The sequence below is a fragment of the Camellia sinensis genome, chromosome 10 (genome assembly GCF_055761805.1).
Source record: "Camellia sinensis isolate YWXY chromosome 10, ASM5576180v1, whole genome shotgun sequence".
Lineage (NCBI taxonomy): Eukaryota > Viridiplantae > Streptophyta > Magnoliopsida > Ericales > Theaceae > Camellia > Camellia sinensis.
The window spans coordinates 174879444-174951062 of NC_138970.1; the positions used below are offsets into that span (position 1 = coordinate 174879444).

General features: G+C 40.9%; 5 protein-coding genes and 1 long non-coding RNA gene across 7 annotated transcripts; 4 read left to right on the forward strand and 2 right to left on the reverse strand.

The window, feature by feature from the left end:
* Window positions 1-20359: 20359 nt before the first annotated feature.
* LOC145800891 (uncharacterized) lies at window positions 20360-20872 on the reverse strand. The gene has a single exon (XM_082890642.1). The coding sequence runs from the start codon at window positions 20870-20872 to the stop codon at window positions 20360-20362; it is 513 nt and encodes a 170-aa protein (XP_082746768.1).
* Window positions 20873-22517: 1645 nt separating this feature from the next.
* Window positions 22518-23048, reverse strand: LOC145800892 (uncharacterized). Its single transcript, XM_082890643.1, has one exon. It carries the CDS (start codon window positions 23046-23048, stop codon window positions 22518-22520), a length of 531 nt encoding a protein of 176 aa, XP_082746769.1.
* Window positions 23049-24020: 972 nt separating this feature from the next.
* LOC114291181 (zinc finger protein CONSTANS-LIKE 5) lies at window positions 24021-26344 on the forward strand. The gene is made up of 5 exons (XM_082890644.1): window positions 24021-24065; window positions 25177-25181; window positions 25298-25394; window positions 25942-26205; window positions 26321-26344. Exons 1-5 carry the CDS (start codon window positions 24021-24023, stop codon window positions 26342-26344), a joined length of 435 nt encoding a protein of 144 aa, XP_082746770.1.
* A 5387-nt stretch (window positions 26345-31731) lies between these two features.
* LOC145801446 (26S proteasome non-ATPase regulatory subunit 2 homolog A-like) lies at window positions 31732-33383 on the forward strand. 2 transcript variants are annotated; one of them, XR_014342952.1, is made up of 6 exons: window positions 31732-31796; window positions 31875-32015; window positions 32096-32200; window positions 32554-32800; window positions 33035-33148; window positions 33234-33383. XR_014342952.1 is itself a non-coding variant. In XM_082892860.1 (6 exons), exons 3-5 carry the CDS (start codon window positions 32159-32161, stop codon window positions 33035-33037), a joined length of 267 nt encoding a protein of 88 aa, XP_082748986.1. In that variant the 5' UTR covers window positions 31732-31796; window positions 31875-32015; window positions 32096-32158; the 3' UTR covers window positions 33038-33148; window positions 33234-33383. The 2 variants fall into 2 exon arrangements, 1 of the variants encoding a protein (XP_082748986.1); XM_082892860.1 differs by having other exon boundaries at window positions 32579-32800.
* Window positions 33384-33568: 185 nt separating this feature from the next.
* Window positions 33569-34519, forward strand: LOC145801447 (uncharacterized). Its single transcript, XR_014342953.1, has 3 exons — window positions 33569-33604; window positions 33705-33818; window positions 33945-34519. It is a non-coding gene; the product is annotated as an uncharacterized LOC145801447 (long non-coding RNA).
* Window positions 34520-34941: 422 nt separating this feature from the next.
* Window positions 34942-35804, forward strand: LOC145788886 (26S proteasome non-ATPase regulatory subunit 2 homolog A-like). Its single transcript, XM_082892861.1, has 3 exons — window positions 34942-35074; window positions 35199-35377; window positions 35692-35804. The coding sequence occupies exons 1-3, from the start codon at window positions 35012-35014 to the stop codon at window positions 35699-35701; spliced, it is 252 nt and encodes an 83-aa protein (XP_082748987.1). The 5' UTR covers window positions 34942-35011; the 3' UTR covers window positions 35702-35804.
* The last annotated feature ends 35815 nt before the right edge of the window (window positions 35805-71619 follow it).

Sequence of the window (71619 nt, forward strand, 5' to 3'; positions counted from 1 at the left end):
TTTTTTTTTTTTTTATAATAAAACAGACTAAACAAACCCTTAGATATAATCCACTTAATTCATGATATAAACTCTCACAGATATCAAAGGAAACAAGCAAAGAAGCCCTAGATGAAAACCCTAATACCCAAGAAGAAGATCTGGAAGCTGTACCTTAGAAACTGAATTAATCGCAAATTTATAGAAAACAGAATCGCGATCTTCGCTTGAGCGCAAGAATGGCCGCTCGAGTGGAATGACTAAAACATGTGTTTCAGAACATGGATCTACACTCGAGCATAGGAAGTGCCGCTCGAGTGCAAAAACACAACTCCCAGTACTTTTGCAGGCAGTTCAAAGTTCTGGAACCAAAGATTCTCCGCTCGAGCGCACAAAAGGTCGCTCGAGCGGTCAAACAACTTTGACTGCATTTTTACTTTTTGCTTCGGGGGCGCTGCCCTCTGGATCCCCGTAAGTTGATCGGAGTGGCTCAATCCCTGACATAGTCAGTGAAATGGTAAACATAAAAGGATAAAGATCACAAACTCCTCCGCATAGGCATAATTCGAGTTAGATTCGCATATAAATACTCATAACCTCACTGAAATAAAAGAGCGAATAAAATTACAACTAAAAGGAGTTTTGTCAAACGGGATTGCCAATAACAAAAACCTTACAGGGCTTTTCCATCCCAACATTTATTTTCCTTGATTCACATATATTTACCCACTATTTCATAGTTAATTTCACGATCCACCATCAATTTCACAAAAATACTTTATTACACAGCTTATATATATATATATACACATATATTTACACATTATTTATCTTACTAAGTCCATACATCTTAAGATCCACATATTTAGACCAAAACATAAATATACAAGGGTAAAGGTATTTCTACCTCAAGGTTATACAACGAAAGATAAAGGATCACTTAATGAGCTTTCGAAACACCATGATCTATTCGATTCAAAATGAAGCTCTTGATGAGGATAACGACTTTAATGAAGGCCTAAAGATCGATCCTTGCTCTTCATAGACGAAATCTAGGGTTTTCTACTAGGGTTTTAGAAGAAGAGCTATTAGAGAGAGAAGGAGAGTGGAAAAAATGAGTTGGGACAATGTTTGTATCACAATATAACTCTATTGTCCCGACCAGACGACTCAAGCAAACTTTCCATCGCTCGAGCGAAGTACCAAAATACAAAGGGACTGCTCGAGCGAACTTCTCACTGCTCGAGCGGTAAACACAAGGTCACAGAAATTTTTCAAAACTACAGTGAAAATACTGGGAGCTCACATTTTAGGCTCGAGTGACCATTCTTTCGCTCAAGCAATCTCGTTTGCAAACTTGCGAGATACTGAGAGCTACAAATCTACGCTTGAGTGACCAAATGACCGCTCGCGTGGTCCTCAAAAAACAACTATTACAAAATCTATATTCCACTCCTATAAGTCACTAAGGACAATGATGGTTCTATAGGGGACATAAGGATATTTGTTAATTAAAAGGACATTTGTTGGTTAAAAAGTTTATTATTGTTGAAATTTTTATTTTGACCTATCTATTCCAATCTTTTTTTATCTGTTCAATTTTTTAAACCTATCTATCTAATTTGTATCTATATGTCAAAATTATTTTAATATTTTTAAATTTATCTGTTGAAATTCACCAGGCCTATATTCTCTTATCTGTTAAAATTCACCAAGCTTATTTTCTCTATTTGTTGAAATTTATCAAGCCTATTTTCGTGTCTGTTGAAATTCACCAAGCTTATTTCTCTTTATCTGTTGAAAACAAAATCATTTTTACATGTAATATAACTTCAAAGCCCAAATATTGTTGAATAGACTCCTACATCAAGATCACCCACAATCCAAATTAAGGCCAAGTTTGACAAGCTGAAAAAAAATCAAAAAGTCAAAAAATTACTCAAAAAGTTAAAAAGTTATCACTATTCATCAAAAGTCAAAAATTACGACTGCACAACTTCCAATCCTAATTTTTTCTTACACATTAATTTATACAATTTTTTAATACACATTTTTCTATAAAAGTCAAAAAATTAACCCAAATATCTATATTTTTTCCTCAATTTTTTAGTTTAAAAAAATAAAAATCCACTTATTGAGGACACCACAAACAGCCCTTTATTTAGGACACCCCAAACAACTCAAAATCTATATGTTCAATTTAACTTCATTTCTCTCTCACACATTACTATTTCTCTCTCTCTCTCTCTCTCTCTCTCTCTATGAACCCTATCCCACAGCTTCACGATGCTTTTACCACTAGCAAAGTCAAACCACGAGAACTAGTCTCTGTCGAGGATGAGACCTTCGTCAAAGCCACATACATTGACTCTGTTTTCGCCAATCCCCGTCGTAACAACTCGAACCCGTGACACGAAAATCTTTGTCGGTTGGGTAGTGATCTTGAGAGAACGTATTCGGCTCGTCATCGTCGTCGTCGTCAGATGAATCGGAAGATGTGGAATTGTTTTTGTTTTTCTAACTCAGCTCTCTCTAACCCAGTGCTTACTTTCATCGGGCAGTGGAGAGTGACTAGAAGGTTGGAGATTGAAGATTCAGGCATCAGATGAGTCATCAAGGTTGGGGATCACAGATCTAAGAAGGTGGAGAAGAACTCTTATCTAGTGAGAGAAGATGAGGAGAGAGAGTGTATGCTCGTCCTCGGTTGCCGAACTCCTCCCAGTTGGAAGTGGAGAATGAGGAACTGCCATCATCGGTGGCGGAGAGAGGGGCATGGATGAGGTCGTCTCGGGAACCAAGAGGAAACCTGTGAACCCAGATAGAGAGAGAACGATGGAGGAGGAAGACAAAAAATGGTTTGATTATGGAGAGAGTTTAATTTGAACAAATAGACATGCGTGGATCCAAACAAATATAGAAGTGTATGAAATGTCCTCATGAAACCAGAAAAAAAATGCGAGTGGGTCTATGGCTTTAAAAATCTATAATATGACCTATGGCCTGAGCACCTTTTTTAATATTTATTTTTATGAAATTAGTTTTAGATTTTTCAAAAAAGAATTTGAAATTGTTTTCTAGAACACAAACCAAACTAGACCTTGTTTGGAAAAAAATATACTCTTCGAAAAAAATTACATTTCATAGCCTTATTTGACCTTGGCTAAAATAGTCAAAAACTCATTACAAATTATTACATCATTTTTTTTATTTTTTTTGTTTCTTTTTTCATAAAACTTAAAAAAAAATCAATTTCTAAACGAGGCCAAAATATTACGAAAATAGCCTAACTGTAACGTCCTAAAAAATTAACACAAAATAGATTCATCAATTTCCAATTACATTATCTTTTTTCCGAATCAACCCCTCCAACGCTTAATATATATAAGGAATATAAAGCCTCAACATGGACATCATCATCAATCTCTAACATGTGTATTCATTAAACATCAAGAGATTTACAAAAAATATTCCACATGCGAGTATATATTCAACATTCTTAGAATATGAATTTATAACATGTGACACAATAAGTCAAGTATAAATTAATGCTCTCCATAACTACAAATCTATACTATATATTAAGCAAAAGGAGTTTTTAACCCCAAGCCTTGTGAGAGATCCAATCTCCTAATCTAAATTTTCTGATTTTTTGATTTAAAAAAAAAAAACCTTAGCATTTATTAATTTCTCTCAACCCCCAAGTCTTACCCTCATAATAATACTTTAATGCATTAAGAACAAGCATGAAAAAAATTCTTTGAAATCCAACACATATGAATTCCTTGAAAAGTCCAACACATATGATTATTATCTCTCATAATAACACTTTAATGCATTAAGAATAAACATAAAAAAAAATTATTGAAAATTCTAACACATATGATTATTATCAAAATATTAAACTTTAATATAATATAATAAAAAAAGAAGACATTTAATTTCTTGAAAAGTCCAACACATATGATTATTATCAAAATATTAAACTTTAATATAATATAAAAAAGGAAAAAAAAAAGACATTTAAAATAATAAAAAAGACATTTAAAAATCGCAATTCACATATATAGATAACTAGCCTATCACCCGGGTTATGCATGGGATAATTATAAATATTTATATTTATTTTAGATTTTTTTTATATAAATTATGTTTTTAAAGATTTTTTGTAAAAATAATTTAACAATCTTATCAGTACCCATAGTATATGAGAAAAGTTAAAAATGGTACTGCACTAAATATACACAAATTGTATCTATAATTATGCACGGATTGTGTTTACAATTATCTATATATGTGAATTGCGATTTTTAAATATATATATTTTAAATGTCTTCTTTTTTTCCTTTTTTATATTATATTAAAGTTTAATATTTTGATAATAATCATATATGTTAGACTTTTTAAGGAATTAAATGTCTTTTTTTTATTATATTATATTAAAGTTTAATATTTTGATAATAATCATATGTGTTGAATTTTTCAATAATTTTTTTTTTATACTTGTTCTTAATGCATTAAGGGTGTGTTTGATTGGACGGACTGGAAAATGGGGGATTAGAATCCATCGGACTTGAGTCCTGGGACTGTGAATCCCTCGGACTATTTGGTCGGATTGGATATGTATCCTGTGTTTGTTTTTTCATGGGATTAGATGTCTGGATAGGACTATTTTCAGTGAATCCAACGTTTGGTTGGACGGACTGGATAGGATAAATGAACAAAAGACTATTTTACCCTTTTTCAATTGTTTACTAAGTAATAGCAATATTAAACATATCTTTAATATTTTAATTATTTTTAGTAAACATTAAACATACTAATGGTTAAATTTTGTTTAAAGATATTTAAACATACTAATATTGATAAAAAATTGACTGGTACAGATTATTTTTATTTAAACAAATAAAAATTTATTGTTGAAATTAAACATACTAATGGTTAAATGTTTAAATTTTTATTTAAACAATTAACATTGAAATTATTTTTATGTACAGATTATGTTTAAACAATTAACAATTAACAATTAAATAAATGTTGATGTACAGATTATGTTTAAACAATCAACAAATGTTGATGTAATTAACAATTAACAAATGTAGATGTAATCAAATGTTGACGTATTAAAACATAATTTAATAGATGCTAAATAAATAGACATGTTGATGTACAGATGTTGAAATAATTTAATAAACATGTTGATGTACAAATGTTTAAATGTTTAAATAAAACATAATTTAAATAAATGAAATTATTTATTGTTGAAATTAAACATTTAATTGTTTAAATAAAACATATATTAAAACATCTATTAAATTTAAATAATGAAATTAAATAAAACATAAATAAAATTTTAAAATAAAACATCAATAAAATATCTATAAAAAATTATTTTAAAAAATTAAATAAATAAAACATTAATAAAAAGTTAAATAAAATTATTTTATTTTTAAATTGAGACATTTAAATTTTATTAAATTTTATTAAATATAATACATAATTAAATGATAGAGGGTCAAAATTGTCATTTTCGCATCTAATCCAAACAGTGATTAGTCTCCCCAAAACAATCCCACCCCCCCAGGACAGGATAGTCCCCCATATGGGGGACATGGAGTTCGGCCGGACATGGAGTCCGCCGGACTAAAAAAAAATCAAACGACGGATAAGGAGGGAGGCCAGACATAGAGTCCAAATAGTGGATAGTCCCCCCCTTATCCCCCAATCAAACACACCCTAAATTGTTATTATGTGGGATAATAATCATATGTGTTGGGACTTTTCAAGGAATTCATGTGTTGGATTTCAAAGAATTTTTTTTATACTTGTTCTTAATGCATTAAAGTGTTATTATAAGGGTAAGACTTGGGGGTTGGGAGAAGTTAATAAATGTTAAGATTTTTTTTTTTTAAATCAAAAAATCAGGAAATTTAGATTGGGAGATTAGAGCTCCCACAAAGCTTGGGGTTAAAAATCTCATTTTGCTTAATATATAGTATAGATTGTAAATATATTAAGGAAAAAGGGGGTTTCTAAACCCCAAACCTTGTGAGAGCTCCAATATCTCAATCTTAATTTTCTAAATTTTTGATTTAAAAAAAAACCTCAACATTTATTGATTTGGTCAAAATCCCCTAATCAGCATTTATTAATTTTTTTCAATCCACATGCTTGTATTTATTGATTTGGTCAAAATACCTGATTAGCATTTACAATCCCCTCATACAAATAATTACAGATACAGCCTGTGCATAGTTACTGTAGTAGCCTTTTTAATTTCTCCTGTACACTATGATTAGTGATAAGATTGTTAAATTATTTTTACAAAAAATTTTAAAATATATAATTTATAAATTAAAAAAATTAAAACAAATATAAATATTTATAATTATCCCATGCATAGCATGGGTAAAATTAGCTACAAATTTCAAGGCTTACACAAAAGGGATTTTCGAACATCACATGTCAATTACCATCACATGCTCTCAATCACTCGTCCGAATGCCCTTATTATCATCAGTACTCTTATCACAGTGCAAATGTCAATTTTTACATCACATGTCTAAGGAAGTCGAAACACTACAATCTCTCATTATGGGTTAATTACATGTTATTTATGGGTTAATTACATGTTATTATAAGACTATAGTCCAAATATGAAAATAATCCGACCCCAAGTTTCTACCTCAGGCTCTGATGAGGGCGTCACCCACAATGATAGGACAAATTCCACCGCCCCCCTGGTATGTTTGATCACTTTTTCATTTTTGTCCTTAGAGTTTTTTATTTTTTATTTTTTTTATTTACTTTGACCCTTCATTTTTTAAGTTTTCACTATCTTATGTTAGAATCCAGATGATCCTCTATATAATAATGTGTGTGTAATTTAAATGTATATATAAAATAAACAACAAGTAAATAATTCAGAAAATAATTATGAAAATTAAAATTTGAATTTGATACTTATAATGCTTTAAAAATGCTGAACTTTAAGTTGAGGCTTGTGTTGGACACAATCTCCTTAAAATAAATTCCGCCCTTGTTCCGGTGCTTCGAGTTTTACCGGTGTCTACTTCCTAGGATGCGGCGATTATATCTTGGAAATGTCACACAACAATTCCAAACCTGGCGAACCAAACCAGTGCCGAAACTCTTTCTTTCTCACTGACTTTTCCTAAAGCTATGTTGCATAAATTATGCAAAGCAAGAGAGAACGAAGATCACGAAAGGAAGAAACGAAAAATGAAAGAAATCTGAGAGCGAATAAATGTATGAAATAGCTGGAAATGGGAAGGCTATATATAACCTCAATGGTGCCTTTTTGGGTAGGCCTTCATGGCCGTTCGAAATGGCCGTAAAGGTATGATTGGAAAAGCAACCGATCAGAAAAGAGGTAACTATTGAAATTTGAATTCGAATTTTGGCGCAAAATGAAAAAATTGAATTTTGAAATTCAAAATTTTCGAGCAAGAATTTTTGAAAAAATTCAACTGAATTTTGTCCAAAAAATATAGTATGGGCAGACCTGATCCAACCTATATCCCATAACCCTCACCTAACCCGACCAGCCAGACGGATGGCGGTGGCAGTGTGCGCATGCATGGTGAATTTGGGTCAAGCCCACTTTGTCTATAGCTCATCTCCTTACAAAACTTGGGTGCTCTAAGGACCCAACCCAAAATTCCAACTTTAAGGTTTATATACTCATATAAAACCTCAAGCCTATCCTATGTAGGACAAGCACATTTCATGAATGTGTAAAAAGCCCACTTGCCATTTTTATGAAGATCAAATTTGCGTTGAATTCTTGTTCATCCGGAAATGGTTTTGATTAACCAAATACACAATATTTATTCACTATGCGACATTAAGCATAAACCCGCTTGGACCCGTCAAAATTAATGCTTGAGTCCCACCTTAATTAATGTTGAAAGTTAGCAAAAAATAAGGTTTATAAAAACCATTTTTCAACAATTCCGCACATGAATTGAATTCATGAAAAACGGACATGCAAGAAAATGTAGACAAAGAAAGAGTACATTAAGAAGATACACCTCATCGAGATAGGTAGCTTTTGGTTTTGAACCTCCTCTAGTGAAAACCTTTTGGACTTACTGGCTAATCAGTGGACGCGATGCCTTGAGCCGTTCAACTGTTTGTGTAAGCCAAGACAATACACTACATAGAGTATATCCCCAAACACAGTTTGGTTCTCACAATTGTGTTAATTTTGGCTCTAAACAATGTCTGGTAGTTCATGAGTGCTCTAGAAAATTTAGCTTTCCCAATTCTCACAGAACTAGCCCAGTTTACACTCATATATGTGACTTTTTATTGAGATTATCGTGACATACCCCACTTGGATGTCCAAGGTATAAGAATCATTAAAAGCAAAACTTATCCCACTAACGCTACAAGTATCACTCTTTTTATCATAGAAATGGGTAGGAGTGAAACTCCTTAATGATACGTGAAGTTATCTATAATTCGGTTGTCCCTTTGAACCTAGACCTTGGGATCTCTAGTTAGCTAGGTTGGGTTGCCATTATGGAGACTTTAACGTAATAGGCTTTAACCTCATTCCCCATGATAAACGGTACACTTGCTCTTTGGCTAGCCATTTAGTCAATGGATCCACAATGTTTTCTCTTAACCTTACATACTCTATGGAAATTATTCCATATGAGAGCAAATGCCAATCGGTATTATGTCTTTGATAGATGTGTTGACACTTATAGCAATACATATGACTCTGTGCCTATTCTATTGCTGCTTCATTATCGTAATGTATGCGTATGGATGATACAGGTTTAGGCCACATTGGAATGTTCTCTAGGAAATTACGAAGCCACTCTACTTCTTTTCAGGTTCCATTGTAAACCTTGCTATGCATGTCTGCTTGAAGGATTTCCAAGAGACTGCATCACTTCTCAAGGTAAAGACATATCTACTCTTGGATTTTGAGTCTTTGGTATCCGATATCCAGTTGGTGTTGCTTTACCCTTCTAGTACTGCTGGATATCTAGTATAATGTAAGTCATAATTCTGGATATTTCTTAGATACCTAAGTACTCTAATTATAGTGATTTTTTCCTGGATTACTTGTGTACCACTCAATTTGCTCACAACATAGGCTATATCTGGCATAGTACAATTCATTAAGTACATCAAGCTTTCGATTATCTGAGAGTACTCTAATTGTGATATCCTACACCCTGTATTCTTTGACAAATGAAGACTAATGTGAACAAGTGTTTTTGCAGAACGTTCGTCATACTTCCCAAATTTTTCCAAAATCTTCTTAATATAGTGAGACTGAGATAAAGCATATCTTTAAGATATTCTAGTGATTTTCATCAGTAGAATTACATCTGCTAATTATATATTTTTTATGTCAAACCTCTTGTTCAATATATATATATATATATTTTTGTGTGGATTTAATCATGTCATTATTGCTTCCAATGATAAGCATGTTATCCAAATAAAGACAAACTATGACATAACCTCTGTTTGTATTTTTAACATAGACACACTTGTCATTTATCTTAAAACCATCTGAAATCATAGCACGAACAAACTTTTTATGCCATTGTTTCGGAGCTTGTTTTAATCTATAAAGGGATTTGACAAGTTTACAAACCTTTTTCTCTTCGCCTGGAACTTTAAACCCTTCTGGTTGTTCTATACAGGTTTTCTCATCTAACTCACCATTCAAAAAGGCTGTTTTAACATCCATTTAATGTATCTCTAAATTATACAACTCTACAATTGCTATTAGTATGCAAATGAATGTTATTCTTGTCACCGGTGAATAAGTGTTAAAATAATTAAGGCATTCTTTCTACCTGTATCCCTTAACAACAAGCCTTGCCTTGTATTTATTAATTATTGAATAATCTGTTTTCATCTCTCCTTGAATATCCACTTATATCCAAGAGGTTTACAACCTAGTGGAAGATCCGCCAGTTATGATTCTGTAGAATGGATTCAATTTCACTATTCATAGCCTATTTCCATAATGGAGCTTCAAGACTTAACATTGCTTCCTTGAAGTTTTGTGGCTCATTTTCTAACAGGCATGCCATAAAATCTGAACCAAATGATTTAGATATCCTAGCTCTCTTGCTACATCTAGGTTCATCTTCTATATTATCATTGTGGCCTTCACTGCTACCCATAACAGCATCAAAAGTTCTTTTACATGAACTTGTGTCTTCAGCTTCGGGAGCTTTAAACTCTTTAGCTTTCTTGCAAGGAAAGATGTGTTCGAAGAACAACGCATTCCTTGACTCAATAATAGCATTCACATGCATATCAATATTTTCAGATCAATGAATTAAGAACCTGCATGCACTACTATTATTTACATAATCGATGAACATACAATCAATGATTTTTGGTCCTATCTTATTCATTTTAGGACTAAGGATTGCCACCTTGGCCAAACACCCCAACATTTTGAGATAATTGTAGGTGGGTCGTTGACCTTTCCACAATTAATAAGGTGTTTGATTGGTTTTCTTGTGAGGTATCTTGTTAACGACAAAGTTGGTTGACAAAATTGCCTCCCCCCTCTTCTCCCCCCCCTCCCAAGTTCTGAGGTAACCTTGAACTAATCAACATAGCATCTATCATTTCTTTAATAGTTGGATTCTTTTTTTCGGTAACTCCATTTGACTAAGGAGAATAAGGTGCAGTGGTTTGGTGAATAACACCATGTTGAGAGTAAAATTTCTCAAATGGTGCATCATACTCACTTCCTTGGTCACTCCTTATTACTTTAATAGTCTTGCCAAGTTGATTTTCAACTTCAAACTTATATTTCTTAAAAGCTTCCAAAGTTTCATCTTTACTTCTCAATAAGTAAACATAGTAATATCGGATGCAATCATCAATAAAAGTAATAAAGTACTTTTTACCTCCTCTAGTTTGAACAAATTTCAAATCACAAATATCTGTGTGAGTTAAAGTTAGAGGTTCAGTATTTCTCTCTACTTTATTAAATGATGCCCTAGTGAGTTTTGCCTCAACACAAATCTTATGCTTATGATTATGATCAAATTCTAAGTTAGGTAAACATTCAAAAGAAACAAGTCTACGCAAAGAATTAAAATTAACATGTACCATGCCATAAATAAGAAGACTCAGTAATATAAATAAAAGATGTGCTCTTATTATTAATAGCAAAGTTAGGTACACCAGTTAGTATATTGAGCTTGAAAAACCCATCACTCATATACCCTCGCCCTATATACATCCCATTCTTAGTGAGTATAACTTTTTCATATTCAAGGACTAACTTAAACCCATTCTTGATCAACAATGACCCGGAAATTAGATTCTTGCGAATGTCCAGCCAATGAAGTACATTGTTGAGAGTGAATTCTTTGTCTGACGTCATCTTCACGATCTTTTCTTGCCCTTCGATTGTAGAGGTTGAGGAGTTTCCATAACGAGTTGTTCTTTATTCTCTATGACTTTGTAGGTCATGAACATTTTCTTGTTAGCACAGATATGACGAGTAACCCTAGTGTCCACCCACCATTCCTTAGTGTTGCCTACTAAGTTTGCCTCAGAGTCTATAGTAGAGAGATTAATGTCTCCCACTCCATCAAAGATGTAGTCGACTTCGGTCATGTGTGCTTGTACTGGCTCCTTACTTAAGCTTCTGCTTTCCTTGCGATTATGATAATCCTTAGCGCAATGCCTATCTTTGTTGCACACAAATCACTTGTCTTCGAATTTATTGTTGTCTCGTTTTTGGAAGCCTTGTTTGGAACCTTTGCCATCATCGTTTCTCTTTTTGTTGTTAGAACGGGACCCCTATCCATGTTCCATAACATTTGTTTTTGCTTGCATGATGTGACCACCGGATATCTTCTCAAATTCATGATTGTCTTCCTTAATATCGAGCCACACAATTAGTTCCTCCAAATTCATTTTGTTGCATTTTTGCTTCAGGTAGTTTCTTGAAATCTTTCCATGTTGTCAGTAATTTTTCAATCATCGTTGCAACTTGGAAGCATTCACTAAGAACCATTCCTTCTGCATGAATGTCATGCAAGATCAATTGGAGATCTTGTACTTGACTTATTGTAGCCTTGGAATCCACCATTTTAAACTTAAGAAAACATCTTATGACAAATTTCTTTGTGTTGGCGTCTTCGGTTGTGTATTTTAACTCCAAGGATTCTCATAGTTCTTTTGTGGTCATTTTAACACTATATACATTGTACAGTGTATTTTTCAATCCGTTGAGGATGTAGTTCCGACACAGAAAATCCCCATGGTTCCATGCTTCCACGATGGCAACAACTTGCCAATCGGTTTCTCCCTTATTCAGTACCAATGTTGATTCATGGATGAAGCGGGCCATGTTCAATGTAGTCAAATAAAACATCATTTTTTGTTGCCACCTTTTGAACTCAATTTCATTGAACCTTTCCGGCTTCCTTGTATGATTTATTGGTACTAAAAGAGTTACCATTGACAATACTGGCATGATGGATATAGTAACTGGGTTTGCAGTTACAATAGGAATAGTCTTAGCATTATCCTTTTCAATTGCCATTATTAGTGATGAAATAAAAATGTAATAATCACAAATTAAAAGTTATATAAATAAATTGTACACACAAAATGAACAAAATAAAATTTTGTAACAAACCAATGATAAATAGTATATTACTACTATTTATCAATGAAATAATTAAACAATATATTACTACTATTTAATTTTAAAACAAAATATTACTTCTGTATCAAACACAAATAATGTGATGTCACGGGTCTCGGACACGACTTGTATATGCATTTCAGATTTACAGTTTTCTTTTTGGTACCAGTAGACACCCCAGTTTTTACTGCCCTTAAGACTTGGGCACCACAAATTGATCACCCAATGATGAATTTATACGTTGGACAAACGCTCAATTTCCTTAGCAATAAGCCTCGTTTTTTAGTCTGAGGAGCCTAACCTTGCACCATTTTTGGACCAAAGCAGTATTTTTCTAAGCCTGACCACTCAGAGGCTTGTAGGCCAACTAGTGGCCAGCTGGCCAGATATGAGTGGCCGGCCATCCCATTAGTGGCCGACCAGCCAGTTGTTCTAGTAGAGCAAATATTTTGTTGCCAACTATGCCAGCTGTTCCCATAGGTGCCTGCACCGCACCAGCTATCTCTATATTGATATTTCTGAGATAGTAACATATTTTTTTATATATACTTGACCACCCCTCTTAAAATTAGGTTAGAAAAATTTTGTGAAACAAAATTCTTGGGAAATATTTTCTCTCTCTACCTTGCAATCTATATACACCTTTGTGGTGAAGTGATTCAGAAATATTCTTGGATCCTGAAGGACGCTCTTGATCCTCTGAATGCCACCTGAAAAAGGGATTAACACTCTGGTCAGGGGTGCCGGAATTAGCACTCCGACGGACAAGTTAGTATATGTCTCTCGTCTACTTATGTCTTAAGTTTCTTAGGTTTTTTCTCACATACCTTTCTTTGGCTGATGTTTCTCTATTTATATCTTCTTTTGGGTTCCAGGGTCGGGCCCACTCTTAATCTATTGCACATTTATTAATTCGGCTTTTGTTCAACTGGTTCTATGGCCGATTAGTTTATTCGGCTTTGGGATCATCTAGGACGGAGCCGAATACAATATTTATCCTGATTATCCTCAGACCTATTATTTGGCCTTCTCGCATGTACATCAACATTATCCGACGCCCACAATTGCCCCCTAAACATCCTATTAACACCAGTTAGACGGCATGTTTGGTTTCGAATGACGTGTTTGTTTTTGAACTTGAAAAGTCAAAGAAAAAACGGCGGTTAGCCTCATTCCAATGTATGTCAGTACACACGCTTTTTAGGCATCATTACATCTTCCTGCCCCTACGTATGCTTCCTTCATTTAATGCGATTTGAAACTATATTGTCCCTTCGAATGTATGTTTTTTGAATACTCAAAGCTTCTGGTCTGCCTTTCAATATACCTCCTCCATTTTGCGACCTCTACAACTTCTTTCCGTTTCTCATTATCTCCTTTGCTTCTTGTAAGTTCTCTTCTCCTTCATTTCGAATCCTATTTCCTTGTTTGTTTTTAGTTTAGCATACTCCTTAAACTGGCTAGGATAGCAAAACATTTAAAAGACCTCCTTTCTGTGGATCGAATTTTTGGTTTTTCAAGCCATTTTTCCGTCCCCGACGATGTCCATCTGTCACTCGTGGCAGACAACACCCTTGACATGGAGAGGACTGATAAAAGTACAATCATCTTTCCTCTCCTATCAATTGCTGAGGGCGGAGTCCGTTTGCCCCTTCACCCATTTCTTAGGGCCATCCTTCGCCATTGGGGTGTAATCCCTTCTCAACCTAATGTAAATTTTTTTTGAATCATAATGGGGATTATAGAGTTGAATCGACGCCTTAGGATCAATCTTGGCATACCTGCTATTCGGTATTGTTATGTCTTGGCCAAATCTTCTGGCTGACAGGGGCGCTATTTTCTCAGGGCCAAGGACGACGACCATCACTAGGTGACTATGCTTGCCAGCTCTAGCAATTGAGTCATGGTCATTGTCTGAGGTAACTGGGAATTCGGCGAAGGCGAAGATCGCCTAGATCCTATACCTAGATGAAAAGGCGAACCAAGTGGCCGTATAGTTCCTTACATTTATCAACTTTATATTTACTCAGCTTTCTTTCCATATACTTATCGTTTTATTTGTGTAGGCAATGATTTGAAAAAAGTTCTGGTTTTAGCCGACGACGTTGTGCTTGCAGAAATCAAAACCGCACTCCGGTTCTTTGGCCGTCCAAACCTCCAGAAGCAAGGGAGGGCAGCCCATATTCTAAGGTACAAGCTAACTTACACAACATTTTCGACCGCAGACAACATTCCGATTCCACGGGGTGAACAGTTGCCCACAACCCTTATCTTTTCCTGCATCAAAAGCCGTAGGAGGATTGGTTTGGAAGCTTCTGATTCGAAGCAGGCCGAAGAACCAGTAGCTGAGGAAGTCACCGAGCAGCCGAGTCAGTCTACTTTGGAAGCCAAAGAAGTTGATGAGGCTCTAAACTTAGCTTTTGACGAAGCCGGCCTTAATCTATCCAACCCTCCATCCACTTCAGGTCGAGGGGACGTCTCCTTTAAAGACATTTTTACTGATTTAGGGGATTTCCTTGGCTCGTATCCTGAGAACATAGCTGGGGAAATTGCTTATCCAGCTAGCAAGGAGGAAAAACGACAAACGGATGGCGGTCTAGAGGAAGGTCGAGACCATCCGTTCTGAACCTGTTGCTGTGACTGAGTTTTCTCCGCCTGTTATCGTGGAAGAAACGGCTCAAATTGAGATGATCGAGACGGAGCAGATAGTCGAACAGTTGAGTCAGGAGGCCGAACAGAGGGGAGAGAAGTGTCCCGCCGAGAGTGAAGTCTGCTCTGAGGAAAGCCCTACCGATAAACGGCTGCGCATAGAGGAGTCGGACTCGGTTGTGCCATTCGTTGTTCAACCAAGGATTAAAAACGTGCTGATTTCCTCTAATGCATCGACTTTGAAAGATCTAGCCATGGCATTGAGCATGGCTTCCCCAATCTTCCTACCGGCTGACAGGGCGACTTTTCGGATGGAGACAGATTTGCTGGCCATAGCATTAACCGCTCAGTCGGCCATATTGGTACATGACTTGATCCTTATCTTCCGTTTTCTGCCTATATTTTTATTTTTATTAATTCCTTATTTTGCAGACGACAGGAAAGATAGCCGAGATTGGCCGCCGTCAACACGATGCTATTGAATAGATTGGCTTTCTGAAAGCAGAAATTGAAAGTGAGAAGAGCAAGGCCGTGGAGGCCTTTCAAAGAGCCCAGTACTAGGTGGCGAAAGCGGCGGAGGAAAGTGCAAGGGCCGACGCCGAGTCAGTAAAGGCAAAACGTTTCGACCAACTTAGGTTAGCCACCAAAGAGAGGGCAAACGCGAGCGAAGATGTGCTCAAGTTAGCCCAGGAGGTAATTACCAAATTGGAAGCCGATTTGGAAGAGTCGAATAAGGCAAAAGAAGTAGCCGACTCCGAGATTTCCAAAGCATTCCAAGTTGGAAAAGACGCCGCCTTGGAGGACTACGCGGAAGAAGTGCCCAAGTTCGAGAATCGGGGCTTCAAACATGGTTAGCTCAAAGCCCTCACTGCCGCTAATGTGACATTGGCCCAGTCGATTCCATACGAGCAGGTGGACGTTGAGCCGCTCGAGTCTGACCCTGAAGATTGATTAGGGTGATAACTTGGTTTTTGTTAAGAATCTTCCGTGTATAGTTTTTGTAGATTTTTGTTTATTTACTTCGGTTAGAAGTTAAATGTAAGGTAATTTTTGTGTAAAATGACTACATCTGTACTCAATTTATTAATGAAAATTTCCTTTGTTTTTCTATTTGTTACATGTGTAATCACAGAATGGGATTGTTGAAACAATTTAATACGATAAACAATTTAATAAGATAAATCGGCGGGCAAATGACTGTGTGGTTTTACAAGTAGGCCAAATTAGTTAATTGAAGGACCGAGGTTAGGCCGAATAGATCAATCAATCTGCCCTTAACAATTTAATAAGATAAATTGGCGAGCAAATGACTGTGTGGTTTTACAAGTAGGCCAAATTAGTTAATTAAAGGACCGAGGTTAGGCTGAATAGATCAATCAAACTTCCCTTGCCCCAACGGATTAGTGAACGTGGCCGCCAAATTTCGGTAGTTCATGAATTGGCTGGGGCAGACTATCGTTTCGACACAAATTACTGATACTAGGCCGAATAGATCAATCAATCTGCCCTTACCCCAGCAGATTAGTGAACGTGGACGTCGAATATCGGTAGTTCATGAATTGGCTGGGGCAGACTCATTTTCAGCACAAATTACTGATACTAGGCCGAATAGATCAATCAATCTGCCCTTGCCCCAGCAAATTAGTGAACGTGGATGCCGAATATTGGTAGTTCATGAATTGGCTAGGGAAGACTCATTTTGGGCACAAATTACTAATACTAGGCCGAATAGATCAAATCAATCTATTCTTGCCCCAGCGGATTAGTGAACGTGGCCGCCGAATATCAGTAGTTCATGGTGCAAAACTTTGGAGAGCTCGCTTTGGGAGTGGTGCACCCGTGAGTAATAAAAGGGGTGGTTGCTTCGTGCACGTAGATTCCATTAGTGTGTTGAAACTCAACTCAACCCGGTGTGTCGAACGAGGTTAGAAAAGTGTGAATGTCAAGTAGACTATTCTTCAACAGTAGAGGGGAAGGTAGGACATTGGTTGAGTTGGACTCAGCGATGAATCAAGGTGGCGAACATTCATGAACGGAAAGTAGGGTGTCTAGGGAGCGCGAGAGGCGTCGCTCTCCACGTCGTCGAAGCAGGTCACCTAGGAAGGAGAAGCGGCAGGGGGGAACTCCCCCCATTCACGAAGTGAGGATAGTGGGCCACCACGCCCATTGAGTTTTTCAGTCTTTATTGAGAACAAACCGATGACGAAGGCAGATTCGATCATCCAAGATCCACACGTGGCAGTTGAATTTGTATGATAGATTTTTTCGCTAGAAGTCCAGCAGTCGATGATCGGTCGACCTAATTTTGAAGTGTTTTGGGAGGGCGTTCATGGAGTGGTGAAAGGGTTACACACCGCCTATGAAATTGGCATGCACCTATACGCCGCACGCGCGGGAGATATAGCAGAAAGATCAACGCATTTGAAACTTAGAAACTTGTGTGGAGAAAGTCGAACGTGAATTAAGAAGAGTCAACATTGCCGAGACGTTGTCGCCAGGCCAAGCTAACCCAATTGTGGAGAAAAGGGTAACCCAACGGCTTATAAGTCATGCGATTGCCGATCGAGAAACAACAAGCATGTTTGCGACAGAGGCTGCAAAGACTAGGGCCTATGAACAAGGCTTCCATGACGGCCGAAAAATTGGGATATAGAAGACTACGGAAAAACTCACCGAGGAGGTCTGTCGATGCGAGAATCGTGGATTTAAGCACGGGTGGATCAAGGCTCTCCAGGCCGCGGAGGCTCTCCATGCAGCAGGCGTTGATTTGGCGTCCTCGTTATATCAGGGTCACAATTTTCCCTTCGCGACTTTCGAAGTAGAGAAGAGTGACGACGAAGGTGGTACCGAATAAAACTGAACACATTGTACCTTTTTAACACAAATTGGATGCGGATTATGTATTCACGATCAATTTAATGAAACATATTATTTGAAATGTTTGCAAGTTATGTCAGTCAATGTTTATAAATTAAGCTGCTATCATCTATTATTTTATGTCAATTGCGTCGGCGCTTATCAATCACAATATTCATGAAAGGAGCTCCGAATTCGGATGCTCGTTCGTGCTGACCGTGTTTTCCACGAAGGGCACTCTGAATTCTGAGGAATTTTGCCTTGGCCAATCATGACTTCCACAAAGGGCGCTCCGAATTCGGAGGCTTATTCGGCCCAACTGTGTTTTTCACGAAGGGTGCTTTGAATTCGGAGGCTTTTTGTGTTGGCCAATCGTGATTTCCATGAATGTCGCTCCGAATTCGGAGGCTTATTCGGCCCAACCGTGTTTTTCATGAAGGGCGCTCCGAATTCGGAGGTTTGTTCGGCCCAACCGTGTTTTCCACGAAGGGTGCTCCGAATTCGGAGGCTTTTTGTGTTGGCCAATTGTGATTTCCACAAAGGGCGCTCTGAATTCGGAGGCTTATTCGGCCCAACCGTGGTTTTCACAAAGGGCGCTCCGAATTCAAAGGCTTTTTGTGTTGGCCAATCGTGATTTCCACGAAGGGCGCTCCGAATTCAGAGGTTTATTTGGCCCAACCATGTTTTTCATGAAGGGCGCTCCAAATTCGGAGGCTTTTTGTGTTGGCCAATCATGATCTCCACAAAGGGCGCTCTGAATTTGGAGGCTTATTCGTCCCAACCATGTTTTTCACGAAGGGCACTTCGAATTCGGAGGCTTTTTGTGTTGGCCAATCGTGATTTCCACGAAGGGCGCTTCGAATTTGGAGGCTTATTCGGCCCAACCGGGTTTTTCACGAAGGGCGCTCCGAATTCAGAGATTTTTGTGTTGGCCAATCGTGATCTCCATGAAGGGCGCTCCGAATTCAGAGGCTTTTTCACACAACTAGAACTCACTGGGCAAAAGGACATTATATTGAAAAAAGAAAGATATACATGGCGTAAAATCAAGACAAGCTGTCGTGCCGTACAAGTTAATGATAAAATTTGCGCAAGTGTGTGGAATACCACGGGCGCGACAAACTTCTTCCATCCATGTCCTTGAGCCGATATGCCCCTGTCCTTGCGATTGAATCAATCTGATAGGGGCTGTCTCAGTTAGGACCCAATTTTCTATCAGCCGTCCTAGCAACGGGAAGCACTTTCTTGAGGACCAATTCTCCTGGTGTATAACGGCGTAGCTGAATACGTTGATTATATGACTTAGCGAGCTGTTGCTGGTACCATGCCATGGATGCAAGGGCACAGTGTCGGCGTTCTTCAATCAGAGTCAAGTCCAAGGCCAACATCATGTCATTTCGGCCCATATCAAAAACTTTCGATTTCAAGGTTGGGAGGCCGATCTCCAGGATGATGATTGCTTGGGTTCCGAAGCATAGAGCAAACGGCGTTTCCCCAGTGGATCGCCTCGGAGTAGTGCGATGAGCCCATAACACATTGGGCAACTCTTCAAGCCATCTGCCTTTAGCTTTTTCCAGCCTCTTCTTAATGCCGTCCAAAATAACCTTGTTGGTGGCCTCCGCTTGACCATTGCTCTGGGGGTAAGCCGGTGAGGAAAAGTAGGACCGGATACCATAAGTGTTGCACAATTCTCGATACACGCCACAATCAACCTGGGTACCGTTGTTAGAAACAAGTGCTCGTGGTATGCTAAATCTTGTTATGATGTTTTTCCATATAAAACGCTTAACGTTGGAATCTCGAATATGTGTTAGTGCCTCCGTTTCGACCCATTTGGTGAAATAATCCGTCGCAACAATTAGGAATCGCCTACAGTCCAACGATATCAAGGCCCCATTGAGCGAATGGCCAAGGGCTAGTGATAGAATTTAACTCCTTGGCTGGCAGGTGAGTTAAAGGGGAAAACTTCTAGCATTGACCACATTTCTTGACATAACACTCGGCATCGGTTCGCATAGTCGGCCAATAGTACCCCTGCGATGTAGCGCGGTGAGCCAGAGAATGTCTGCCTGAATGGGCACTACAACTGCCTTCATGTATTTCAGACAAAAGTTCCTCGACTTTATTTGGGTGAACACACTCTAAGTACGGCCCAGAGAGAGATTTTTTGTAGAGCTTCCCCTGTGGATCCAAATAGTATCAAAGGGCTTTGTTTCGGAGTTTGTGTGCTTCTTTCTTATCCATCGGGAGCTGTTCTGAAGATAGGAATGCGGCGATAGGGTCCATCCAACTCGGACCTGGTTCGATAACATTGACTTGAACTGGTTTTGAAGAGGCAATGCTCGGCTCGGGGACAAACCCTACTTCAATTGTCTGCTTAATTTCTGAATTGATAGTAGAGGCTAGGCAAGCCAGGGCGTCTACATGCGTGTTCTGATCCCGTGTTATTTGATTCAGTTCATGGTGATCAAATTTCGCGAGCAAAGAATTCGTCATTTTCATATAGGCTGCCATGCGGTCATTTTTGGCTGCATATTCCCCTTTTAACTGGTTGATTACTAGCTTTGAGTCATAGAAAACAAGCAGGCGCCGCACACTGAGGTAAAGTGCATTTCGCAAGCCGGTTAACAATGCTTCATATTCGGCCTCATTATTTGATGCATCGAATCCCAATTTGATGGCCTGTTCGATTATTGCCCCTTCAGGGGTCATGTTTACTACGCCAGCCCCACTGCCATGCTAGTTGGATGACCCATCGCAATACATCTTCCAAACGTCGCCAACATACATTTTCCAGTCGGGCTTACTTTGCACTTGATCAGACTTAAAGTCAGCCAGGGATCCTGTGAACTCAGCAACAAAGTTGGCAAGCACTTGCCCTTTGATGGAAGTTCTGGGTAGAAACTGGATATTATACTGGGCGAGTTCAAGAGCCCATTTCGAGACGTGCCCAGACACTTCCGTGCTGCGGAGTGCTGACCGGAGGGGATATTCCATTGGCATCCCAACGGTATGCCCCTGAAAGTAGTGCATCAGTTTTCTTGCAGCCACGACGAGAGCAAGGATAAGCTTTTCTAATGGAAGGTAACGTGTCTCGGCGTCGGCCATAGCTTTGCTCACATAGTAAACTGGTCGCTGCTTCCCTAGTTCTTCCTTTAACAATACGGCGTTGACCGCCCGGTCGGATACTGCCAGATACAAAATGAGTGGATCGCCGGCTGCAGGTGTTGCCAAGAGTGGTACTGATTGGAGATAAGATTTCAGGCTGTCCAAAGCGGCCTGGCACTCTGGAGTCCAATCAAATGCTCTATCTTGCCGAAATGTGTAAAAAAAATGTCGGCAACGATTTGTGGAACAACTGATAAATCTGTTGAGCGCGGCGGCCATCCCCATTAGCTTCTGAACCTCTTTGATTGACCGAGGGGATCCAAGTTCTAGAATTTCCGTGATCTGACTTAGATTGGCTTCGATTCTGCGGTGGTTAACGATGTAACCAAGGAATTTGCCAGAGCCGATGCCGAATGCACACTTAGAAGCATTCAATTTCATTTTGTACTTTCGAAGAATGCTGAATGTCTCTGACAAATCGGCTAGATGGGAGTGCTTTTCCTTGGATTTGACCACCATATCGTCGATGTATACTTCCATGGTACGGCCGAGTTGCTCTTTGAACATGAAAGTCACTAGTCTTTGATAAGTTGCCCCTGCATTCTTCAGCCTAAAAGGCATGACCTTGCAGCAATAGGTTCCTCTTGGGGTGAGGAATGTGGTTTTTTCTTGATCCTCCGGATGCATGGTAATTTGATGATAGCCTCTGTAGGTATCCAAGAAGCTCATGTGTTGATGATGTGCCGTTGCATCTACAAGTTGGTCTATTCTGGGCAGGGGAAAACAGTCATTGGGACAAGCTTTGTTCAAGTCCGTAAAATCCACACGGACGTGCCAAGAGCCATTCTTCTTCTTTACGACAACAGTATTGGACAACTATGTAGGATAAGTTACTTCGCAAACCGTCCCGGCGTCAAGTAACCTATCTACTTCTTCAACGACGGCCGAAGTATGCTCAGCGGCTGACCGCCGACTTCTTTGAACAATTGGCTTACATTTCGGATCAATGTTCAAACGATGTTAGGCCACTGATGGATTTACTCCTGGCATCTCGTATAGGGACCATGCAAACACATCAATATTGCTGAGTAAGAAGACTACCAATTCTTGCCTTTTGACGTTGTCCAAGGAAGCGCCGATCATGAAGAACTTGTCAGGATTTCCATCAATTTTGACCTGATGCAGGGGCTTTGGTTGCTTTTTCACTTGGGATCCTTCCAATGTCTGCGAGACTCTCCCTATTTGGTACCTAAATTGAATGCACTTCCTGTTCCCTCAGTCTCTTTGTAGCTAGAAGATAACATGCCTGCGCCAATTTCTGAGAGTCGCGAATTTGTTTGATACCGTATTCAGTCAGAAAACGGAGCAGTTGGTGGTAGGTGCTTGGCACGGCTTGCATCGTATGTAACCAAGTTCTGCCCATGATCAGATTATACGGCGAAGGGAGCTTAACAACCAGAAATTCTACGTCTACTGATCTGGTTCCGGCCCGTACAGGTAGTGTGATCTTGCTCAAAGGGTACTCCGGGTTAGCATTGAAGCCGAATAACGGGTAATCAGCTGGAGAAAGGTCCGAATCGGTAAAACCATGTATGACAAAAGTTTTGTAATACATTATCTCCGAAGTGCTACCTTGGTCAGTGAGAACACGCTCGATGGTGAATTTGTTTACACTTAGCTCAATGACAAGGAGGTTAGTGTGGGGGTGGGTCACTCCAACTAAATCACTGTCATCGAAACTACTCCTTCCAGTGTCGTGTGGCCATTTCACTGGCGTCATTGGGCTATGGGTGCTAGACGACAATTGGATTGTGTGCACCTCGGGTGGTGTCAGCAAGCTGTATATCATATGAATTACACCAAGAGGGGGTGACTCCGGCCGTAGAGCCACTATATTCGTTGAATTATTCTTTCGGACGTATTGTGTAAGACGGTTGTCTTGCACCAATTCTTCTAGGTGATCTTTTAAAGAAAAACAGCTATCGGTGTCATGACCATGGTCTTTATGATACTCACATCATTTATCTTGTCTTCTCACATCAGGGGGTCCCGTCATCTTGGTTAGCCACTTGAAGAATGGAAGGTGTTGTATTTTTGATAGAATCTTATTGATTGGCTCTGTCAGCTCTGTGTATTTCTTGCCCGAACGCCTTGTCCGCCTGCTATCCACTTGATACTATTCATTTGCTCGATGTGAACATTGTTCGTTTGATCGGCGCGAATCATGACTTTTGTCTCGTTTAGGTCGATTCCCCCGCTCGGGGCTTTTTGATGGCACGACACTAATCGGTTGAACAATTCTCGACGTAGCCGACTCAATGGCTTTGCGTCCGGCTTTGACTCGAAGGGCATCATCTTCCACTTTGCAGTACTCTTTGACCTTCTTCATTAATGTCTAGACGGTTTTGGGGGGACACCTGATCAATGAACTGTGGAGGGAGCTATTAGGATGTAATCCCATCTTAAAGGCGGTGATGGCCATGGAATCATTGTAAGCATCATCTACCAGATTAAAGCACTCCCAATAGCGGGCCGAGTATTCATGAAGAGTTTCTTCCGGTTTAATTTGTATGGCCCAGAGAGAATCGACTTGCTTCGGCTAGACCTCATTAGTGATGAATCTCACCCTGAATGACTTTTGGAGTTGGTGGAAGCTCTTAATCGATGTCGGCTCCAGTTTATAGTACCACCTCACGGCCAGTGGTCCCAGACTGCTTGGAAATATCCGATATATGAGGGCTTCGTCGTTAGCATGGAGCATCATCGCTTGCTTGTAAAGACGAATGTGATCAGTGAGGTTTGACTTTCCGTCGTAGAGGGTGAACAACGATGCCTTGAACTTTTTGGGTAGCACAGCCCTAGCAATTCATCGCACGAATGGGTCATGTTTATCTTCCTCATCTGAATCATCGCTTCTTCTTCGTTTATGTTGTACATATGGACTTCCCTCAAATGAATTGGATACATCAACGCGCCCTTTCTTTTTGGGCTCTGGGGATGGTGAGTCTGAATCACTATCATTATTGCACTTCTAAAGTCGACGTCGACGGCCATCCTTCTTTCACTACAAGAAATTGCACTTTTGGCGGCTACTTTTGGCTACAACGTCAATTTTTCGTAGCTAAAAGTATATTTTTGGCGACACAGCAATCAATTTCGTTGGGAAAAGTAGACCTTTACCAACGCAATTTACTATCGTCGCTAAAAAAGCATAACACTGACTAGGCGCCAAAAATATTGGTTGGCGCCAAAATTTCATAAATTTTAGCTACGAGGCTTAATTTTTAGCAACACAATAAGCGTCGCTATTAATGTGCTTATTTTTGGCGACGACAAGTTGGCATGGGCAAAGAGTTAAACATTTAGCGATGATAATACTATTCGTCGGTAAAAGTTTTGGTAGTGAAATGAGGTGATCTAGTTATTTGTATTTTTATTATAATTTTTCAAAAAATTTTAAATATTCTAATTATTGAATTGTAAAATTAAAGTGATCATCGAATTATATCACAAAATAAACTCGTCAAACTCAAACATGTTCTTAAGTTGAGATGGCTAATTTAAGATAATCTAAACTTTTCCAAAGTGGTTAGATCATCAATTTCAATATATTTGGTTGTATTTTTAGAAACTTATTTCAAAATTTTTTTTCTAAAAAATTAAAAAACATTTGGTGAAAAAATAAAATATACTTATTATTTTTGTATAATTTTATGTTTTAGGAGGTCATAAATAATTTTTAAAATTTTAAAAATATATTTTTGATTTTTATTGTTCTCAAATTAATTTTAAGTTTTTCCAAAAAAAAAAATCTAAAAATTGTTTTTATTGTCCTCATTTTTTTTTGGTGACTGCTTATTCAGGCGGTGTGAATGTTCCCTCTCAAAATTCCCTCTTTTTTTTCCCAGGATAGGTAACAAACCCCCTCATCACTCTACCCGATTTTCCATCTTGCACAGCCTTCTCTCATAATTCGTAGGTCCCTACCCTTACAATCGCACATCCGCATAGACGTTTGTTGATTATCAGGTTTCCGCCGTTTGCTGCTGATGTGCGAGACCAGGTGAAGATTCGACTAAAAAAACTTATAGTTCTCTATTTGTCTCTTGCTCAAATCGATTCTCTCGTATGTTGTGGATCTATGTTTTTTATTATTAATCTTGTTTTCTTCGATCTGTCTTTGATGTCCATGTGATTTTGCTGTTCGAAATGCCACTGTCGGTAAGCTATATGTAGTGATTAACCAACTGATATGAAATCAAAGTAACTTTTATAGGTATTTGATTGAATTAGGTTTAGAATAAAATCTGTATATCAATGCCCTCATTTTGTATTTTGATCTGTTGTACTCTGTAAGAGAACATTTCCTGAAATGTCTGTCCCTTGCTTTGTGATCATTTTTAAAGCGTTTATAAATATATTATTTAGTACCCCTTATTTTGAAAATCCATGATTTTTGAAAATCATGAAATATTTCAGTTTCCCCCTAAAATATATATGTATATATACATGTAGCGGCTTTAGATGATTTACTAACCCATCTATTACAGCTTTAATTGTTTCATTAAAATTTGTATTAAACTTGTCTAATAATGTTCATGTTTTGGTGAATGTGTAAAGCTATTATATGTACCACCATTTTGATCTTTGGAGGAAAATTAAAAGAATTATAGGGGTTGAAGGATGGTTGGGGAAGTAATGGAGGGTTGTGGACAGTTCCAGAATATAGCATTAGCAATGGCTGTGGTGATGGTGGCAATAATATCAAGGTAAAAGAGGAAGTAGTATTTCAAGGTGGAGGAGGAGAGGAGTGGAAGTTAGGGAAAAGAGAAGCTAGTGTGTTGAGGTACAAGGAGAAGAGGCAGAACTGGCTTTTCTTCAAAGGTATCCGTTATGAAGTTCGAAAGATCAACGCAGAGAAGCGTCCTCGTATGAAGGTAAATAAACATTATATATATATGTAATTAATCTATCATGTTTAAATGTTTTAGCTATTGCAAATGATTTTGATAGTGTTTTTCTTTTCAATATCATTTCTTCACTTTTTTGCAGGGGCAATTTGTGAAGAGAAGTTGAAAAATTATAAAATGTGACATGTTAAATTGTAGTCATCATAAAGATTAAAGAGCATGTTCTTTTGTGTGCATCTTTTTCTTCTTTTTTTTTTTTTTGTGGTTTTTTTCAGGTTGCTTGTTACATTGTAAAGGAAGTGATAAATGGCATGGCAAGCCCAAAAAAAAACATTGCCCCCAAGAAAAAAAATTAAAATTGTAGAGGTATTGTAAAATTCTGCAGAATAAACCAAAAGAATAATACATGCATTAGATCAGACAGTTTGAGTTAATATTACCTATCGATGCATTTTTAGTCTGTATTGGTTTGTAGGTAGAAAATGAGTAGAAAAAGGGTGGTTGAGCTGTATAACATTTTTCTGTTACTGTATAAAGGTCTAATGTGCTTTTAAAAAAAGGTTGTACTTTTTTATAACATTATGTCAATATAAAACAAATGTTTTATACTAGCCACTTAAATGATGTCTCAATGTTCTTAATTGATTTACAAAGTGCACACATTATAAGAAAAAGTTACTATTTTTTTGTGGCATGTTATGCAATTTCCTTGCTATTTTATCTTTTAGTTAAATCTGGATAACTTTAGCCCTGTAGCCGTCACTGCCAAACCTCCAACCACCTCCCTAAAATTGTTCACTTTGATAAAATGAAATGTTGCTTTTATGGAAATTCATGGTGAACCTGTGATAGGGCTGTGATCAATGAATTCAAAAAAATTAAAATGTGAACACGACAATAGACCTTTTCATTAACAGTCATTACCGTGTTGTAATGCGGGTTGCAGTAGTAGTCAAGTGTATTTTAGATATAAACGGATCATAGACTTTCAATGTGATCATGGGGCCTTCCACCTCCTCTAAGAAATTTTTTTCGTAATTCGTTGAAATTTCTCATTTAGACCAACCATATATTAGGCATTTTTGTCATTTGTGTTTTGGTAAAGATAACGATGGTGCAAAACTTTCACAATAGGACCAGCAGGAATTGTTATTCTCTGAGTTGATATATATCATGTTTGTCTCTGCAAAAGGCTTTTTAGTGTTTGTCTCTGTCATTTCCTTTCTTTACAATTGCCTTTCATGTCTTTTAGATCTATTTTTAGTGAGTAATATGCTTTAGCCTGTAGGAATATACTTGTTCTCCTCAAAGATGATGTTATATCAGACTGTACATCGTAGGACCATAAACATGAAGAATCACAAGGCCCGTTTGACAAAGCCTGTTTGTTTGGCTAGTTGGAAATTGACATCACTGAGAGAAAATCAGGTAAGGTAATACTATAATGTACCAATAGAATTTATATACAAATATTTAATATAGAATAATATATTTTATTTATATCTATTCATTCGAAGTCAAAAAGCTGGTTGGTGTTAACAGAAAATTATAGGCAAATTAAAAACAAATAAATAAAGTGAAGAGACAAGAGATTATTTCTAGAACAAATATTCAGTCATAACCGATTAACATATTGATGGTGAAGTTGAAAGTCACCATCCCAAAAGAAGAAATATGGAAGGGGGTTTTGTTACAAGCCATCCATTTCATCTTGAAATTGAGAAGGCAAAGAAGATGCTAAAGGTAAAAAACTGAGATGCATCCTACAAAAAAAATAAAATAAATAAATAAATAAAATCACTTTCTTAACCTGATTGTTTGGCACTAAGTGCTTGAATGAACAAGCACTTATTAATGAAATTGAAAAGCTAGTAGATGCAATTATTGAACAATGAACAAGCACTAATTAGCAATACAAATGGTAAATTATTGTTTGTAATAGACTTTGAAAGATTTGATTATGATAAATTAAAATCTTACAAATTATTCATGAAGACGTGTCATGAATTTCCCAGCCAAATTCATGGAATTTAGACCTATTTAAGGCCATTGCATATTTTGCAGTTGCTCTATGACCATTACCTAAACTAAAATTATTTTTCGTGGATTGCAATTCTATTTGATAACAGACATGTTCTCACACAGCTTGGCCCCTCAAAGATTTGTAATGAAAGTAAATAAACTTGTAAATGGGCAATTTGGTTGGGCAAGATAACTATTTGAATATGCTGGCTCTATTTTGGTTCATCACTTCTCTGATGATCATTCATATCAAAATGAGTTTTTTTTTTTTTTTTTTTTTTGGGTTCATTTGCCTCGAACTTCTTTGAGATAATGAGAATTAAGTTATAGCCCCATTTCATACAAAAAAAGATTTTGTGGCAATGTTTAAATAAATAATTTGATTATTGTTATGTGACTATAAATAACCAGATGTGCTTCTAATTTTTTAATATTTATTTTGGTTGTCATGATTACTCCTTACAATTCACATTGTGAAATTTTTGCAATCATGGGTGCAATTGCTGACAATAGAGTGTGAGCCCTGTGAAGCATCTTGAATCATCCTGTTTCATTACCATCACAAAATAACAGGAAGATATAATCAATTGGAGTGAGCCCTCCACACCGCACACATCTCTTTTATTGTCTCGGCAATTATTTTTGGTAGTTACTGTCATTTTCCTCACTGTAAGATTAGATTAGATTAGAGGTAGAGAGGTGTCTTTGTTCACTTTTTGATTCTGTGCTTATTCTCTGTCCCTACCATTAGCAATTTGGGCCCGCCCTTAGACATATATGGCTGGCAGTATGCGGTGGTTGTGCGGTAGGTTCCTGGTTTACCGCTAGCCTATGTCGCCCCCACTTGCAATACTTGTTTTTTATGCAAACAAAATACTATCATTGGTTGAATTGTAGAAGATAAATTGATCATTGGTTGTGTATGAAATTTCATTAGATTTTGATGTTTGATTCACTCCATGGAAAAACCTGTTTGCATTATGCTGCTTTCTATGGCCATCTAGATTGCCTACAAGCTATTCTTTCTGCTACCCTTTCCACCTCTGTTGCACATTCCTGGTGACCCTCTCTCTCTCTCTCTGCACACACACACTCATATATGCTTGTGTGTAGAGAATATCCATGAAGTTGCTAAAGCTGTGGTTGTTTTGTTTGGTTTGATTTGGAGTTGATGGCAGGGAATTTGCAAGGTTTGTGAATATAAGAGATAAAAATGGAGCAACCCAATTGCACTTGGCAGCCCGACAAGGATGGCCGGGGTGTGTTCATATGTTGTTAGACAGTGGGGCTCTTGTTTGTGCATCTTCTAGAGGATATGGGTAAAACTCTCTTATTGAAGGTTTTCTAGTGTAATGTCATAGCACTCTTAATTTGTCATTAATATTTATAAGAGTCCTGTTTGCAGTTTCCCTGGGATTATATCACTTCATTTTGCAGTTCGTGGGGGTTCATTGGATTGTGTTCGGGAATTACTTGCTTGGGGGGCTGATAGACTTCATAGAGATTCATCTGGGTAAACTTTTTATTTTTAATTTTTAATTTTTTTAGTTTTTAATTTTTTTAGTTTTTCTTTCTTTCCTGACTTTAGAAAGAACTATATAATAATTGATGCAGACCAGATCCACTGACATACGGAGTAGGTGATTTCAAGGTCTTTGATGCTGAAATTAGTTTTGAGTACTCAATATGGAATTAATGTTATAGCAGTGTCTGAACCCCTTGTTATTCCCTTTCTATGGAGTTGAATGTGCTACAATCTACGTATTTCTAGTGTGGTTAAACAATATTAGCCTTCATGCTCAATCATAACGAAAATCGAGAGTAATTGGTTCCTATTGAGATTGTTGACGATGACATGATGGCATTAAAGAATTTGGATTGAGGCTTTGACAAGTATGGTTTAACAAAAGATATGGTTGACACCTAAGAAGGAGCAACTTCAGTGGGCTTGTATAATGGTTGCTATTGCCAAATTATATGGTGGCTGCACCTAAGAAATCCTCTCTAGTGGCCTGCCAAAAGGTCTGTTAAAAACTTATATTGCCAAATCTTGTGCATCATTTGTGCCAACTCAACTTACCCAAGAGAGGGTTTTGATCCAATGGTCTGGATGTGGGACATCCATTGGACAGAATTAAGCAATGATCTAGATGTGCCAGAATGGCATTTGCACCATTGGAACAACATTGCTAAAAAAATGACATTTTGACATTTTCCTTTTGGCAATCACCACTGGAGTTCCACTGAACTTTTGACATAGTTGCACTTGAAATTTTTTTTTGCTATTTTTCTGTTTTTAATACTTCCAATATTGTGGGAAGTTTGCTCTATTTGTATTTTAAATGAGTGGAGACATTAGCTTCGAATGTTTTGTGAATGAAACGATTGTTACCAGCTGATATCTTGGCAGGAGGATACCTTACATGGTTGCTTTGAGGCACAAGCATGCAGCATGTGCAGCATTATCGAACCCGTCAGCTCCAGATCCTCTCATATGGCCATCACCATTGAAGTTCATTACCGAGCTTAATCCAGAGGCAAAAGCATTGTTAGAGAGGGCACTAATGGAGACAAACAAGGAAAGGGAAAAAACCATCTTGAAGGCAATAGTCTACTCACTTCCATCGCCTTTGCATTCTGAAGCTGCGGCTAGTGACATTATGTATGAGGTAAATTGTTTTCCACTAAACCTGTAGTTTCTAGTTGACACACTGCATGACTGATCACTGATTCAGATGTAATCATCCTTTATCCAGGTTTTTTTTCTTTTAATTTCTGATTTGAATGTTGGATTTTAATGACTCCTCTTTACCAAAGCTTTCTATGCAAACAAGTACAACTACCTACAACTGCAATTGACAGTATTTTCTAACAGACTGATGATGAAGTTTTCTTACCTTGTAAATTTTCTTTGCAGGCAACAAATAGTGGACCTGGTTTTCTTTACCAAAGCTTACTCTTAATGGTATTGGGAAAGAGCCAGTCGCTAAGTGGTGGTGGTCCTGGGTGGAATAGATAGGAGCTAAAAAGGCGAGGTTTGAACATCCAAACTAAAATAAGAGTGCTGGGGTAAATACCATTGGGCTAAAAAGCCCTTGGCTAGGAGTAAACAATTGAGTAGTGAGGTTCCATGGTTAACAAGAAATAGCTTTAAGTGACACTAGAATATTGTAACATTGTTTTGTTGCTTTGGAGATCACAAGGTCATGACATAGACCCACCACCACTGCATCCTGCTGATATGGAGCAGTCCTGGTTGGAAGAAACAAGTAAAATGAGAGAGAGACTCTTACCCTCTAGTGTAAAATGGAGCAGTCCTGCTGATATGAAGTTTATTAAACCTTACCCTCTAGTGTTACTGCAACAACAAACAACAAAACTAAAAGGCTTCTTTTAATAGCTGTTTTGAAGGATTCAAGTGAAGAAAATGTTTAGGTTGTCTCTCCTTTTATAATTGTTTGGAGAGTAAGTTTTATTTTAACGATGCATATAAACTACGCTAGATATACAAATTTCATTTTGGCTTTTTGCCAAAGAAGGAAATTGTAAAGGTTGAGAATAAAGAACACGGAAAAGCCAGTGCTGCAGCAAGTCTGGTATGTTCCCCTCCCCTTTCAGTCTATTTGCTGGTCCAAGTTTCTTTATTGCTGGATTATCACCATTTTTCCTTATAGGGTATGATTCTGCTTTGGGATGTTGATTCTGGACTTGCCCAACTTGACTAGTATTTCCACAGTAATGACAACCATGTCATAGCCGGTGCACTGTTGGGAGTTGGTATTGTGAACTGCGGTATCAAGAATGACTGTGATCGTGTGAGTTATACTTTGGCATTTTTCTGTACACAAGTCTGTGACTGTTATGTATTTGGAAATCCTAAATTTTCTTTTTTCAGGCATTGGCACTTCTTGCTGATTATATAGATACAGAGGATTCTTCTGTCAGAATCGGTGCAATAATGGGTCTGGGCCATGCTTATGCTGGTGCCCAAAATGAGCAGGTGAGGTTCCTTGCATTTTTAACTGGTGGTTTCTTGGTAGGCCATGGAAACAATACTATGTCTGATTCAAGAGGCACATCAGTGGAATCATTCTGTCTATTCTACCATAGATTGTTAATTTCATCACAGAAGTTACAGAATTCACACAAATAGAGAGGGAGAGATAAAATTTGATGAGTACTGGAAGATACCTTCCCTTCTCTTTGTACAACATGTTTAATTAAAGTTGATGTTGATTAATTTATAATTTTTCTCTGTTCCATAGTTAATTATCTTGTATCTGTGGAATGCAAAAACATCATTTGACTTGTTCCTCTACTTTCTTTGTTTGATATGTTTATTTCTCGTTGCAGCGGACTAATCTAAATCATTTGTCAGATCCGTAGTAAATTGACTCCTATCCTTGGAGATAACAAAGTGCCTCTTGATGTGATTGCGTTCACTGCTATTTCATTGGCCTTGGTATATGTTGGTTCCTGTAATGAAGAGGTTGCTCAGGCACTTATATTTGCATTAATGGACCGAAGTGAATCAGAATTGGGGGAGCCCCTCACTCGACTTTTGCCTCTTGGCCTTGGCCTTCTATACCTTGGGAAGCAGGTAACTAAAAAATGCAAGCTGTGGGGCGTTTTTTAATTTTTTTTTTCTATTTAATCACAGATTATTCTTTTTCAAATTGTGATAATTTTAAAAAAAAAAAATTTTGGTGGTGCATCTGAAAATTATTATTTATTTATTGTTGATAACACCTTGTAGACTCTGGACTTGATTCTTATTTACATCATTCGTTTTTGTTGTGTTTTTTCTTTGGAATCCCATTGTGTCGTTTGACAGTAAAGTGTGGAGGCAACAGCAGAGGTTTCTAAGACATTTAATGAGAAAATTAGGAAATATTATGACATGACCCTACTTTCCTGTGCTTATGCTGGAACTGGGAATGTGCTCAAGGTGTTTACTCCAACCCCTTTAATTTAAATTGGAGTCGACTGTTATGTAGATGAAATAACTCACTCTACTGTTTATTTTCACATAGGTCCAACACCTTCTTGGTCAATGTGCCCAACATCTTGAGAAGGGAGAAACCCATCAGGGACCAGCTATACTTGGAATTGCTATGGTAGCAATGGCTGAAGAATTGGGACTTGAAATGGCTATTCGCTCATTAGAGCATCTATTACAGTATGGAGAACAGAATATCCGAAGGGCTGTTCCTTTGGCTCTTGGTCTTCTTTGTATATCAAACCCTAAGGTAAATTATCCTGTGATATTTTCCAAGCTGAGCAACCTTGGAACTGGTGTTTGAATTGCAGTTGAGCTAATTTATGAATTGGATGTTCTGACCAGGTCAATGTTATGGATACATTAAATAGACTTAGTCACGATACAGATACAGAAGTAGCAATGGTATTCTCTCTTTCATATAATATATTAGGACTATAGTTAGTATTATTGATTCCTTGTTAGTTACAGCCTAAATCTTGACATATTTATCTGGATTCTACAGGCTGGCGTCATCTCCTTAGGGTTGATTGGTGCTGGAACCAACAACGCTAGAATAGCTGGCATGCTTCGCAATCTTTCGAGTTACTACTACAAAGAAGCTAGCCTCCTTTTTTGTGTAAGTTTCTCTTGGAATTTGTTCCACAGTGCATCTCAGATTTTCTTTCTTTCTTTTATTTTTATTTTTATTTTTTATTTTTTTAAGGGGTTCTGTTTTAATGATTTGTGTTGGCCACTTGTGCAGGTACGAATTGCCCAGGGTCTTGTACATTTGGGAAAAGGCTTGTTGACTCTTGCTCCATATCATTCTGAGCGCTTTTTGCTATTCCCGTAAGTGTTTCTTCTCCCCCATATTAACTTTTCAATTTTAGGGTGTGGGTTAGAACTGATTCACATACATACATATCCAGCGGGAGATGAGCAAGTTTCAACAATGGGAGACTTCTTCCAAAGTGGTAGTTTTCACATCAGGACTGACCCGTTAATTGGGATGTTTCTGTTGAATCTAAAGGTTTTTTGTTAGAATTTTGATGGCACCTAAGCTAGTCCATGTAGTTTAAACCTACCATTTCAAGTGGTTCATTCCGCTTTTAGTTAATATCCCGTATACAGGGGAACAATGGTTTGTTTCCCATTTAAGAGATTTATTTTTGAAAGAAGAATTATTCCACATTATTTATGTGATGGAATTCTAGAAATGAATCAATAGCATTCATATGGAATTTCCAAACACACTAGAAACAAACAAAAAATTCGTCATCCTATGAGCATCTTTTGTATAAGAGAAGTTTTGGTCTTAGATACAGCCGAGTGTTGGAAGAGGATTAAATCAGATGATCCAAATAAGTTCAGCTTATAGCTCTGTTGGGTTAAGAATGGTGTCAAATGCTTCATGCATTCACTTCTTCGACAGGGTAAATCATTCAGTAGAGCTAAAGGAATATATGATCTGTATTGTCTGCAAAGTTTGTTTACTGTTGTAATCTGTAATGTGGCTATTTTGTCCAAAGCTGTTAAAAGGCTGTCATGTGGAGTAAAACATTTTTATTTATAAAAAAATAATAAATAAATAAATAATTTGTGGGATAAAGCATATTGGGAGACAGGGTTACAAATATGAAGTTTTTAGATTATGATCTAGCCTTCTTTTCTGCAATTAAATGAATAAATAAATTTTAGTATCTGTGAGGAGAAGTATTTTTAAGTCATACCTCTGGCTTTTCTGTCGGCTCACTTTCTGTATGTATTTCATCTTTTTCTTCCAGAACGGCACTGGCTGGAATAGTAACCTTACTGCATGCATGTCTTGATATGAAAGCGATCATATTGGGGAAATATCATTATGTTCTTTACTTCCTCGTTTTGGCAATGCAGGTTTGGTCTCAGTTTATAACAGTTTGTCTACTACTATCTCACTCTCTATTGCTTTTAATGATTGGGCTGTTAACACACTACTACTAATGGTTGATTATGTTATATATTTCCTTCAATACTACAGCCAAGAATGCTACTGACAGTAGATGAGAACTTGAAACCTCTGTCAGTACCTGTGCGGGTGGGCCAAGCTGTCGATGTTGTTGGCCAGGCAGGTCGACCCAAGACCATTACTGGTTTCCAGACCCACTCAACACCGGTTCTTCTGGCTGCTGGTGATAGAGCGGAGCTTGCTACTGAGAAGTACTACATTCTATCCCTTGCTAGTGTAGAATTTATTCAAGACTGAAGCCTAGAGAAACAACCAAATCTCATGAGAACGTGGACATAACAAATCACATATTGCAACATAATGCACGTACCGTATTGTTCTATGTGTGAGATACTAAGCATATATTATGACCTGAATGCATTTATTAGCATTTGTTGTAATACTAATGCCATCAAACTTGCTAGCTGGTTTGTTGTCTATTTGGTTTTATAGATCAGTCTGTTGGGTGCATAAATTTCCTCTTATCTTCCTCACCCTCGTGTGACCATCTTCCGATTGATTGCAGACTCCATTGAAGCTAGACCTGCTTCCTACAGAAGCTAGAATAAGCGGCAAGGAATACAAGGAGAGAGTTGTTAACAATCTCAAGATTTTAATTGTGCATTACTCGGGTATTTTATTGTAGGGATGGATATATATATATTTTTCTTTTCTTTCTCCACTAGCAGATGGTGGGGGAAGGAGGTCAATGTTTCTGATCTTGTTTACTGGTACCTTCATTATAGAAGCATTTTGTTGACTTTCTCATGACTAATTTAATGATTTGAGTGTAATAAATTTGCCACTAATGGTTTTGAGTGAAATGATTCGACTTTGTTTCATATTTCAGTGCACCAGTCACATTCTAAAGCAGTGAAGAGAGCCATCAGTGAACATTGTGGTGTATGGACAATCTCAATGCTTAGTTACTTTTACTGTTTCTAGTGCATTGGTATAAGGTTAGCTTGGTAAACATTGTGGTGTACTTGAATTGAGTGTTTTTATATGACTCACTCTCCTAGTGTAAACATGACAGCCAGTGAATTAGTTTGAATTTTTACTTAACTTCTGTTAACCTGATGGCTTAAAAGTTACTAAGAATTGTATAGTTTTGAGGGCTGTTTGAACAATTGATGGATGACAAACATGGTAAACTGATTTCTGAGCATTTTGTATAGTTTTGTTACTGGTTTTGTTTGATTTGTTTTCAGACTGTTCTGGTAAATGAGGTAAATTGCTGCGTCAATTCTGATTTGGTTATATGATTTTGTTTGGGTTGCTGAGTTGAAATGGTTTTCTGAACTGGTGATGATCTGTGTTGAATCAGTTTGCTGATCTGCTATACTAATCTGCTATTCTTCTGGTGCTGCTGTGATGTTGCTGCTGTTGCTGAGATGCTGTGGTGATGCTGCTGTGATGGTGATTGTTACGATGAGGTGCTGCGGTGTTGTTGTTGGATGTTTGCTGGTGTTGTTGATGTTTGGAAGGGTGCAGGACTTTTTGTCCAATCTGTAATAGATTAGGTTTTCATTAATGGGGGTTGTCATTAGGTGTAAGTTCGGGCAACTGCTGGTGTTTTGGATGGAAGGGTATGGAGGGGTATTTTGTGTGATTTCATATCAATGTTATTAGTTTGTTATAGTGGTGCCTGAGGGATGCCTCTTGTAAAACTGTAAATCTTTTAAAAAATTATAAATGAGTTTCAATTATTTTTGCCGCTGCAAATTTGTCGTCGTTAAAAAGTAAAGCTTTCTCGACAAATAACTTATCGGTAAATGTGTAGCCAAAAGTTTATTTTTGTCCACTTATATTGTGTTGCTAAAAGTGTATTTTTTGCCAATGTCAATTTGTCGTTGCCAAAACTAAAGCTTTATCGACAATCAAATCGTTGGCAAATGGCAACATTTACCGACGTAAATGTGTCGCTAAAAGTTACTTTTCCCCACTCATATTGTGTTGGTAGAAGTGTATTTTTTGCCAATGTCAATTTGTCGTTGCCAAAAGTAAAGCTTTAGCGACAAACAAATCGTCGGCAAATGGCAACATTTACCGACTTAAATGTGTCGCCAAACGTTTACTTTTGCCGACGCATATGTTGTTGCTAAAAGTATATTTTTTGCCCATGCAAATTTGTGTCGCGAAAAGTGTCACACAATTATCATATTTGAATGACTTTTACCAACGCAAGGTAAATTGCCGACGATGGATGGAGGCTTTTAGCGACGACTATGTTCGTCGCTAAAGGTATTACTTTTACCAACGCAATGATCATTTTGTCGGCAAAAACTTTTGCCAACTCACTTTTGCCTACGGGTTGCCAACGTAGCTTTGTGTGTCGGCAAAACTCTTTGCCAACGAATTTTCCCTTTTAGCAACATATTTTGTTGCGTTGCGAAAAATGCAATTTCTTGTAGTGTTTTTCGAAGGTCGATCCCAGTCTTGGCATGCAGCTATTCATTTTGCTTTGCCTGATCCATAATCGTCTGCATTGTCTCATGCATTGAAGTTGAGGGTGAGATCTGAGCTACTGAGTCAAAGTTCAAGGCACGTCGCACGGCGATATTCTCCGGTCCTAGCATGTTTGTTGGAGTGAGGTCATCTCTTGGTGTAGTTTCGTCAGCGACTATCGGAGGATCTTCCGTTACGCCCGCCCTGGATGTACTTGAGTATTCCCACAGACGGCACCAATGGTGGTGAAGTGATTCGGAAATATTCTTGGATCCTGAAGGACGCTCCTGATCCTCTGAATGCCACCTGAAAAAGAGATTAACACTCCGGTCGGGGGTGCCAGAATTAGCACTCCGACGGACAAGGTAATATATGTCTCTCGTTTACTTATGTGTTAAGTTTCTTAGGTTTTTTCTCACATAACTTTCTTTGGCTGATGTTCCTCTATTTATATCTTCTTTTGGGTCCCAGGGTCGGGCCTACTCTTAATCTAGTGCACGTTTATTTATTCGACTTTTGTTCAATTGGTTCTATGGCTGATTAGTTTATTCGACTTTAGGATCGTCCATGGCAGAGCCTAATACAATATTTATCCTGATTATCCTCAGACCTATTATTCGGCCTTCTCGCATGTACATCAACATTATCTGGCGCCCACAACCTTACATAGACTTCCTAAACAAAATTTTTAGGTCTCTTTGCTAAGGTTATTGAGCTTGAATTTCAGCTCTTGAGGGTGGAAAATTGTTGGTTTATAACTCAAAGTGTTACCTCTCTTCAAGAGGTATAACTACTAGCTCCTTTGCACTACGTCTTTCCTATCTTTTCTTACTATTTTGGGCTATTCGTCAACTGTTGTAGACGCGCCCGTGGGCCTCGCTACAGTTCGGACTCGATTTTTGTTTGCGGTTCTTAATCTGAACCAAAGAGTCCAAATCCGGCAAATCGTTTTGAGAAACAGATTTTTGAAAAGAAGTGCCAAACATGGACTGCTTTGCCAGATACAGAGTCGCCACCTAAATATTTTTTATGGGGGAATTTAGGAAACCCTGACTCGGTGCCGAAGGCCACATGTCCGTCATCACCGGAGTTGTCTCGGCTCGGGAGCTAGGGTACGATTGGAGAAGGTCAGCTATGAGCACCCCTTCTCGCCCGATCCGAAGATCGGCCTCTACTAACCGTGATATCCGTTTTTTGAAAACATTATGTGTTCTTATTCCAATTTGTTAGCCTAGAATTACTACGTTATGCGCACAACAAACAAGTATAGACTAGATTGTCTAATTTGGAAATAAGCATTGCATATCCGTTTGTTTTGAAAAGCGCTTTAGAATTTGCTACTCGCAAGTAGGCTAAAACACGGATTTCAACGAGTTTTTCCAACTCAAACAATCCAACCTTCACCCACAGGCATTCAAACAGTTTATCTCATATAAGCACTTAGCCACATGGCAAACATACTGTCATGGCAACATTCACACGCATGCGAGATGCTAAAGCATAAATACTTACATCGTACTCCGTGCCAAAACAATAAACTAGTTAGCAAACATGCATGATCCTAGTTCATGTTAGAGTGGCTAATGCAACGCATGCAAAATGCAATTAGAGTAGGCTCGGCTAACCTAAGCATGGCATGTAAAATGCAGTCAATTGATGCACGTACTCAATTTGGAATTTGAAATACAAATGCAGTTAGTGTGATGTACCGAGCCCGGTGCATGTAAAACAAATGAATGAATGCACGCATGCATTACATGAGGTATGTTAATTTAAACGTGCCCTAATCTACCATCATAAGCAGGTAAATAAAAGGGAAGAAAGACGTGAGGTTGGAAGACATACACACACTCACGCACACTTATTACAGATTTTCCCTCACTCGGAGGGACCAAATAAATAATACAAATTAATTAACTACGCAAGCTAATTAAATATTACAAATTGCCTAATTAGCTAACAAACTAACTAAGCTAATAAAAATAGTAAACTGGCTCGGGAAGGGAACCCAATGCAATGCGTGCTCGGGTCTTGCTCGGAAGTGCACCGCCATGCATAGGCTGCCTCTGTTTTCCTTTCTTTACTCCTCTGGAGGCTGCCAAAACCTCAGGATTGCTTCTCTGGATACTGAAGAATGCCATCGGCTGGGTAGAATGCTCACCGGCAGTGGCATGTGATCACCGGCCATTGGTGAAGATATCGGCAGAGGGGAGATTGCCGGTCGGCACTTATCACTGCCGGTCGGCAGAAAGTTCCTGCAGAATCTGCAATTGACAGCAACAGAGGGCAAGGCAGAGCATGGCAATACAATTCAAGGCATATATGCACCGATCATGTCCCTTATCATGTTAATGACTCAAAGGGACATGCTCCTTGGTTCTCGGACCATCAATCGCGCATTTCCATGCATGATGGCCCAAGAGACCAAGTTATGCATTTCCATGTCAAATGCAATGCAAACAATCAAACCAATGGGGACTTAACCTCTATCATGGCTAGTCAAGAGGCCAAGCATGCATGCCAATGCAATGCAACCTAAGCATGTTAACTAGGCATGCAATACGGCAATGCAAATGAGCATGCAAGAAATGCAAGGCATAGAGCAATGCGACTAACAAGTGTGCAAGGCTAATGTAGGCATTCAAGCATGCAAGCCAACATGTGACTTCATTCAATCATGTGATTTCAAATATGCAACAACTCACCAATATGCTACAATATACAAGGAGAGCATGCAACAAACAAAGAGATGGACTTAAACATGATTTGGGCAGCTCTAATTAGGCCCAAAACAGTGGCCATAGTGCTATGAAATAAGGGCTAAATGACATGCAAACATGCATGCAAATATGGTCCAATTCCTAAGGCCCACCAAAGAAGTATTGAACTACACTTAGTGCAACCACACATGGCATGAATTAAATGACTAAAAACAGAATTTTAGCATATTAAAACAAGGCCTAAAGATCACTTAGATGGCATCCAAATGACCTAAATTTAAAGGCATGCACCAATGCCAAAACATGGAGCATGCTACACAAACTTTCAAAGCATTAAAGAGGTGTCCAAGGCAAGCATACAAGCATGTCAAAGGGACTGAAATGATGCTACAAATGGTGCCAAACCAATAAAACAAAGTAAATAAAGCATGCTACATACTCACACACTTAAGGCCAACAAGCCAAAATGCAAAGGGGCTATAGTAAACATGGAAAATGTGAATCTAAGGACCCAAGACAGACCTTAAGCATGTTAAAACATGACCAAAAACTTCACAAAGCTAAGCCAAAATATGCAAGCATGGTGGTCCAAAGGCAAGATGCATTTCTAGGCAAAATAGAGGAATACAAAGCAAGTGTATGATGCACATGGAATCTCACCAAACCATCAAAAATTAGTGAATAAAACATGTGAAAATAGGCCCAAATAACCACTGATACGCAACCATGGCATGCAAAAATGATGAGTTACTTTAGAGGGCCATGCAAGGAGTTATTAAGCACATGCAAGATAGACATTCAATATGACCAAAACAACTCTAGAAATGGCTTATGGGGGTCCTAAAACCCACTGAAAAATGCCTGAACCGAGCTCAAGAAGTGTGCAAATATAGGCCCCTTTGTAAGGCCAAAAAGGGCATCAAACAAGACAACAAGGAGAGGGGATGGCCCTCTCATTCTTAGGACCTTAAACCACCATCGTCACCACTGAAATCCCTCAAGATTTCAGTGGTGAGGAGGCCCAAACGAGGTGGTCCCGAAACTCACCAAAAATAGCACAAAATGGGGCCAAACAAGGCCTAAGAGGGGGTAAACGACCCCAAACACAAAAGTGGTCTTAATGAAGTATCTTAAACACAAAAAAACAGAACTTTTTTATGTTATACACAAAGCCCAAATCCGAAAGCAAGATAGGCTAAAATGGTGTGCAAAAACGGGGAATAAAGAGGAAAAATGGGTTACCTTTGTAGCCAAAAGGGGACAGCAGCCTCTAGACCCAAAAATGCAACCCTCAACCTCTGAAAATGGCCTCCAAGCTCCTTAGGTTGATGATGGAGGTGTTAGGCCAAGAGTTGTAGTTGAAATGGCCAAGAACTAGACCCTTTTGAACCCTCTAACCAACACAAATGTAGAGAGAGAGGGAGATATAGAGAGGGAGTGATATATATGTGATATATCAGATTTTTCTAACCTCTCTAATGGAAGGAGAGGCTCTTCTTATATAGAGAAACCAATGGGGCAAAGCTTCTCTTAGAAGCTTTGACCAAAAAGGCCAAGCTTCTCTTAGAAGCTTGGAGCAAAAGGGCCAAGAAGGCCAAGCTTCTTGGAGAATCTAGACAAAAGGACCAAGCTTCTTGGAGAAGCTAAAAAAAGGGGCAAGCTTCTTGGAGAAGCTAAAAAGGGTCAAGCTTCTTGGAGAAGCTAGACAAAGGGTCGAAAGGGTCAAGCTTCTTGGAGAAGCTAAAAAGGGTTCAAAAGGGTCAAGCCCCCTCAAGAAAAGGTCTCGGCCAGGAAAAGTGGCCGGTTGATCAGAAACAGTGGCCGGCCGACCAAACACAATGCCGACCGACAATAAACAGTGCCGACCGGCAATATACATTGCCGATGGCAGCAAACACTAGCCGGTGGCCACTGGCCATGGCCGGTGGTGTGTGGGGATGCCTCACAAGGCATTCCCTGCCCCTCCAAGGCAAAATGCAAGTGTTTGGTGCAAAACCAGACACTGAACAGTCAAGTTCGGAGATCCTGAGGCAAGGCGCGTAGCCGAGACCTCCGGGAACTCCAAACGAACACAAACAAGGATGATCACCGAGTGTTCAAACGATGACGTCCAAGTCTTGAGGTCGGTCAAAAATGGGGTATCTACAACTGTTTTTATAGGCTGAAACTTGTAGCATAAAGCTATCAAAGGTAAAAGGGTAACCCACCCTTCTTTGAACCTTATCTTCCAAGCTTTAGCCCTTGTGTTTCCCTTCAATTTTCCAAATTTTTCCCATTGATCAAAGGCTAAAATGTTGTTTTGAGGTCCCAATAATGGAGGGGTTAGCCACCCCCCTTATGCTTGTTTACTAGCTCAATTTCTCCATTGTTTTAGTTAACTTTTTCAAGCTTTTCCATGTTATTTCCAGCACTGTTTTAGCTATCTTAGGACCTTTTTAGGTTGTTTATTTCATTTATGCCTTGTATAGCATGCTTGTAGTGTAGTTGTCCTCATATGTTTGGTGGTTTAGGCCTTAGACACTAACCTATTTGAGTTGATAGCATTTATTTCATACTTTTCATACTTGTGTTCATACATAATTACCTCTGCAACCTCCCTCATTTCTTGGTTTTTTATTTCTTTGAGAGTTGTTTTAACCAAGTGTTATTTAAGCTTGAGAAAGAGACCCTTCAATGCTAAATGTTTTAATCTCTTTGGAGGTTCATTCCCAGTGCATTACCTCTCTTTCATGCCCAAAACAACTCCTTGCTTGACACTTCTCTCCATTTAGTGGACTTAATCTTCATTCTTGGACTAAAATGACTAGTGAATGGAAATATAAGTAAAAGAGGCAATAAAATTGGACTAAAATGGAATAAGATAATAAAATCAGGTTTGGGTTCAATCAGACGTTAATTGAACCCCATTGAGTCTTGAACCGTCACATACTCTTTGGTGATGATAATGGTTCAAGATTCAAGGTCAACCATTTCCCTTGATCAATTCCATGATAGGGAAGAGATTCTACGAGTCTTTCGTTATCATTTATTGACCTTTTTGTCCCTTGAGTCATAAGTCATCACGCAATGAGTTCGCATTGACTGATGGCTTGCGAATCAAGCCTACCCCTTCTTTGATTTGTTTGCTGACAAGGAGAGGCATGGTGGACAAACATCTCCTGAAAATACTCTGTTTGTGCTCTGTTTCTTTTTTGTTGCAGCAGTGGAGAACCCAAAACTAGTGGCTAGCCGGCCACCTCTCTGTACGGCCGACCACTTTTACTGGCCGGCTGGCCACCTCTTTTCAGCCAAGCAGTGTCTTTTTCTTTGCAAAACAGAGCAGAGGCTAGGGTAAAAACAGTTCAATTTTTTTGATTGCACAATAGAGCCATTCTGGCAGCAGAATAGAGGCATTTTCGGGTGGAAATCCATATCCATGCGTGAGCCACTCCTCGTTTCTCGGGGCCGATTAAAATTATGTTTAATAGTAGTATGTTGTACCTAAAGTAGTGGACTTGTAATAATTAATTACTTAGTTAATTAATTTCATATTGTAACTAATTACTTAGTTTAATTCTAAATTGTATTAATTAGAATAGTTAGTTAATTTTTGTATTGTACTTAATTAATTAGTTAGAATAGTTAGTTAAATTTTGGTATTGTAATAGGTAGTTAATTCGGTAATTGGCCAGGACATTTATTTGGACCCTCTTGTATGAGGGAAAATATGTAATAATGCGTGTATGTCTTCCAACCCTCCTTTCTTTCTCCCTTTTATTTACCTGCTTACGATGGATTGCATGTGGCATCATGTTTTCTTTAGCATTTTCCATGACTTCCATCCATTTGTCTTGCATACATAAGGGTTCGGCTCATCATACTAACCGATGTCAAATTCAAATTCCTACTTGAATACATGTTGTTTTATCGCATGCCTTGAATTGATTCATATGCCATGTTAGTAGCCGAGCCTATTATTTGCATATTATATGTGTTGCATTAGTCATATTGCATTGTTAGGATCATGCATTTTTTTAAACTATTTTATTTTCTTTGGCTTGCCTTAGAGTACTAGGTGAGTATTTTTGCTTTAGCATGTTGCATGCGTGGGATTGTTGCCATGTCAAGCATGATACCGTGAGACTAAGTGCTTAGTTGATATACCTGTTTGAATGCCTGTGGAAGAAGACTAATTGCTTGAATTGGGATAATGTGATTAATGTACATATGAGATCACTTTTTTAAGTGGTACATATTCAAAATGCTTTTCAAAAGATACATGAAATCAAAGCGTTCCAACTTTTGCAAATTAGTCTATACTTGTGTGCAACACGTTGTAAGGATAGCCTAATAATCGGAACAAGAGCATATAACGTAAATAATAATCACATCATGATTAGTAGAGGCCGATCTTTGATCGGGCGAGTGGGGTGCTTAATTCATGACCTTCTCCTCTCGTACCTAAGTTCCTGAGCCGAGACACTTTGGTAATGACAGACACGTGGCCTTTGGCATGAGTCACGAGTTTCCTAAATTTTCCAAAACATTTAGGTGGTGACTCTGAAATTTGGCAAAGTAGTCCATTTTTGACATTTTTGATTCAAAATCGAGTTTCCAAAAGAATTGCCAGATTTGGACTCATTTGTGTTTATCTATTTCACATTGCACTTGTGGAATTAGATTTCGAACCGCGAGAGTCTGAGCTGTAGGGCTAATCGTATCCAAAAGGAGCACGAAAAGCAAGCTACAGTACCTTAAGAGTTTGCATGGCGTTGATGTTCGGGAGTTCAAACTTGTTTAATCCACATAACGTTAGGCTGTGTTAGAATTTTTGAGTTTCGGGCACAAGGATGAAACTGAGGAGAGCACGATCACCTTAAGAAGTTTAGGCTGAATTATGTAGAACTGCACGTGTGGGGGCTTAGGCCGCACATGCTGATTGGAGGTCGCATGTACGGGAGGATGGACCGCACATGTGGGGAGGAGTTTGGAATGAGAGTGGGGTTTTCTTTAAGGCACATGCAGTGGAGAATTTTCGCATGTGCAGGAGGGCACCGTACATGCGGCTGGGGCTTCCGCACGTGTGGCCAAGTGTGTGAACAGTCTTGAATTTTGTGCTTTTTTAGCCTATTTGTTGTCCCTTTTCTTTCTCTCTCTCTCTCTCTCTCCCTCTCTCCCTCTCACTTTTCCCTTATTTTTCCACATCTCTCTCTCTACAATTTATTCTCTCATTTTCTCTCATCTCTCTCTACCTAAACTCTCAAACATTTTCTTTTGATCCAATGAATCCATTGGGAGTTTGATACTAGTTCCTTATACCAAATTGACGAGTGTGTCGAGGGCTTCATTTTGATTGGTGGATATCCAATTCATGTCGTGGTAGGCACTCGACGTCTCCCTCGACCGCGTGTTGGGATCTTTCTCCCTGCTACCGAAGAAGGCCCGGATGGCCCGGGCCGTAGAGGTGTGACCTGAAAAGGCAGTTTGAATACATTAGTCGGGATATGTATATCAGATGCAAGTATGGTGCATAGAGTGAGTTCATGCAGATATAGTATGTGAATGTGATGTGTCGGATGTGATCTATATATGCAGTGAATCAGTGTAGTGAAATGTTCATTTTTGATATATCAGCAAAAGTACGATAAATGCAAGGAAACCGAAAAGTATTGGGATGCCGTGGAAGTGCAGCATCGTCTCTCCCCTCAACATATCCTGTGGAAGGCTGCAGATGCAAGTTCAAGTCATCAGTGAATGTCTAAATATCTGAATGATAGATGAAAGCTGTGAAGCATACCGATACTGAGTCAGGGGCCCTGACATATCGATGATCTGGAAATGGAGACTCAAGCAGATTCTAATAAGGCGTCCCATACCGCCAGCCTGTCAGCTCGATCGGAGGATCTGACTACCTAGCACACTGCTGAGTGGGGGGCATCCCCCTAGTCCTACCTCTCGATGTGCTGGCCCTGCTAGTCGAGGGGGTGTCTGTAGCTCGGGCACGGCTCGATGAAGGAATATTAGCAGCTCTCCTCATGGCGGCACGAACACCTATCAGTGGGGGCATAAAGTATGTGTGGAGGTATGTCATGTACTCTCCCTCCTCCAAGAAAAGGACTGCGTCAGCACCCTGCATAAGGTCGCTAACCTCCTAGAAAGAGAGAATCGCTGTGGTCCGCATGTCTAATGGAGGCGGTGAAGGGATCTCCTGAACGAGATGGCCTAGTGTCTGGCGCATGAAGCGCTCCCCGAGAAACCAGGCTCTGCCAACTGGTCCCTCAAACAGAATCCAGTATCAGGAGGCACCCCATGCCCCAGCAAACTGGAACCAAGAAAACCCTGGCATCGCTACCCAAGGCTGCTAGGTGATCTGCGGATAGCAAGTGCATGAATCTATTAGTTGTTATAGATATGCAAGATGAACCGAAGCTCAAAGCATAAAGAACTGAGAGTTATGGATTACCTCGGTCGCCCGTATTGTGTCAAAATAATGCCTGAGATATGGCAAGGTCTCCTAGGGTCTGGGCCGACATCGACCTTCAAATCTACGTGAGTACGAAACCTCAAGTGGTGTCTTAACCTCCGGATCAGGAGCAAGCGTCAGGAAATAGGCGCATACCCATAGCTGTGAAAAGCAAGACAATGGCAATGAGAATACAGAATACACAAAAAATGTGGAATGCAGAATGCGAGGTGCAGAATGTGGCGTCTGGGACGTAATGTGTGCAATGTGTGGAGCGTGTAGTGTACAGGTAATATAGAGCAAAAATGAAAATCAGAAGGGCGGAATGTACCTCCCAAGCTCTCCAATAGCCGCTTACTATGTTCTCGTTCTTGTGGGAGATCGAGCTCAAGTAGCAGTAAAGGGTAGCAAGGCCAGCGCTGCCCCAATCAAAATGCCGAACCTGGGATAAGTCCACTAGAGCACTCAGAAGATGTAGCCCGACTGTGTTCCCCCTATCAGAGAACAATGTGGTCCCAAGAAGGAACATCAGAAATCCCCGGGTGTACTGCTCCGTGGCCATAACAGTCTCGGGCTCATTCCCTTTGTAATGATCTATGAACCAGGTGTATCTAACTGTGCCCGATGACTGGTAGACGGGCGGATGAGCTCCGAGTAGATAGGTCCATGCTGCCTCCCACTCATCCATATCGGAATCATATGGGATCGACCGACCTCCCACATCGAGGCCCGTCAGCATAGCAAAGTCGTATGAGGTCATCGTCATGTCCCCGGTAGCTGAAAAATGGAAGGAGTCAGTGGTGTCCCACCATATCTCTACCAGCACACCCAGGAGGGTCCTAGTCGTCACAAGACGCAATAACCCCATGCAAAATAGGCCGAACCCTGCCTCATCAACAATCTGTCGAACACCGTCTGGGAGCTCTATGTACCACTCCCTCGCTATAATCGACCCATATCCCTGGGTAGAACAGGAAGCTACCTATGTTCAGAATGAGCAGAAATACAGTGTGAGTTGTGTTCAGAATGAGCAGAAATGCAGTGTGTGAGCCGTGTTCAGAATGAGCAGAAATGCTGTGTGTGAGCTGTGTTCAGATTGAGCAGAAATGCAGTGTGTGAGCTGTGTTCAGAATGAGCAGAAATGCTGTGTGTAAGCTGTGTTTAGAATAAGCAGAAATGCAATGTGTGAGTTGTGTTCAGGATGAGCAGAAGTGTTGTGTATGTAAATGTGTTCAGAACGAGCAGATAAAATACAGAGCAAAAGCATGAAGTGTGCAAGAAATACAAAATACATCGCAGAAAATGTAAGAGTGTAGTATGCACCTTGGGCGCGTAGTGAGACATGTGAGACTCCGGCTCCTGTAGTAGCAAGTCCACCGGTGCTCGTTGCACAAAGTCTCTAAAGTGATGAAAAGTGCTTGATGGTAAGATGTGCTCCTTGGGATGGTACATCGTAGGGTCGAAAGGCCGGATCCTAGGCGGCAGCGGAATGATGTCGGGCTCCTTCTCCATCCCCGAAGGACCCTCGTCGTATAGAGGATCGTCAGCCATCTGAAAAGAAGGTGCAAAATGAGCGAAATGAGCTAAAATTGCCAAAAGTCAACAAAAGTCAACTCTCGGGAAGAGAAAAAGTCAAAGAAAGTCAAAACCTGGGAAAAGGTGCTAAACTTCGAGAGAAACATACCTCAAGCGGTGAAAATGGAGAAAGAAGCTCCGAAAACAAATTCTGATCGGTTCAAAGTGAAGGAAATCGGAAGATCTTAGTGAGTCAACTTCGCGTGGGGCATTGGAAAACACGTGCAAAGCCCGGATCTAAGAGGGAAAAGGGTCTAGGAAGGAAGAGGAGTGATTTTCAGCCTTGTGTGTGCGAGCATTTGTGTTTTGAATTTGTGTATTTAAAGATCCGAACCTCAAAAGACCAAACTACCCCGGATTTTACTAAACTGGTCGACCGACCAGTTTTTCAGGTCGATCGACCACCTAGGTGGTCTACAGGTGGTTTTGGTGGTCGGCAGCTCTCCAAGGTGGTCTTCAGGGTCCCATTGTCCTCTCTGTGTGTTTTTATGCTGTTTGGAGTCCTTGGCTCTCGAGAAAGTGCAAGAAAAGTTCACTATTTTCGGCTCAAAATGTCCCCGCGAGAACTTCGATTCACGTCTTCGATGCACGACTCATCGTCACTCGTCAGGAGCAAGGTGTATCCTTTTTAAGTACATTGTAACCCCTCCGAGAGGTAAATCGAAGGTTGCATTTGAATTGGTCTCGTTAAGGCGTGTATTTCCTTATTCGACATTTTACTTCAAACATGTTGTTGATGTTGCACTAAAAATGCATTGTTATTGTGCACAGAATGTGTATGCCGCATGGCATTGCTACGCATTTTTCACTTGCATTGCTACGCACTTTTCACTTGCATTGTTATGCATCTTTTCACTTGCATTGTATATGCACGCGTTTATCTTGTATTAGAATTGTATCTTGATGTAACGTTGAACATGTGTTTCTACTATATTGTACCTATTGAGTTTCTTTCTTATGCCGGCATGTTATTGTATGTACGGTTCATTTGAGGCTTGTCACGACCCCATTCCGCCCCTAGTAGAATGGTGCCATGATGGCCAGTAATCCTAGATTACCAAAAGCCAACTCACAAAGTCACACACAATCAGAGTATACATATGGGGCTCACATGTGCGGAAGCAATAAATTTAAATCTAAATAGTCCACAAGAGCTGTGCATAGATCAAATGAAATGTCATACATAACGTGGTTTTACAACTTGAGTACAAATAAAATAAATACATATTACGTCTTGATCAAAAGGCTTCTTGAGCCGACATATACAAAATGAACTACAATGACCAAGCCAAGAAGCATAATCTTCAAGATGCTACAAAATATGAATCCAAACAACTTGCAAATAATCATCTAGGCGTCACCGCCTTCTTGCTCGTCACCTACATACATATATGGAGAGGGTGAGTTTAGATACTCAGTGAATGATATTAGAAATAAAGGTTTAAAATGAATGATATCCGAGATCTTTATCAAAACAATACATATCATAGCTTGTACAAATCAAGAGATGAACCATGTTCATCTATCAAATCTTTCAAAGCTTCAAGGGATGCTTACAAGCATCAATATAATACAAGGGATGACATTCCGGACAACCCACGCGGTAAACCGTCGGTGGCAAGACAAGGGAGATATCTCAAACAAGGGTGCTAGTTGCATTATAGTCCCCTAGCACTAAGGACTTTCAAAACAAGGGTACTAGTTGCATTATAGTCCCCTAGCACTAAGGACTTTCAAAACAAGGGTAGTAATTGCATTATAGTCCCCTATCACTAAGGACTTTCAAAACACATATAATACTTGATACAAAACAAGAGATAGTCATTCATGCTTGATCAAATACTTTTCCAAAGCAAAGCAAAGCTTTATCAAAACTTTATAACATAACTTTATTAAAAATACCACTCACATAGCTCTTCGGGTGTGAGGATTACAAGCAATGATCCAAGGCCTACAAGTACATAATAAATCCCATTGAATGCATTTCAAGAAGACAAGAAGGGATGCTCAAAGATGGATATGAAATGCATTCATAAAATAAGCTTTGCATGAGTGTAAATGATCTCGGCATTCTTTCAAGACTAAGTCAAGACAAAGCAAAACATGTGCTGGGAGTTAAATCACTGTTTCTCATCTCGGGAAAACATGCTGGGCACCAACCAGGTCTTGGCTAAGGTCCCACACCTCTTGGCCGAGGTGTGGTCCCGATGACCACATTCAAGGAAATGAAGTCGGGAAAATTTGGGTTTCCCTTCGAGGAACATGAAGAACATGAACATGAAGAACATAAAGAACATGAATGCTAAAATCTTAACTTGTTATTACAAAATCTGAGATTTCATGAGATGAGTTCGAAAACATGGACCTGGGTACCCATACTTGGAGGTTTCATGAAAACAAACACGAAAACATGGATCTTCATACAAACTTCCGGATCAAAACATGGTTTTATTTCAAGAACACAAGAACATCATTTTCTCTTTCTAAAACAAGCTTTACATCAATGCATGGCTCATGAATAATGCTAGATCATACAATGTGATTAGATGAACATGGAGAACAACAAGAGCAAATCAAGAATCTAACCTCAAAATATGGATCAAACGGTTTAGACTCTAAGGATTAAGCTTGGAAATCTACTTCTCTTTCAAGAACTCCTTCTTCCTCTCCCTAGAGCTTCTCTCTAATCCTAGGACAAAGATACAACAAATGATATGTTTTCTCTATTGCCGGCTGACTTAACCCTCTGCTGGGACACGTGGCAACGGCTGGTTGGCTCTCCTCAAAAGGTGACTGACTAACAAGATAAGAGCATGACAAAGTGTATACAACAAGCAAGGTGACATGGGCACTCCGACAGGTAATGATCTCGGGTTAGGACAAAGGCTTCGGCAAGTAAGGTCTCAATGATCTCGGTTAGGAAGGATAACACTTGGCCCAGTTGTGCCACACCTCAGTCTAGATGTGCCACACCTCGGTCTAGGTTATTCTAGTCCCGGCACAAGGTCACTAGGTGCAAGGTTCAAGGATGTCGGATGCCTAGATGATAGCATCTCGGCCTAGATGATGACATCTCAGCCAAGATGCCAGGGTGAAGATGGAGGTCAACCAAAGTGGTTCCAAGATGGTCCTAGGTGTAAGAGGTTCGAAGGTGTGACCTAGGCTTAAGATGACCTCGGCTTAACACACACCAAGCGAGAAACAAAACATGCAAGCAACACTCAGACAAAACAAATTAAGGTCTATCAATGCAACTTAACAAAACAAATTCATGTGTATGCATGTGAGCACGGCCAAGATGAAGCGAGGGTTGTTACAAGCTGGTGCAAGCAGACGATATTGTATGTACGGTCTATTTGAAGCCGGCACAACCAGATGATGTTGTATGTGTTTCGGTCAGAGGAACTCTAGGTAAGATCATTCCTGTCCCCTCGAAACTCTCTCGTCGATTAGAAGCATTCAGGTACGTTTGGTGCTTACACCGATACCTCGTTGGTTAGAGACATTCGGTTACACCCAATGTTTACACCGACATCTACCTTTCCCTCTCTTGCGTGTGATACGTTGAGAGGTGCTCCCTTTCCCTCTCTTACGTGTGATACGCTGAGAGGTGTACCTTTGCCTCTCTTGCGTGTGATACGCTGAGAGGTGTACCTTTCCCTCTCTTGCGTGTGATACGCTGAGAGGTGTACCTTTCCCTCTCTTGCGTGTGATACGCTGAGAGGTGTTCCCTTTCCTCTCTCGCTTGTGATACGCTAAGAGATGTTACTTTTCCCTCTCCCGCGTGTGATACGCCGAGAGATGTTGTTTTTTCCTCTCCCGTGTGTGATACGCCGAGAGATGTTGCTTTTCCCTCTCCCGCGTGTGATATGCTGAGAAATGTTACTTTTTCCTCTCTTGCGTGTGATACGCCGAGAGATGTTGTTTTTTCTTCTCCTGCGTGTGATACGCTGAGAGGTGTTGCTCTTCCTTCTACCACGTTCGGGATGCTACCCGCGAGGCAGAGGTTACTACACGTCAAGCAGAAGTAGTGGCTCAACAGGCAGAGTTAAATGCCAAGCTACAGCAGTAGCAACAACCACAACAAGCCGGAGCATCTGTTTCGCATCCACCCCTAACCCTGCCTAGGGTTCCGATACCTAGGGATGCAACTCACGTCCAGGAAAATACGGACGTCCTAACGGGGCCAGTTCCATCCCCAATTCTACCTCAGCGGACACACCTCTTGAATTTGAGGTGGATCCAACAGCGCTGAAAGTGAGCAAGCTAGAAATGCTGTTCAAAAGAGCTCAAGGCGTCAATTCCATTTCGGATATAGAGGATAGATACACCGATTCGGCGGTGACTTTGCCGGACCGGTTTAAGATGCCACATATAGACCATTTTGACGGTTCCGGGGACCCCCATGGTACATTTACGGTTGTTCTCGGATATCCTAAGGCCAATGGGCCTCTCCAGACTGCAAAAGCTTTCCTTCTTTGGTCAGACCCTGTCGGGCGTTGTGGCCATCTAGTACGCGAAGTTGGAAGATTTTGTCAAGAGAAGTTGGAAGGAGATGGCTGAGGCCTTCGTTGCCCAGTATTCATATAACACACAAATTGAGGTCACAACTCGTGATCTTGAGACAACGAAACATGAGCCAAAAGAGGGCTTCTCTGACTTTGTAACCCGTTGGAGAGCCAAAGCTTCTGTGATGACCACCAGGCCGGTCGAGAAGGATTCGATACGGATGGTTGTGCGCAACCTCCAACCCAAACTGATGCAAAAGATGATCGTCTTACCCCTCCCCACCTTTGCTGATTTACACGAGATTGGGGTACAGATTGAGGATGCCATGAAGCAGGGTCTGATTGACCATGAGAGAGAGCAGCCCAATAGGGTATTTACTCGCAGTTCGAATGCAGGCACGAGTAATGCTGCAGCTGCCAGAACTTCCGATGTGGGCATGGTCACCACCACCACATCAACAATAGCCACACCCTTTACCGGCACATCTAGTGCCACCCCTCAACCAGCAAAATACCCACCCCGGGGCCAGAGGACTTTTACCCCGTTTTATTTGCCTTTGTCCAAGGCCCTGGGGGTTTTAATCAGAAAAAGCATCTGAAGCCCCTCGAACCACGCCTACTGCCAAATAATCTCCGACCAACCCATAACCCGGCCAAATACTATGCCTTTCACCAACAGCATGGTCACGACACCAACCAGTGCTTCAGACTGCGTCATGAGATCCAGGATCTTATTGACAACAAGGTGATTGCGCCTCCAGAGAAGCCGAATGTCACCACCAACCCACTCCCACCACATAACCAAGCTCCACCACCCAAACACGTCCATTTGATCCAAACTGCGGCCATTCCATATGACCTGAGCATATACATCACACCCTTCCACCTACCCAAGCTTGAGGTGTTTATCCCGGTCAACACAGACTTGTGCATATTAAGCACCTCCCAAACCCAACCTGAACCGGTGATGGTGGCTATCGAAGATAGAATTGTGTTGACTTTGGAGGAAGATGAAAATGATGATTCAGAGCCTGAGGGGTTTGGGAGCTTTGCTGGGGAAGCGTACAACCCGAGTGGTTATATCGTATCAACAGACCAGGCCAAGCCGTGGGTAGACTTTCCAATTGGGGCAGAGATCAGTGTGGTTCTGGAGGATGGGCCTAGTCAAGGGCTAGATGACCTAGCAGAGCTGGAGGAGGATGTTGCGAATTTGTAGTTCTTTGACGAACATGACCCAAGGGATGTGAGCATTAACTGGTTTGACCTGGATGGATCAGCAGAGGCTACAGGGTGACTTAGTGACGAGCCAGATGTTGTTGAGGAGCATCAGCCAGAACAGGGGCAATAAAAAAACGGGAAGATCTACAGTGGCCGGAACGACCGAGAATTAGGAAGCATCGCCGGAGAGCACCGGTGTAAAGAATTTTGTTCGGGATCAAGGCAGTTTGTATATAGCAGATACAGAGCAAGGAGCTGCACTGAGGCGGTTTGAGCAGGAGAAAGTTGATAATGACAACAGGGCTAGCAAAGCCAAGGCACCCGAGGGGGTGGAGTGTGCTGTGAGCACAGAAGCAATTATAACGGAGCCGGACAGTTGTCTATCAGTTGTTGATGGTATGTGGTGGGAAGACGATGACTTGCGTCTGGCCCACACTGACGAAGACTGGGGGCAGACCCAACTGAATGACACCTGGTATGTTGAGGAGGTTGACCATATGACTAGAAGTGGGCAGTATTTCAAGCCCCCACACTTGGACCAGCTGGAGGTGTTCGGAAAAGATAAAGAAGCGAAGAGGCAGAAAGAAAAACTGCTGTAGGAGAAGGCTGTACTGAAACAGCTAAAGAAGATTCAAGCAGACATCTCCATCTGGGGACTGCTAATGGCCTCGAGGGTTCACAGACAGGCTGTCCTTACAGCCATGGACAGGGCCAAGCTTTCAACCAATACGACACCCAAGTAGTTGGTAGGATTGGTTTTTCCGAGCGGGGCTTCACCGACCTTGACCTTCACCGACAAAGAGTTACCGCCTGAGGGCTCCGATCATAACAAGCCGCTCTACATCTCTGTGGAGTGTATGGAAAAGTGGATACGGGTGGTTCGGGTTGACACAGGGTCCGCAATGAATGTATGTCCGTCAAGAATGGCATATGAGATCGGGTTGAAGCCCGCGGATTTTGTGCCTACAGCCCAGGTGATATGGGCCTCTGATAATACGAGCCAGGAGGTGATGGGGACCGTATGGATTAAGACGCAGGTTGGCCCGGGGCAACAGGACATTGAGTTCCATGTCTTAGACATTCCAGCCACCTTCAATCTACTCCTTGGGCGGCTGTGGCTGCACCAAGTGAAGGCTGTCTCTTCCACCTTGCACCAGATGCTAAAGTACCCCCACGGGGAGAGGGTGGCAATCGTCTTTGGAAATTCTTCAATACATTCGCCGCCAGAGGTTTCTACACCAGTTTTGGAGATTGAGCATGGTGCAGAGGATGTATTTCTGTCAGGATGCACCCTAGCTAAGGCCCGGGTTGTACAGAATATGCTAGCTGTTGATGAGGGGCTATATGGCAGTGCACAGTCTGTCTACCTTATGAACAAGCTTCAACACATGCCCGGGATGGGATTAGGGCGATGTGGCCGGAAGGGCGTCGCAGTATCGGCTGAGGTGTCACACAACCCATATACCTTTGGCCTAGGTTATCTGCCTACCAAAGAGGATTGGGTGAGGAAAGGGAAAGAAATGGCCGGAAGAGCCAAGGCAAAGCAAGCCGAGAAGCACTATGAGTTGGTGCACCGACCTATCCAAGGGACCCTGAGTTGGTGGTCAGTAGCTCTCTAGGGTGGTCTTCAGGGTCCCATTATCCTCTCTGTGTGTTTTTATGCTATTTGGAGTCCTTGGCTCTCGAGAAAGTGTAAGAAAAGTTCACTATTTTCGGCTCAAAATGTCCCTGCGGGAACTTCGATTCACGTCTTCGATGCACGGCTCATCGTCACTCGTCAGAAGCAAGGTGCATACTTTTTAAGTACATTATGACCCCTCCGAGAGGAAAATCGGAGGTTGCGTTTGAATTGGTCTCGTTAAGGCGTGTATTTCCTTATTCGACATTTTACTTCAAACATGTTGTTCATGTTGCACTAATAATGCATTGTTATTGTGCACAGAATGTGTATGCCGTGTGGCATTGCTACGCACTTTTCACTTGCATTGCTATGCACCTTTTCACTTGCACTGTACATGCACGCATTTATCTCGTATTGGAAATGTATCTTGATGTAACGTTGAACATGTTTTTCTACTATATTGTACCTGTTGAGTTTCTTTCTTATGCAGGCACGATATTGTATGTAGGGTTCATTTGAGGCTGGTGTAAGCAGACGATACTGTATGTACGGTCTATTTGAAGCCGGCACAACCAGATGATGTTGTATGTGTTTTGGTCAGAGGAACTCCAGGTAAGATCATTCCTGTCCCCTCGAAACTCTCTCGTCGGTTAGAAGCATTCGGGTATGTCTGGTGCTTACACCGATACCTCGTTGGTTAGAGACATTCGGTTACACCCAATGTTTAAACCGACATCTACCTTTTCCTCTCTTGCATGTGATACGCTGAGAGGTGCTCCCTTTCCCTCTCTTACGTGTGATACATTGAGAGGTGTACCTTTCCCGCTTTTGCGTGTGATATGCTGAGAGGTGTACCTTTCCCTCTCTTGCGTGTGATACGCTGAGAGGTGCCCCCTTTCCCTCTCTTGCGTGTGATACACTGAGAGGTGTACCTTTCTCTCTCTTGCGTGTGATACGCTGAGAGATGTACCTTTCCCTCTTTTGCGTGTGATACGCTGAGAGGTGCTCCTTTTCCCTCTCTTGCGTGTGATACACTCAGAAGTGTACCTTTTCCCTCTCCCGCATGTGAGACGTTGAGAGGTGTTGTCTTTCCTCTCCCACGTATGATACGCTAAGAGATGTTACTTTTCCCTTTCTACGTGTGATACGCCAATAGATGTTGCTTTTCCCTCTCCTGCATGTGATACGTGAAGAGATGCTGCTTTTCCCTCTCCCGCGTGTGATACGCCGAGAGATGTTGCTTTTTCCTCTCCCACGTGTGATACACCGAGAGATATTTCTTTTCCCTCTCTCGCGTGTGATACACCGAGAGATGTTGTTCTTCCTTCTCTCGCGTGCGATACGCTGAGAGGTGTTGCTTTTCCTTCTCCTGCGTGTGATACGCTGAGAGATGTTGTGTTTGAGACGTCGGGTATTCCCGATAGTCACCTTTAGCCTTTCCTGCGTAATGCGTAGTTAAGTTTGCATAATTTTCTTACATCCTTTCTGCATGAGATGTAGTTTGGTTCGTGTTTACTTGCTTATGTACGAGTTTACTGTAGCATTTCTTTGCATAACATTCGCTTAAAATGTTGTGTTTATTTTGCATAAACGCTTCATTACAGTCCTCTTTGCATAATCATAAGGTATGTTCTGCATTGTGCATGTCATTTGCATCTTGCCCCTGCCTGCGGGCGTATCTTTTTGCTATCTTGCCTGTTTGTCTAAGTCTTCGGCTTTGTCAAAAATGGGTCATCTCTGGGCTTTGACATTCACTCCCGTCATTTCATGACTTCCGAGTTCTGTCAAAGAGGGGCAACTGTAGACACCTCATTTTTGACCGACCTTAAGACTCAGATGTCATCGTCTGTGCACTCGGTGATTGTGCATGTTCGTGCTCGTTTTGAGTTTCTGAAGCCTTTGGCTGAGCGCCTTGTCTTGGGACCTCTTAACTTTCTCCTCTTGGCCTGGTTTTTTTACCATGCCTTGCTGCCTTTGCCTAGAGGGAAACAAAGGCCTGTAGGCCACTTTTTGTAGCCGTAGGCTACCTTTCCCTTGCGTGGGCCACTTGTAGTGGCCCGTAGACTAGTTTTTGGGGCTTTCGACTGAGTGCCTTGTCTTGCGGACTCGTCTTCCTTCCTTTTTGGTTTGTTTTGGAACCAAACCTTATTACCCCTTGCCTGGATGATGGAACAGGGGTGTAGACCACTTTTCTTCCCTGTAGACCACTTGTCTTCCCTATGGACCACTTTTGGTGGTCGGTTAGATAGGGTGGGTGGTCTATAGACCACCTAAGGTGGTCGGCAGCATGCCACCACCTTCTCCTCTCTTTGTAGACCCCTTTTCTCCCTTGCCGACCAGTTTTCTCCCCTGTAGACCACTTGAGTTGGTCGGTCGACTAGGGGGAGTGGTCAGTCGACCACTTTAATTGGTCGGTGGCCTTTCTGCGCTTTCTACATATATTTTCCTTGCTAGCTGTGCCAGCTGTTAGGCACAGAAGGCATCCTCCATACACGTGTATGGAGGGATTGCACCAAGCCTCTAGCTTGTCTAACAAGCTTGAGGCATGAAATTCTATATATGGGGAGTTTCCTCCCCCTTATTCAAGGTTCAGAATTTTGATTAGGGTTAAACATATCCCTATCTCTCTATAATTCTCCCTCTCTCTCTATATTTGTACTAGTTTGTGCCTTAAAGTGAGTTTTCTTCACACTTTTGCACTAAAGCACCTAGTGAAACACCTTCACTCTTGAGCTGAGGTTCTTGAAGGTTGCATTTGAGTGATTTTGGCTTGGTTTTGCCTCAGAAGGGGCTGGTTTTGAAGTTGTTCTTCATGGGTGAGTAGTTACCCTCTTTAAGCCTTGTTTTGCTTAAGTATTTGGCCATCCGTGCATGTTCTTTTAGGCCTTACTTTCAACTACAAAAACTATTGTTTTTAAATGTTTGAAATGTTTGTTTGAAGCTTTGTTTGAGTTAGGGGTGGTTTACCCCCTTTGGTGGCTTATTTTCCTTTACTTTGTTCTATCTCTTAAGGCCTTTCAAACCACCTTGTTTTGGCCTTTTAACCACTGAATTCCAGAGGAATTTCAGTGGTGGAAAGTGGATTTTGACACCTAAAATGGGTGGGGGTGGTCCCCCTCTCTTGTGTTTTGTTTGCATGTGTTGTTGGCTTAACACTTTGGCATGCTTTTCTACGTTCATAAGGCTCTATCTTAGCATGTTTTAGGCCTTATTCTAACATGATATAACTCTATTTTGGGTTAGTTTGGTTGCTTCTTACATGGTTCATATACTTGTAGTGCAATCCTCTTAGTTAGCCTAACATGCTCTATGCTTTGGACCACCATTTTAGCATGTTTTTGTCTCCACTCCAGCAGGCTTTTACTCATATTTTGGCATGCCTTAGCTCTGATGTTGGTCGACAAGGTCACCTTTTGCATGGTTTATGCACTTGTAGTGCAAACTTGTACACTAGCCTAGCTGTTTGGTGTTTTGGCTTATTGATCTAACATGTGTATGCTTTACTCCAGAACATTTTTGGCTTTGATTTAACATGCTTTAGGTCTGATTTGAGTGGTCTTGGTCATGCATGCTTGGCTTTGCATAGCTATAGTGCATTTGGCTTTGCTAGCCTTAAGCTTTGAGACCTCTAGCATGTCATATTTGAGCTTTTTGCATGGCCTGACATCATTTGGCATGTTATTTCAGACCATATACCTCTGCCATATTCTCGTATTTATCATCCCTTTGTTGTGTTTGAAGGTTGAGCCTTATGCTTCACTTATGAGCCAATATGTATGCATGCTTGCCTAAGCTTTTGGGGCTACCACCTCAGCATGTTTTTGGTGTTATTTTACCATGTTACAACTCTGATTTTTGTTGGTGAAGTCACCTCATGCTTGGTTTTGGTATGTGTAGTGTAATCCGACTCATTGGCCTTGCATGCGTCATGCTTTATGCCTCCCATTCTAACATGTCTTAGCCCTACTCCATGCATGTTTTGGCATTGTTTTGACCTGCCTTGGGATTGTTTTGAGTCATCTTGGCCCTTTGGGGCTTGCTTGATATGGCCATGGTACAAGTACCTTAGTCTTGAGTTTTGAGCACCCTACTATGCTATATTTGTGATGGTTGCATGTTTGGGCATCGTTTAACATGTTATTTCAGAGCATGTACGTGTGTCATGTTCTCACTTCTTTCATTCATTGAGAGCTTTTGAGAGTTGTGTCTTTGTGCATTGTTAATGAGCCATCAAATAAGCATGTTCCCCTTGTGTTATATGCCTTGATCTTAACATGTTTTAGCAACTGTTTTGGCATGTTTGACCTCTGTCCGAGGTTGGTTTGACCATTTGAGATTAATAGTGCATGTCTCATGTGTAATATGTTTTATTAGCTTTGATGCCTTAGCTTTTAAACATGCCACGCATGCATTGCTTACATGATAGAGTCTTACGCATGTCACTTTAGCATTGAAGGTTGATCATCTTGTTTGCGTTGCATGTGTTTGGATTGGACGTTAATCCAAACACGAGGAATGGCGCATGTTTCATACTCAAAGTGATGAAACGTGTAGCATTTCTTGGTCGCCGACCCTCTTGATCAAGCATGATAGAGGTGGAGGCCCTTATGTGTTATTTGTGCATTCATTGACATTGACTTGTGCAAACTTGGCTTCTTGGCCATTGTGCATTGCGATGCTCTATTGGTGGCCCGAGAGTCGAGTACCGCACTCCCTTGAGTTTGAGAAATGATAGGGAGGGTGGTTGTGCACACATATCTTGCAAATACACTGCTATGCCCCTTGTTGTTCTTTGTTGCAGCAAAACTGGAGCTTGGCAAATTAACTAGTCGGCCGACCAGTAGGGGTGGTCGACAGACCACTTTTTCTAGTCTACAACCCCCTTTTCTGGTCGGCAGCCCACCAGGAGGTCCCCATGTTGGAGCAGAAGCAATCTGGAAGTTAGTGCACTTTTTAGAGATCAAATCAAATGCAAACAGAGGCAATTCTGAGCAAAGCAGTGGATTTTCGAGCGAGGGGATCGAGCATGCATGCACTCCTCGCCCCGAGGACCTCTTTTAACTGCTTTAGCTGCTTTACATAATTAGCTAATTCGTCAATTTTGTACTTAATTAGTTAATGTGCTTAATTAATCGATTTGTTTTGTAATAATTAGTTAACTAGGAATAGTTAATTAGTTTTGGTTTGTAATAATTAGTTTAATTAGCGTAGCTAGTTAGCTTATTATTCGGACCCTCCGTCGAGAGGGTAAATGCTGTAATAAGTGTGCGTGTGTGTGTGAATGTCTTCCAACCCCACGTCTTTCTCCCTTTTATTTACCAACTTTTGATGGTTAGTTTTAGGGCGTGTTTCAATTAGCATACTTATGTTTGCATGCGTGCATCATTCATTTTGTCTTGCATACACCGGGCTCGGCGCATCATTCAAACTGCATTGTATTTCAATACAGTTTCTTGAATGCGTGTTTACGAGCATGTTATCGAGTGTTGCACTCATATGCCATCTTAGAATAGCCGAGCCTATTTAGTTACATTTTGCATATGTTGCATTAGGTATCTTAACATAAACTCGGATCATGCATGATTTCTAACTAGTTTTTTTGTTTTGGCTCGGAGTACATTTTAAGTGTTTATGCTTCAGCATCCTTGCATGTGTGTAAGTGGCGGCCATGATAGCATGCTTGCCATGAGGCTATTTGCTTAACTGATATAACTGCATGAATGCCTGTGGACGAAGGCTTCATTACTTGAATCGGAACAATTCATCAAAATGTGAGTTTTAAGCCCACTTGAAGTGGCAAATCTTCATGTTTTAAGCCCACCTTGTTTGGTGGCAAATCCACGTTTTCGCCTACTTGCGAGTAGCACATTCAAACCACTTTCGAAAAACAAACATGAGATGTTTTGTTCCAAATCGAACGATTTAGTCTATACTTGTATGCTGCGCGCATCACATAGTAAGTTAGATTAATAACTAGAATAAGAACACATGTGTTTTCATAAACAGCATATCATGTTAGTAGAGGCCGATACTTTGATCGAGTGAGCGGGGGTGCTCATTTCAGGACCTTCCCCTCTCGTACCCAAGTTCTCGAGCCGAGGCAACTTTGGTGATGACGGACACGTGGCCTTTGGCACGAGTCAGGGTTTCCTAAATTTTCCAAAACAAAATATTTAGGTGGCGAGTCTGAAATTTGGCAAAGCAGTCCATGTTTGGCACTTTTTGATTCAAAATTGATTTTTCAAAATCAATTGCCGGATTTGGACTCTTTGGTGATTTATCAGTCTTACATTATACTTTGTGAGATTAGATTCAGAACCATGATAGAAGTTCGAACTGTAGTAGCTAGAACGCAATTCGCGCCCTTGCGCGCGGAGAGAGTTCAGGGCAGTCTACAGTTTCTGGCGACTCCACTGGGGATTTAGAGAACTTGACTCAAACTCATGATATGCTGTTTTGTTTACACTTATGTGTTTCTTTGCATTGCATTTGCATTGGTGCGCCTAGGGCACCGTGTTTTCCATCTACTATTCTTGAGCGGTTTGTCGGAGGCTCGCTTGGAAAAGCATGCCATAAGGTAGATCGGTTACGGGCTCTGCCACGATAGGAACACAAACCTCGGTTTTCACCGAGGCACCATTTTTGACCATTCGACCTAGTTGCATATCGGAAGCCATAAAGACCATTTCAAACTAGGACAGGTTGCTTACCCGAATGTAGGTTGTTTGAAACCGCTGCGTGCGTAGTAAAACCCTAGTTCCTGACGAAATTAGGACAGGGAAACCCTACCCCACCATAGGGGTGTTTTGGCTCTCACTTGCTTGCTATGTGCTGTTAGGGATGTGTCTCTATAGGATGTGTGTATCGGTTTGCAAGTCTGGGTATCAGTCTGAGGACACCAGTATTTGGGGGTATCAGATTTGAGGCAGTGATTTGGAGACAGCGATCAGTGTTGAGAACAGTGTGTTCAGCTTACAATGTCAACTGTGTGCTATCTTTATTTTAAGCCGAAATACTGTCTATTTTTTTGGTTGTTTGTTTCCTTATTTTGCTTTATTTATCTTTTTGCAAGGTAGTATTGCATCATTGCTTCCGAGGAGGCAGTTTTCCCCAAAACACTCTGGGTTAGAGGTAGAAGGCTTCATCGATCCGAGCATCTAGTTGACGGACAAGCAGTGTTCTTTTCATTACCCCCGGTTACTAGACGGAGGTCAGTTAGGCGCAGTTCATGAGTACAACGGTCCTTATCCACCCCACCAGTGTGTAGTCGGGCTGAGGTTTCCGTTTCTACCACAGGGAGAGATACACCTGTTGTTCGGTCAGATTAGCACCTTATGGCCAGTATGGAGGACATGATGCGTCAGCTCCAAGAGACTATGCAAGCCATGCAGCGGGATGCTGCCCGCTAGGCAGAGGTTACTACACGTCAAGCAGAAGTAGTGGCTCAATAGGCAGAGTTAATTGCCAGGCTAAAGCAGCAGCAACAACCACAACAAGTCGGAGCATCTACTTCGTATCCACCCCCACCCCCACCTAGGGTTCCGATACCCGGGGATGCAGCTCACGTCCTGGAAAATACAGACGTCCCAACGGGGCCAGTTCCATCCCCAAGTCTACCTCAGCTGTCCAAAGCACGGGCTAATCCAGTGGACCACCATTTGAATTTGAGGTGGATCCAACAGCGCTGAAAGTGAGCAAGCTAGAAAAGTAGTTCAAAAGAGCTCAAGGCGTCAATTCCATTCCGAATATAGAGGATGGATACACCGATTCGGTGGTGACTTTGCCGGACCGGTTTAAGATGCCGCATATAGACCGTTTTGCCAGTTTTGGGGACCCCATTATAGTCGTATTATAGTTCCCTAGCACTAATTGCATTATAGTCCCCTAGCACTAAGGACTTTCAAAACAAGGGTACTAGTTGCATTATAGTCCCCTAGCACTAAGGACTTTCAAAACAAATATAATACTTGATACAAAACTAGGGATAGTCATTCATGCTTGATCAAATACTTTTCCGAAGCAAAGCAAAGCTTTATCAAAACTTTATAACATAGCTTTATTAAAAATACCACTCACATAGCTCTTCGGGTGTGGGGATTACAAGCAATGATCCAAGGCCTACAAGCACATAATAAATCCCATTGAATGCATTTCAAGAAGACAAGAAGGGATGCTCAAAGATGGATATGAAATGCATTCCGAAAACAAGCTTTGCATGAGTGTAAATGATCTCGGCATTCTTTCAAAACTAAGTCAAGACAAAGCAAAACATATGCTGGGAGTTAAATCACTGTTTCTCATCTCGGGAAAACATGCTGGGCACCAACTAGGTCTTGGCTAAGGTCCCGCACCTCTTGGCCGAGGTGTGGTCCCGATGACCACATTCAAGGAAATGAAGTCGTTAAAATCTGGGTTTCCCTTCGAGGAACATGAAGAACATGAATATGAAGAACATAAAGAACATGAATGTTAAAATCTTAACTTGTTATTACAAAATCTGAGATTTCATGAGATGAGTTTGAAAACATGGACCTGGGTACCCATACTTGGAGGTTTCATGAAAACTAACACGAAAACATGGATCTTGATACAAACTTCTGGATCAAAACATGGTTTTATTTCAAGAACACAAGAACATCATTTTCTCTTTCTAAAACAAGCTTTACATCAATGCATGGCTCATGAATAATGCTAGATCATGCAATGTGATTAGATGAACATGGAGAACAACAAGAGCAAATCAAGAATCTAACCTCAAAACACGGATCAAACGGTTTAGACTCTAAGGATGAAGCTTGGAAATCTACTTCTCTTTCAAGAACTCCTTCTTCCTCTTCATAGAGCTTCTCTCTCTTCCTAGGACAAAGATACAACAAATGATATGTTTTCTCTACTGCCGGCTGACTTAACCCTCTGCTGGGACACGTGGCAACGACTGGTTTGCTCTCCTCAAAAGGTGACTGACTGACAAGACAAGAGCATGACAAAGTGTATACAACAAGCAAGGTGACATGGGCACTTCGACAGGTAATGACCTCGGGTTAGGACAAAGGCTTCGGCAAATAAGGTCTCAATGATCTCGGCTAAGAAGGATAACACTTGGCCCAGATGTGCCACACCTCAGCCCAGATGTGCCACACCTCGGTCTAGGTTATTCTAGTCCCGGCACAAGGTCACTAGGTGCAAGGTTCAAGGATGTCAAATGCCTAGATGATAGCATCTCGGCCTAAATGATGACATCTCGGCCAAGACACCAGGGTGAAGATGGAGGTCAACCAAAGTGGTTCCAAGATGGTCCTAGGTGTAAGAGGTTCGAAGGTGTGACCTAGGCTTAAGATGATCTCGGCTTAACACACACAAAGCGAGAAACAAAACATGCAAGCAACACTCAGACAAAACAAATTAAGGTCTGTCAATGCAACTTAACAAAACAAATTCATGTGTACGCATGTGAGCACGACCAAGATAAAGCGAGGGTTGTTACAAGGCTGGTGCAAGCAGACGATATTGTATGTACGGTCCATTTGAAGCCGGCACAACCAGATGATGTTGTATGTGTTTCGGTCAGAGGAACTCTAGGTAAGATCATTCTTGTCCCCTTGAAACTCTGTCGTCGGTTAGAAGCATTCGGGTACGTCTGGTGCTTACACTGATACCTCGTTGGTTAGAGACATTCGGTTACACCCAATGTTTACACCGACATCTACCTTTTCCTTTCTTGCGTGTGATACGTTGAGAAGTGCTCCCTTTCCCTCTCTTACGTGTGATACGCTAGGAGGTGCTCCCTTTCCCTCTCTTGTGTGTGATACACTGAGAGGTGTACCTTTCCCTCTCTTGCGTGTGATACGCTGAGAGGTGTACCTTTCCCTCTTTTGTGTGTGATACGTTGAGAGGTGCTCCCTTTTCTTCTCTTGCGTGTGATACGCTGAGAGGTGTACCTTTTCCCTCTCTCGCGTGTGATATGCTGAGAGGTGTTGCCTTTCCTCTCCTGCGTATGATACGCTAAGAGATGTTACTTTTCCCTCTCCCGCGTGTGATACGCCGAGAGATGTTGTTTTTCCTTCTCCCATGTGTGATATGCTGAGAGATGTTGCTTTTTCCTCTCCCGCGTGTGATACGCCGAGAGATGTTGCTTTTCCCTCTCTCGCGTGTGATACGCCGAGAGATGTTGTTTTTCTTTCTCCTGCATGTGATACGCTGAGAGGTGTTGCTTTTCCTTCTCCCGCGTTCGGGATGCTGCCCGCCAGGCAGAGGTTACTGCACGTCAAGCAGAAGTAGTGGCTCAACAGGCAGAGTTAATTGCCAGGCTACAGCAGCAGCAACAACCACAACAAGCTGGAGCATCTGTTTCGCATCCACCCCTACCCCCGCCTAGGGTTCCGATACCCAGGGATACAACTCACGTCCAGGAAATTACGGACATCCCAACGGGGCCAGTTCCATCCCCAATTCTACCTTAGTTGTCCAAAGCATCGGCTAATCCAGTGGACACACCGTTTGAATTTGAGGTGGATCCAACAGTGCTGAAAGTGAGCAATCTAGAAAAGCTGTTCAAAAGAGCTCAAGGCTTCAATTCCATTCCAGATATAGAGGATGGATACACTGATTTGGCGGTGACTTTGCCGGACCGGTTTAAGATGTCGCATATAGACCATTTTGACGGTTCCAGGGACCCGCATGGTACATTTACGGTTGTTCTCGGATATCCTAAGGCCAATGGGCCTCTCCAGACTGCAAAAGCTTTCCCTCTTTGGTCGGACCCTGTCGGGCGTTGCGGCCATCTGGTACGCGAAGTTGGAAGATTTTGTCAAGAGAAGTTGGGAGGAGATGGCTGAGGCCTTCGTTGCCCAGTATTCATACAGCACACAAATCGAGGTCACAACTCATGATCTCGAGACAACGAGGCAAGAGCCAAAAGAGGGCTTGTCTGACTTTGTAACCCGTTGGAGAGCTAAAGCTTCTATGATGACCACTAGGCCGGTCGAGAAGGATTAGATACGGATGGTTGTGTGCAACCTCCAACCCAAACTGATGCAAAAGATGATCGTCTTACCCCTCCCTACCTTTGCTGATTTACACGAGATTGGGGTACAGATTGAGGACGCCATGAAGCAGGATCTGATTGACCACAAGAAAGAGTAGCCCAAGAAGGCATTTACCCGCAGTTCGAAGGCAGGCACGAGTAATGCTGCAGCTGCCAGAACTTCCGATGTGGGCATGGTCACCACCACCACATCAACAACAGCCACACCCTTTACCAGCACATCTAGTGCCACCCCTCAACCAGCAAAATACCCACCCCGAGGCCAGAGGACTTTTACCCCGTTTTATATGCCTTTGTCCAAGGCCCTAGGGGTTTTAATTAGAAAAAAGCATCTGAAGCCCCTCGAACCACGCCCACTGCCAAATAATCTCCCATCAACCCACAACCCGGCCAAATACTGTGCCTTTCACCGACAGCATGGTCACGACACCGACCAGTGCTTCAGATTGCGTCATGAGATCCAGGATCTTATTGACAACAAGGTGATTGCGCCTCCAAAGAAGCCGAATGTCACCACCAACCCACTCCCACCACATAACCAAGCTCCACCACCTAAACACATCAACCTAATCCAAACCGCGGCCATTCCATATAACCCAAGCATATACATCACACCCTCTCACCTACCCAAGCCTGTGGTGTTCATCCCGGACAGCATAGACTTGTGCATGTTGAGCACCTCCCAAATCCAACCGGAACTGGTGGTGGTGACTATCGAAGATAGAATTAGGTTGACTTTGGGGGAAGAAGGGAATGATGATTCAGAGCCTGAAGGGTCTGGGAGCATTGCTGAGGAAGCGTACAACCCGAGTGGTTATATCGTATCAACAGACCAGGCCAAGCCAAATGTAGAATTACCAGTTGGGGCAGAGATCAGTGTGGTTCGGGAGGATGGGCCTAGTTAGGGGCTAGATGACCTAGCAGAGCTGGAGGAGGATGTCGCGAATCTGTAGTTCTTTGACGAACAGGACCCAGGGTATATGAGCATCAACTGGTTTGACCTAGATGGATCAACAGTGTGATAACCCTGTTCCGTATTATGCTGATTGATCTTTATTATAAATATGATTATGTGTTTGATATGATCTTGAGTGCCATTTGTATGAATATATGTGGTTTTGAATTTCTATCTGTTCACCGTAGAAAAATCTATTTGACTTTCTGTTTTGGAATTTAAATTGAAGGCCCTATCGGCCACAGGAATCGAAATTGACTATGCCATTGTGATTGGTGTAATTTTTTTTAGAGCCTACGTTGAAATTTGATTGAAAATTGATTCGGATCAAATTAAATAGATTAAATTAATGAAATAGTGCCCAATTATTTAATATTAAAGAAATGTGTTTGAGAAGAAGCTTATAAAGAGCCAACTACACTCTCATTTTGTGGTTTTGAGGCTCAAATCAGATTTTATACCTTAGGGAGAGAGTGAGGCCGGCTTAGAGAGAGAGAGAGAGAGAGAGAGAGAGAGAGAGAGCTCAAATTGAAGGTTGATCAAGAGGCTTAAGGATCTTGAAGATACACTCAAGATTTAACTAGAATTTGTGAAGATTAAGGCTCCTAGGTGAGTAAATTCATAGGTTTGAGCTTGTGATTTTGTGAATTTAAGATTAAATCATGATCAAGAGCATGAATTGAATTGATTATGATGAAAATGAGTTACTTTTGATAAATTGGAAGTCAATATACACATGCATGTAAGAATTGCCATGAATTTGAGAATGAGAGTTATATCTCACATGCATGTACAATTCGTAAGAGTATGAGTTTTGAATACATGAAATTTTTATGTTGGAAATAAGTTTGGTGTAATTTGGGACATGCATGTGATTAATTCAAGAAATTGAGCTTCATAATGTAATGAATTTGGTGTTGGATCATGTTAGTAAATGAATATGTGAAGTTTGAGTCATAATATGCAAGATATGTTGATTTGAATGCAAGTTTAAAGCTCAAGAACAATTCTGGATTTTCCAGAATTTGGCATGTCCGCTCGAGCGGGGAAGGAGCCGCTCGAGTGGGAAATACGAGCTCCCAGAACTTTTTACAGACATGGATGTCCGCTCGAGCGGGGAGCCATGTAGCGTGACCTTTAGCTCGAGCGTCTGAGTTCACGCTCGAGCGTAAAAATGAGACAACTAGTACTTTTGTAGACCTAATGGGTTCGCTCGAGCGGGAAAGTCCACGCTCGAGCGGGGACCCCTGTTTCAGAAATTTTATAAAAGTGTTTTGTGTTTCATTTTCCGTTTTCTTTCACTTCTAGGTACTCTTAGGCATGCATTGAGCATTATGAATGAATTAAAAAAGATAAGAAAGAAGCCTAAAATGGATGAATGAATTAAGAACGGATTGAATCGGTTATGACCCAAGTGTGTTATGTAATATGTAGGGTCGAGCTCAAGGGTGAATCCACCGGCAGAACACTGTGAGTAATATCTTGGTAAAGATATTTTGAAGTATGTTAATTGTCCAATTGCTTATTATAAGTCTTATAAGCTTGTTAATTTAAATTGTGGACGAATGTTTGTTATGCCATATGGTTGGGCCAAAGGTCGTCGGATACATTTGATTGGGCTGAAGGCTGTTTGACATGAATGGAGAAATGAATGAATGAATAGGCCAATGAATGGGCCAGAGGCCGTTGGATATGAATGAATGGGCCAATGAATGGGCCAGAGGCCATTGGATATGAATGGATGGGCTAATGAATGGGCCAGAGGCCGTTGGATATGAATAAATGGGCCAATGAATAGGCCGGAGGCCGTTGGACCTGAATGATTGGGCCAAAGCCGTCTGATATACGTGAATGAATTGGGCTTGAGGCCGTTCATCAAAGGACAAAGTGGGCCAGAGGCCGTTTGATATGTTCGAGCTTGAATCACCTAATGTACTGAATAGTACGCGAAGTAGAATACTAAATGGGCTCAAGGCCGTTTAGTATATGTGATTCTCATTCATGTACTTTCTTTATTTGATTCTATTCACTGTACTTTCGCTCACGCTCATTCATGTGTATGTAGGTGAGCTAAGGGATGTCCAAACCCAGCCTCGGTGAAATATGTGAGAAACAGTCAAGGTTTTGAAGAGTCAGCCCAACGTCTCACGCACGGGACTTGTCTTCGCCTCTTTTGTTCTTTTGTTATAGTTTTGTTACGTTGGCGAAAACACTGAACGACCTTTGTATATAAACTTTGGGTTTGACTGACTTAGACTTAAATGATCCTGTATGTACAGTTTATATGTTAACTTTCCTTTTGATGTGAGCTATTAATGAATACTTATGTGAAATGTTACGATGTGCACATAAGCACAGCTCTATGGACAAAGTTTTAAATTTGCTTCTGTTTGCCCCTTTACTCTGATGAGTTATGTCTTGTATGGTTTGAGGCTGTAGGTAATCCCTTGATTACTGGCCGGTTATGGCCTTAACCCATAAGGGCGGGTCCGGGTCATGACAAGCAGAGGCTACAGGGTGGCTCAGTGACGAGCCAGATATTGTTGAGGACCATCAGCCAGAACAGGGGCAATCAAAAACAGGAAGATCTATAGTGGCCGGAACAACTGAGAATCAGGAAGCATCACCGGAGAGCACCGGTGCAAAGAATTTTGCTCGGGATCAAGGCAGTTTGTGTATAGTAGATACAGAGCAAGAAGCTGCACTGAGGCGGTTTGAGCAGGAGAAGGTTGATAATGACAACAGGGCTAGAATAGAAAAGCCAAGGCACCCGAGGGGGCCAAGTGTGCTGTGAGCACAAAAGCAATTACAACAGAGCCGGACAGCTGTTTATTAGTTACCGATGGCATGTGGTGGGAAGACGATGACTTGCATCTGGCCCACACCGACAAAGACTGGGGATAGACCCAACCGAATGACACCTGGTATGTTGAGGAGGTTGACCATATGACTAGAAGTGGGCGGTATTTCAAGCCCTCACACTTGGACCAGCCGGAGGCGTCCGAAAATGATAAAGAAGTGGAGAGGCAGAAAGAAGAACTGCTGGAGGAAGAGGCTGTACTGAAACAACTGAAGAAGATTCAAGCAGACATCTCCATCTAGGGACTGCTAATGGCCTCGAGGGTTCACAGACAGGCCGTCTTTATAGCCATGGATAGGGCCAAGCTTTCAAGCGATACGACACCCGAGAAGTTGGTAGGATTGGTTTTTCCGAGCGGTGCTTCACCGACCGTGACCTTCACCGACAAAGAGTTACCGCCTGAGGATGGTTGACATAGGGTCCGCAATCAATGTATGTCCGTCAAGAACGACATATGCTATCGGGTTGAAGCCCGCGGATTTTGTGCCTACAGCACAGGTGATACGGGCCTATGATAATACCAGCCGAGAGGTGATAGGGCCCGTACGGATTAAGACGTAGGTTGGCTCGGGGCAACAGGACATTGAGTTCCATGTCTTAGACGTTCCAGCCACCTTCAATCTACTCCTTGGGCGGCTGTGGCTGCACCAAGTGAAGGCTGTCTCTTCCACCTTGCACCAGATGCTGAAGTACCCCCACAGGAAGAGGGTGGCAATCATTTTTGGGAATTCTTCAATACATCCGTCGCCAGAGGTTTCTACACTAGTTCTGGAGATTGAGCATGGCACAGAGGATGTATTTCTATCAGGATTCACCCTAGCTGAGGCCCGGGTTGTACAGAATATGCTAGCTGTTGATGAGGGGCTATACGTCAGTGCACAGCCTGTTTACCTTATGAACAAGCTTCAACACATGCTCGGGATGGGATTAGGAGAAAGTGGCCTGAAGGGCGTCACAGTATCGGCTGAGGTGTCGCACAACCCATGTCCCTTTGGCCTAGGTTATCTGCCTACCAAAGAGGATTGGGCGAGGAAAGGGAGAGAAATGGCCGGAAAGCACTATG

What these genes read in the sequence shown, in the direction of transcription:
- LOC145800891 (XM_082890642.1), bottom strand. Translation starts at nt 20,872, where the DNA reads ATGACCCCTGAAGGGGCAATAATCGAACAGGCCATCAAATTGGGATTC.
- LOC145800892 (XM_082890643.1), bottom strand. Translation starts at nt 23,048, where the DNA reads ATGACGCCAGTGAAATGGCCACACGACACTGGAAGGAGTAGTTTCGAT.
- LOC114291181 (XM_082890644.1), top strand. Translation starts at nt 24,021, where the DNA reads ATGGAGCATCATCGCTTGCTTGTAAAGACGAATGTGATCAGTGAG. An exon ending in TTGCTCAAATCGATTCTCTC is followed by an intron (nt 25,395 to 25,941) that starts GTATGTTGTGGA and finishes AAAGAATTATAG; the next exon opens with GGGTTGAAGGATGGTTGGGG. An exon ending in AGAAGCGTCCTCGTATGAAG is followed by an intron (nt 26,206 to 26,320) that starts GTAAATAAACAT and finishes ACTTTTTTGCAG; the next exon opens with GGGCAATTTGTGAAGAGAAG.
- LOC145801446 (XM_082892860.1), top strand. Translation starts at nt 32,159, where the DNA reads ATGGGTCTGGGCCATGCTTATGCTGGTGCCCAAAATGAGCAG. An exon ending in CTGGTGCCCAAAATGAGCAG is followed by an intron (nt 32,201 to 32,578) that starts GTGAGGTTCCTT and finishes ATCATTTGTCAG; the next exon opens with ATCCGTAGTAAATTGACTCC.
- LOC145788886 (XM_082892861.1), top strand. Translation starts at nt 35,012, where the DNA reads ATGAAAGCGATCATATTGGGGAAATATCATTATGTTCTTTACTTCCTC. An exon ending in TCCTCGTTTTGGCAATGCAG is followed by an intron (nt 35,075 to 35,198) that starts GTTTGGTCTCAG and finishes TCAATACTACAG; the next exon opens with CCAAGAATGCTACTGACAGT.